General features: G+C 39.6%; 1 protein-coding gene, 1 long non-coding RNA gene and 1 other non-coding gene across 3 annotated transcripts; 2 read left to right on the forward strand and 1 right to left on the reverse strand.

Moving 5' to 3' along the window:
- Positions 1–30,831: 30,831 nt before the first annotated feature.
- Positions 30,832–37,657, forward strand: LOC131231186 (uncharacterized). Its single transcript, XR_009164240.1, has 3 exons — positions 30,832–30,989; positions 37,038–37,173; positions 37,297–37,657. It is a non-coding gene; the product is annotated as an uncharacterized LOC131231186 (long non-coding RNA).
- LOC131231185 (uncharacterized) lies at positions 34,501–38,190 on the reverse strand. The gene is made up of 2 exons (XM_058227300.1): positions 36,118–38,190; positions 34,501–35,082 (listed from the first exon to the last, which is right to left on the reverse strand). The coding sequence occupies exons 1-2, from the start codon at positions 38,188–38,190 to the stop codon at positions 34,648–34,650; spliced, it is 2,508 nt and encodes an 835-aa protein (XP_058083283.1). The 3' UTR covers positions 34,501–34,647.
- A 14,227-nt stretch (positions 38,191–52,417) lies between these two features.
- Positions 52,418–52,526, forward strand: LOC131232125 (small nucleolar RNA R71). Its single transcript, XR_009164730.1, has one exon. It is a non-coding gene; the product is annotated as a small nucleolar RNA R71 (small nucleolar RNA).
- The last annotated feature ends 19,563 nt before the right edge of the window (positions 52,527–72,089 follow it).

Below are 72,089 nucleotides of genomic sequence, written 5' to 3' on the forward strand. Positions count from 1 at the left end.
TCATCTGGTGCACTCGGTGGAGTAAATTCCTCCCAGCTTAATGCGCCCCACACTCCCCGGAATGTGCTTCTCGTAGCACTTAACCTGCTTCTTCTTCACTCAAGCATCACAACAGTATTTCATTATTTGATCTTCTGTATAACACCTTGTTACACATAATGAATCTTTTCGATCTCTACTTAATCTGCAGCTTTATCTCTGGATCTTCTGGCAGGATATCATACTTGAGATAATCGACAAAAGGCCAACGCCAATCGTCAGTTGTCACCTCTAAATACGATATAGGGAGCACTTCCATGGTTTCACTGATGATTTCTGCTGAAGGCAAAAATCTTCTTTCTTCGATTGTCACTTGTAGGGGGCTTCGATATGGGTAAGATAACACTGCTGCTAAACTAGCTAAAGCATCTACCTTCACATTCTCACACCGCGGTACATGCTTGATTTCAACATACAGGAATTGTTCTAACAAATGATGCGCTTTTCGACAGTATGGTAGAAGTTCTTTTTTCCTTATTTCAAACTTGGTCATCAAATGATTTATGACTAGCTTGGAATCCCCATAAATTCACAGTCTTTATTTTTAGCTCACTAGCTATTTTCATTCCAATGATAAGGGCATTATATTCAGCTTCGTTATTTGTGCATGCAATGCCAACGCGAAGGAGTAAGGCAACAAATCGCCTTGAGGGGTCATAAATATAACTCCAGCACCTACTCCTGCTACTCGTGCTGCACTGTCGAAGAACATTTGCCATGAATTCGGCGATTCAGTCATCATGACTTGTTCATCAGGAAACTCATAAAAAATGGCTTCACTACCTGTTACAAGATGGGCTGCCAAAAAATCTGTCACTGCCTGTCTTTTTACTACTTTTGCCGGCTCGTACGTGATCGCATATTCTGATAATAGTGACATCCACTTTGCTAGTCTTCCTGACAACATCGACCTTGTCATTAAAAACTTGATGGGGTATGCTCTAGATATCAAGGTTATATCATGAGATAGACAATAATGTCTTAGCTTCTGGACTACGAATACCAATGTCAAGCATACTTTTTCAATCGGCGTATAATTGCATTCTGCACCTATTAAAGTTCAACTTAGATAATAGAGTGCTACTTCCTTCCCGCTTTCGTTTACTTGTGCCAACAAGGCTCCCAATGAATTTTCGGTGGCCGATATGTACAAGATAAGAGGTCTTCCTTTCACCGAGGTTGTTAAAACTGGAGGCTGTTTCAACAATTCTTTTATCAAATCAAAGGCGTTCTGGCAGGGCTTGTCCCATATGAATTCTATTCCTTTCTTCATCAAATGAAAAACGGTTGACATCTTCTTGCTTGGTTTGAGATAAAGCGGCGAATATATGCTAGTATACCTTGCAAGCTTTTTAGTTCTTTCAACGTTTTCGGGGGTGGCATATCTTGAATAGCCTTAAATTTTTCTAAATCGATCTCGATGCCTCTGTGTCTTACAACGCAACTAAGGAATTTTCCTAATGATACTCCGAATGCACATTTGGCTGGATTCATCTTTAATTGTTTCTTTCTGACTTGGCGGAAGACTGAAGCCAAATGCTCGCGGTGTTCCTCATGATGGTTTGACCTGACCACCAAATCGTCCACATAACACTCAACATGCTTGTGCATCATGTCTTGAAATATATTTTGCATCGCCCTTTAGTACGTCGCACCCGCATTCTTAAGACCGAACGGCATAACTTTATAACAATATATTCCCAAGGGAGCTCTGAAAGTTGTTACTTCCTCGTCTTTAAGTGTTATCCTTATTTGATTATAACCAGCATAGCTGTCCATGAAGGACATGACAACATAATGCGTGGTACTATCCACTAGCAGTTCGGTGATCGGTAATGGAAAGTCATCTTTCAGGCATGCTTTGTTTAAATCTCTGAAGTCGACACAAACCCTGATCTGCCCATTTTTCTTCTTCACTAGGACTATATTCGATATCCATTTGGGGTATTTGACTTCTTTGACAAATCTGACCTTTATTAGTTTGTTTATTTCTTCTTCTATCCTAGGGACTAGATCTGGATGGAACCACCTTTGTGTTTGCTTGATTGGCTTTTTATCTTTAGAGATATTTAACCGATGCATTGCCACTTATGGTTCTAGGCCTAACATTTCTGCATATGTCCAAGCGAAGACATCTTTGTTCTTTTTTAAAAGACTGATATACTAATTAGCTTCTTCCTTTGGAAAACTGACACTTATAAATGTGTTCCACAGTTCTTCTTCTGTTCCCAAATTTATCTCTCTCAAACTGTCAATTATCGACTACCCCCCGTCTTTTATCTGCTTCAGAACTGTATCAGGCTTTCTGATCATTGCGGAGTCTGTTTCTTCCATCTGGCTGACCGTTACCATGTTTACTAAAGCTTCTGCTCCCAGTCCTCGGAACTTTTCTCGCTTTTTCTGATTAACTCCGTTCAGAATTTGAATTCCTTTTCCATAATTTAAGCTAACGGGTTCTTCATAATCAAAGCCCATTTTCTTCATGATTTTTCGACTTGCCGAACTATATCTTTCAAGCTCTTCGGGTGTTAATTTTCTATTTGTCATATCACTATCGACTGCTTCCTCTATCTTTTCTTTTGGGGGGCATAGAATTCAATTGGTTCTGGGTGTTTTGCGCTGGGCATAACATGAAATCTTTTCGGGATGAGAGGAAATGGTTTACTCCTTTCAGTATACGGTAGTGGCACCGTGTAATTAGAATGCAGAATTTTCATCTATTCTGGTGACAGTAATGTTAATAGTGGTTGTCCTGGCTGTCGCAGATGCTTTGGCACAAAATAGAACTTCTTTTTCGCCTTTTCTGTTACAGATGATTTTGTTTCTTTATCCTTCACTATTTCCATGCAAACATTTTTTAGGACCTTGTTCTCATCATTTTTCTTTTCTTCTTTATAAGAAAATGCATTATAATAACTGGCGTCTATGAAAAAGGCCTCAGCTTCTGTATACGGTCTTGCATCAGCTAACACTTTGTGTTACACCCCATTTTTGTAGTATTTAAAGCACTGGTGTAAGGTAGAAGGTATGATGTCATACTAATGCATCCATGGTCTTCCTAGAAGGAGATTATATGCACTCACTGCATTAATAATGTGGTAGACAACATTCGTGGTCAACTCTCCTATTTCCAACGTTATTGTGATCTTACCAAGTGCACACTGTCCATCTTGATTAAAGCCCTGTATCTTCATCCCACTAGGGCGTAGGTTCGAGCGTCAATAACCTAATTTATTCAACATCATCAATGGCAACAGGTTTATAGCAGACCCATTATCAAGCATTATTCACTTTACTTGTTTACCGCGAATGTGACCCACTATCATCAACGGCCTATTATGTTCCCCGTCACAAACCAGGTCGTCATCAGAGAAGGAAATAACTGGCATACAATCCCCTCACTTCATATTCTCCATCTCAATTAGCAACACTCAACTTATATCTTCATCAAATAAGGCTTTAATCGGGCTCTGCCGGGAGTGTTCTAACAATTTCAGAGCATTCTAGACACTCAACCGAGCTGGAATGTTTTTCAAATGGCTTATGATATCATAAGTCACTTTCTTTGTCTCCTTTCCCTTTTCTTTCTCGCCGTTGTCACTACTGCTGGCATGATTCTTGACTATTTCTGTCTTTGATTTTTCACTTTTCGAACTTGGTGGGCTGGCCATCTTCTTCCCTTATCGCAAGGTAGTTACTACAACTTTCTCCATTATTTTCTGATTATTTTCTCTTGTTCTTCCTTGATAGTCTTCTCACATGGTGAGTACATTTGATGTTGTTCTTCTGTCTCTTCCTTTTTCTTTTTCAATTATTATCTCCCCCCTGTTTATCATCCTTTGTATGATGCACTTCAATGTATAATAATTCTCTGTCGGATGCCCTACTATGCAGTGATAATGACAGAACTCTCTTTCTTTCGTTTTGGATGCTTCTTCGAGATGCTTTGACATGGGCAGCTCAATTATTCCTACTTTTAGCAACTGATTCATCATAAGAAGTATGTCTTCCTTTTTAAAAGAAAAACCCTCATGAGAGTTTAACGATCGAAATTTTTTGTCCTAAAACCTTCCCCTGGAGTGATTCGGCTCTTTTCTCCTTTCTATCCTTTTACCCCTTGCTTCTCTCGCATCCTGGATTCTGTATTCTCTCACATCCTGGCTTCTCTTTTCATGTTCAACCACATTCATGATCAACTTCTGGGGTCCTCTTCTAACCATTTCACAATTGAACGCTGGCATTTTTCGAGTCATCAGTTCTAAGGTGTGCGCTTTCGTAGCCAAATCGTGAAAGGTCCTGATGTCGGTGCTGGTGAGACCATATGCCACTCCTGTTTCCATAGAATTTAGGCACATCTTCACCTACTCTTTCTCTTCTGGTAATTTCCTATAAGAAGCCCCTAAGGTCTTCTGTCTGTCTATAAATTTTTCCACTAGCTCTCCCTCTCTCTGTCATACCGAATCTAGTTATATGATATTGACATCTCGTTCTGATAAGAAGAAGTTTAACATGAACGCGTCTTGCATTTGTTCCCACGTCCTTATCGACCCAAGTGTTAAGCTAGAATACCATCTAAACGCTTTATTCGTCAGAGAAGACCCGAATAACTGAAGGCAATACTGGGGGACTGTAGTGAAATTCCCCCTGCTGGTAATAAAATGCATCAGATGTTCTTCCGGTGATCCATCCCCGTTGAATTTTTAAAAATCAGTATGTTTGAAATTGTTCAGGAATGGGATATCTTCTACTTCTTTTGGATATGGCGTTCGATATCGGAACCTTCCTGTGTCCTCACATTCTTTTCCTGACTTGACTGCTTCTTCAACAACTTGTCGTACCTCTTCTTGTGTCATTGCTCTCATTGTGGGGGCAGATCTGTGTGACCCAGTCCTCGACGGATGTGACCCTTCGGGGTGTTGTTCTCATTTATTTGTACCATCGGTCATTAGGGGTGCCATCATCCAGGCTACATTATGCACAAGAGTCCCCAAGGCCTCCCGGAGGTTTCTACATTCCTTCATTAGTGCTTTTTGTGCCTCTATCATTTCAGCTATGCAATCCTCTATAGTTGAAGAAGACCCTCGGTTTGTCCTAGACATGTAAACAATAACCTCTCCATTCCCTGACGAGGCGGTAGTTAAGGCTGAATGAGAGTGTATTGACGTTATAGGGGTTACCGAAAGAGGAGACTCGTATGACCTTTACGTATTCTCGTGGTAGCCAGTTGATCGGGGGATGTGGAGATTGGTGACGTGGATCCTAGCGAGCTCATCAGTAGAGCTTTGCCCTTTTTCTCTCTTGTCCACCGAGAGTTCTTAGTAGGTAGGGCAAGGAAATCTTGTATCGCTGAAGGAATGACAGCTTACCTGAGATAGATTGCTGGTGGAGCGAGTTCGGGATGTTTCTTAGCTATATTTCACGTTATCGGTCCCCTGGCTCTTCTCAGCGGTGAACTCATTCCTACAGCAGTGGTGTTCCGGGTCCTCATCCTTCTACAAGTAACAACGATCCAGTCATCTCTTTCTTCCTGTGCTACTGGCGAAGTGGTTATGACTAAAACGCTACCTGTGATTCTGTACGCTTGACTGATGCTGCTCTTCTTTTGCGACATTCAGCATGTTCATCGGCATATTCGACGATGAACCCTGTCGCAGTGAAGTAGAAGACTGTATTCTTCTGAATGATTACCATTGGTTGGTTGTAATATCTTCTCTCTCTTGAATCTCTCTGTATTACAAAACGGCACAAGTTAGTATTTAAATGAAGTTATATTCTATTTTGGAGATGAAAGGGAGGATGTTCCCACTGAGAGTCGCCATTTTGGCACCTTAAAGATGTCAAACAGTAGTGATTGTCCTCTACACAGTTCTTAAGTTAATATCAAGTGAATACAATATCCCCAGCAGAGTCGCCATTTTGTTTCGAACAAGAAACAAAGGCATTCGATTTGGGGGACTTTATTCACTTAATAATTAGGGAAAGAATTTCATTCTGAATTCTTTTACATCATTTCTCTCCTTTAATTCTAAAATAGAATATTCATAGAACCATAATACAAAGTAATTATGACATATATCTTGATCACTCCTTTGATCAAATTTGAAGCTTTTTGTTGATCTCTAACTGCTAGAGAAATCACACATATGTCACTTTAATGGAGAAACATCATTGTATACTATCAGCACTTCACGTAGGAGCATTATGCACTTGAACACTGTGCTGGAGGGCACTGTGCACTGGCGGGCACTATGCGTTGTAGCTTGTTGTGCACTGACCGTGTTGTGTGCCGCACAACACTTGTTCCACACAATAGGGCGAACTCTACCTCTTTCTCTCTGATGTTTGCTCCTCTCTTTCCTCTCTTCTTGAACTTAGTGCTAATGACCCCTTTAGAGGGGTAACAAGGTATTTATAGCCCTCTCACACATGTGAATATGCCACGTATTCATCGTGTGATATTCATCGTGCGCCAATTCCCTTGGTGTGGACTCGAATGTGTAGTCTCCATTGTGCAGCCTGCACTGTGCTAACCTCATTGTGCGGACTCCACTTTGTGGCCTGCATTGTGCGGGCTTCATCGCGCGGACTCCACTGTGCGGCCTGCACTGTGCAGACTTCATTGTGAGAACTCCACTGTGCGGCCCGCACTATGTGGACTTCATTGCGCAAACTCCACTGTGCGGGCTAGCCTATTAATGCACAATGCCTTTGCGCGCAATAGAAGTTGCCTCTCTCTCTTTTTTCATGCCTCAACAGGAATTGAGGTAGATAAGGCTAAGATTGATCTTATCTCTAACTTACCTCTACCTAAGAACATATGAGACGTGCAATCCTTCTTAGGACATGCCGGATTTTATAGAAGATTCATAAAGGACTTTAGTCACCTCCTTCGTCCTTTATGCAATCTACTTCAAAAGGATGTATGATATGAGTGGACTGAGCAATGCTAGGAAGTTTTTTCTAAGCTTAAGAGCAAGTTAACCACCGCACCTACCATGCAACCACCCGGCTGGAACCTTCCTTTTGAAATTATGTGTGATGTGTCTGACTATGCTCTTAGGGCGGTCTTAGGCCCGATAAAAGAGAAGAAACCCTATGTTATACATTAACAAGTAGAACTCTAAATCTTGCCCAAGTGAATTACTCAACTACGAAAAAGGAACTTTTAGCCATAATATTCGCTTTGGACAAATTTAGGTCCTATTTGATCGGATCCAAGATCATCATCTACACATATCATGTGGGCACTTAAGTATTTTCTTTCTAAGAATGATGTTAAGCCCCACTTAATAAGATGGATCCTCCTACTCCAAGAATTTGATTTGGAAATAAAAAATAAAAAGGGAGTAGAGAACGTAGTGGCTGACCATCTTTCCTACCTTGACCCCTCTGATTCCTTTGAGATGACATATATAAATGACATCTTCCCTGATAAAAAATTGTTCAAAGTCTCCCATTCACCTTGGTTTGTGGATATTGCTAATTATCTTGTTACAGGTTTCACACCAACACATTGGACCACGCAAGATAAGAAAAAATTCTTTACCGAGGTACACAAATTCTTCTGGGATGATCCATATTTATTTAAATATTGCCTAGACCAAATCTTAAGGAGATGTGTGCCAGACAATGAACACCAAAGAGCCATCTCCTTCTGTCATTCTCAGGCCTGTGGTGGTCAATTTTCTACTAAAAAACTACGGCCAAAATTCTGCAGTGTGGCTTTTACTGCCCCACTATATTCAAGGACACTCATGAGTTTTGCAAAGCTTATGAGCATTGTCAGAAATTGGGAGCATTGTCTCATCGAAATATAATGCCCTTGAACCCCATTCTGATCATTGAAGCATTTGATTATTAGGGCATCGATTTTATGGGACCATTCCCCCAATCTTTTGGAAATTTATATATTTTACTAGTGGTCAACTATGCCACTAAATGGGTCGAAGCGATCCCGTGCCAGAATAATAATCATCAAATGGTTATTAAATTCTTAAAAAAGAACATCATTTCCTAGTTCAGAACGCCTTGAGCCATCATTAGTGATGGAGGTTTACATTTTTGTAATAAGCCATTCGTGAACTTAATGAAATATGGCATCTCCCACAAAGTGAGCACTTCATACCACCCACAAGCTGAGATTTCGAATAGGGAGATTAAACTTATTCTAGAGAAAATGGTTAATCCTAACCATAAAGATTAGTCAATCTGATTGACTGATGCCTTATGAGCTTACTGTACAACATTTAATACCCCTGTTGGAATGTCTCCATTTAGACTTATCTATGGGAAGGCTTGCCACTTGCCTGTGGAGTTAGAACATAGGGCCTATTGGGCTATTAAACATCTGAATTTCAATTTGGACAACGCTGGCTCACTACTCAAACTTCAGTTGAATGAACTTAAAGAAATCTGGAATGATACGTACGAGAACTCGAGAATTTATAAGGACAGGACGAAGGTTTTTCATGACCAACACATTCTTCAGAAATCATTCACTCCAGTTCAAAAGGTCCTCTTGTACAATTTTCGATTACATCTCTATCTGGTTAAACTCCGATCTCGTTGGACCAACCCTTTCACCATTACTAATGTCTATCCTCATGGGGCTGTTGTGATTCGGCATCCAAACAATGGAAATAAATCCAAAGTAAATGGACATCGGCTAAGGCCATTTGTTAAGAAATTTGATTCAGAGGACATGTCCATAACTCTGACTGATCCTGTGTACCATGATTGATCTCCTAGTCTGATGGAGGTATAGGTAGGTTTATCACTTTCATAGGATTAAGGTAGTTTGCTTCCGCTATTTAGGATAGTTTGTTTATACTCTATTGAGTTTTGTTTTATGCTAACCCATCTTCACACTGAAATCATTAGAAAAGCCTCAAAATTCCTTCTTTAGGTATTACCTTTCTAATGCTTCTCTTTTCTTTTCATTGTCTCTTTTGCATTACATGCTTATTTCTTTTACATTGAGAACAATATAGAGTTTTAGGTTGGGGATGGGGGATTAGGTAAACTAATAAGTGTTTTCTCAATTTTGAGCAAAATTTTTGAAAATTTTCAATGTTTCAGGTTGAAATCTGTTTGGGAAGCGATGAATTATGTACTTAAGAATGCTTTGAGTATGATAAGATAGAGATTAAATTTTGGATTGTTTGAGTTTAATCATCTAAGTAATTTATCACCTAAGTTCTTGCGCTCAATTGATTAAGAGGAAGTTTGAATATCATGATAATCTAAATCACAGCATTCAATTTGTCTCCTGTAAGGTGTACTAGAATTTCTAATTGTTAGTATGTGAATCATTGATAGATGGTGAGAATCGAGTCTGGAGAATTTTATCCACCTTAAAAGAAGAAAAGAACTAGTTAAAAAAACAGGAGATCGACAAAAAGGTTATGAATAAAAAGAATGAAAAATCTGGACAAGAATGCAAAAATAAAAAGAATGAATAAAAATTGATCGTCGATATAAAATAAAAAACTGAAAAAAGAAGGAAAAGGGGATAAGTTCGGAACCAATACTTAAGTTTCAAACTGTTCTTGAAGTGGTAAACATGGCTAGCGTGATGAACAAATAGTATTTGTATGAGAAGTAAGTTACTTTTCACTTAGCACATAGAGAGACTTGATATGCAAATTATGCTTCGATTTAATGGACAAAGAACTTATTTGATTGGTTGCTTATGTGATTGGGTTCCAGGTCTTCAAATTTTCACTTTCATATCTTAATTTTACCCATTCTTCCTTGAGTGCACAAAAAATTGTTTCTGAAAAAGATTTTTGACATTAAGCTTTGAGATTTATTTTACGCATACTTTGCTCAGAACTAGCAAAATGCTGGTTGGGGATTGTGTTGAGGGTCAAATATTGCATATTAAACCCCATTTATATATTAGTTTTATGAACATGATACTGCTTAATGTCTTATTTTACTCATGTTTGTGTTACGAGGTGAATTTAAGAGCTTGGATTGGAAAAGGTGTTAAAAGCATGGATTTGACGCTCAAAGATCACCAAGGTAAAAAATGGATCTTAGGAGACAAAGATTGAAGATTTTAAGGTCCTAAGATTCAAGAAAACCAAGTGGAGAAGGAACGAAGTCAAAAGAACAAGTGCAAAAGTCACATGGACTGGGTCATCGATCACCATTCGACGACATCGAAGACACATTTGATGACATCGAACACGGGTTGATGACATCAAATTTATGAGAAAAAATTGAGTTAATTGCTAGACAAATTGAAGACGTTTTTTGATGACTCAAGGACTTATTCGATGACTCGAAGCTTTGCTCGATGGCTTTGAAGATAGTTCGATAACATCGAATTTTCTGTGCATTTTCAGCAAAACTCGTTGGACATATTGGGCACCATGTTCGATTACTTGAAGGCTTCTAAGATGATATTGAAGACCTGCTCGATGACATCGAATTTATTGAAGAAATTGGAATAACTCATTGGACTATTTTGGACACATTATCGATTCCTTGAACAACGCGTGATGACATCGAAGGCCTCTTCGATGACATCGAAGGTATGTTCGATGACATAGAAAGCTACAGAGTTCGGATAAAGCTATAAAAGCACGGAAAAGCACGTAAAAAAGGCACCTTTGATGACATCAAAGCTGGTTCGATGTCATAGAACCACTTACGTGAAGTTACGTAGATTTAAGCGGAGTGCGTAAATTTGAGGCAGTTTTTGGATTATTTTTTTTAAGGAGGTGTGAAAGAAGGTGTTACACAACTATAAATAGGAGTGCCCAGGGCATCCTTGGGAATCATATAGGATTTGAGAAGTGGAGCAAAAGTGTGGAGAGCTGCTGCCAAGAGTCTTTCTTCTTCTTCCTTAGTTATTTTTAGTTATTTTTATGCTTTTCTTAAGAGATCTTAGTTTAATCATGTCTATGGTTAGCTAAACCTCTTAAATAGGGCTAAGAGGTGAAGCTTGTAGCGTGATGGGATATTTTTATTACTTTGATTCATGTTTATGTTGAACTCTCTTTGATTCTAGTTTGATTCTTAAGGAATACTTTCAGTTTTTAATAGTTTATTGTGACTCAAATTACAGTAAATCTCCAGTAGCTCTGAGTATCTCTTTTTATGTATTAAGATTGTGAAGTTAGTAAATCTCGATGTTCACTATCGTCCATTGGGCATGGTTGGATGATGGAATCCATTCTAATCTTCATGATCCTCTTATGTTTGGTTATGAGATTGGTATATCCTATTGTGAGTCATTGTCTCCTAGGCATGGTTTTGTGATGGAATCACTTCCAGTTCTCACAACTCTCATCTGTTGCGAATTAGGTCAAAGGAAGTTCAGATTTGGTTTTATTGTATATCTTCCAACTGACAATATAAGACTCTAATTTCAGTTGTGCCCTTGAATTAACTAATAGATATCCCTGATTACTGCGAGTGGATCCTTGGAAACCCTAGTTCCCACCTTTGAATTTCTTAAGTTTCTAATTAAAACTTTCACAATTACTTCCCTTATTTCTAATTTAGATTCACATCTTCATCTAGTTCTACTTCTACCTGCTTTCAAAATACACACAAGATCAGTCCCTGTGGATTTGACCTCGGTCTCACTGAGATTATTACTACATCGCGACCCTACACTTGGGGTTATAAACAAATATGATTTCAATTGATCGATTCTCTCATGAACCACCCAGAAATCAATTGCAGAGAATTTAAAGTATTTATTGTGCCCGGAGTCTATAATAGATAAATGAACTTTATAGATTGATTCATTCTCTAAACAAGCATTGTAATTACACTTCCAAGTATCCAATGTGCTTGGAGTCGACAATGGATCAAAGATGAAATAACACAAAAGCTTTAAAGTAAAATCTAAATAAATTTCAATCTACTTATCATCACTCAATCCATTGTTATTGAATTAAATAAATTAAATATTATAATTAAAATACAAGCTTCATCCCTTAGCCTTAGCTAAGAGATTGGCCTAGCATGGTTAACATCTTAGAAAAGAAAAACTAAAACAATAAATTAGAATTGAGGGGAAATAGAATAAGAATGGCTCCCTGAAAACTCCTCCACCCTTAGGTCTTTCTCCTAAAACCTAATTCGTACATAGGAAAGCCTAAAACATTCCTTTAAACAAGGAAGATCCGCACCGACTTAGATCTAACTTCAATTTTATGTACTTTTGTTACGCTTTGGTCGCATAGAATATCACATTAGTTGCACCGAATATCATTTCGATCGCACTAATTGCACCGAAACGGGTGATCCTCTCTAGGACACACCGGGTTTTGAAGTAGATTACATAGAGGATGGGAGAGGTGACTAAAGTCCTTTATGAATCTTTTGTAAAACTCGGCGTGTCTTAGAAAGGATCACACGTCTCGTATGTTCTTGGGTGGAGGTAGGTTAGAGATAAGATCAATTTTAGCCTTATCTACTCAATTCCCTTGGACGAGATGATGTGTCCAAGGACAATTCCCTTACAAACCATAAAGTGGCACTTCTCCCAATTCAGTACCAAGTTCTTTTCCTTACATCGCTTCAGCACATTTTTCAAATTCTCCAAGCATTCGCTGAAGGATGGACCAAAGACCAAGAAGTCATCCATGAAGACCTCTAAATATTACCCCAACATGTCAGAAAAAATACTCATCATGCATCGCTAGAAGGTGGCGAGGGCATTACACAGTCCGAATGGCATCCTTCGGTAAGTAAAGGTACCAAAAGGACATGTGAATGTGGTCTTTTCCTGATCTTCAAGGGCTATCTTGATCTGATTGTAGCCTGAATATCCGTCAAGAAAATAGTAATAGGAATGACCAGCTAGCTTTTCCAAAATTTAATCAATGAAGGGCAACAGAAAGTGGTCCTTCCTCATAACGGTATTCAACTTCATGTAGTCAATGCACATTCTCCAACCAGTAGTAACTCTAGTTGGCACGAGTTCATTGTTGGCATTGACTACGATGGTGATTCCGGACTTCTTAGGAACCACATGAGTTGGACTCACCCATTAACTATTGGATATAGGGTATATGATACCCACATCCAATAGTTTAAGAACTTCGGCCTTAACCACTTTCCTCATGTTTAGATTTAGTATACATTATGATTGCTGAGAGGTTTTCGCATTATTCTCAAGATAAATGCAGTGAGTACAAATCAAAGGGTCAATTCCCCTGAGATCCCCAATCGACCATCCAAGGGCTCCCTTATGCTCAATAAGAGTAGAGATGAGCATACTCTCCTGTTCTTGCTCAAGGTGGGCAGAAATCACCACCGGGTATATCTCATCTTGACCTAAATAGAAATATTTCAAATCAAAGGTAAAGGTTTTAGGTCATGAAAGTGCCCTGGTTTGTCAATTAGTGTGAGTGTTGAGTCCGCTAGACAAAGAAGCTCCATAGGAAGATCAATCAATCGTCTGCCTCAACCGGATGTGTGCCCGAACTCGCCACAAGTAAATCTAAGCCTCACATCCCATGTCCCAAAACACCAGGTAATTAAAACCCTTAAAACTGATTAGAATATCATAGGGTTTGTAGGTTAGAAAATTTTTTCAAATTTTTAGAAAATCTCTAAGTTTTCTACCTCTGTCGATTTATCGATAAACTGATCGATGTAATCGACAAGTGTTGTCGATGTCCTCGAAGCTCACTCGATAATATCGAATGAGGACATTAGTTGTCCAGCAACCGCATATACGTCTGGATGGAATTATCGATGTATCGACAGCTGTATCGATATCATCGAAAATTGAATCTTAAGTCTATCGAAGTTGACTCAATAAAATCGACAGCAGAGATATTGTGTCCCTATTTTTTCTATGAAAAATCATAAAATCTTCGATATATCGAAGTTCTCCTCGATATCCTTGGAATTTAAATACCGATGATATCAGAAGGAATTAAATGATATCGGTCTTGGACTCACAGTTAACCAGTAATATTTTCAGGTGATTTTTATCTTGGTTCGAGGGTCAATCGATAAAATCAATATTCAAATATTGATGCTATCGAGGCTGGGTTGATTACATCGAGAATGGACATAAACTATCCAGTAAGCTTAACTGTAAAATCCTCTAGATTTATCGATGCATCGACATGACTACTAATATCATCGACATTCAAATTCTGATGATATTAAGGGTGCCTCGATCATACCTTTTGACCTGAAATATTTTCAAAGGTAAGTCTCTCTCATTTTCAAATGTCGAGGAATCGATCCTTGTGTCGATGAAATCGGAGTTCGAAATCCGATGACATCGACGCATGTTTCGATTTCCTCGACCAACTGGCAAAATGTTTCAAAAGCATATGACATTTGAGTTTGTGTCATCGAGTGGCCAGTCGATGCAATCGAGAGTATACGCTCGATGATATCGACCCTGCTCGATGATATCGAACTCTATCATAAATGTGACCATTTTATATCCGTTGGAACCTTTTGCCTATTTATAGAGAGCTTGTCCTTAGTTGCTGGTAGAGAAAGAAGAGAGTGCTTTTGAGTGTTTAACCTTAGATCATATATTCAAAGCCCTTTCTCTCATAGAAGTTCATCCTCCAATCCACCCTCATCATTGACATTCAATAGAGTGGATTGGGGAATGAACTTCCGCATTCAAGGATCCTCCAGCTACCATTTTAATGGCAAATCATTAAGCTGGGATGCCTTGAATGCATAAATGATTGGAATCACTCTATTTCCCTTATAGGAAAACTTTCAATAGAGTAGGATTCCATTACAACCTTGACCCAACCCGTCGCCATGTATTGGTACATCTTCTGAGTTGCGGTTCAAGGAAGCAGAAGATTCTTCATCAACAAAGGAGGAGATCTTCGACAACGTGCTGAATGGGGCTCATCTACTTATCTGTAAGTCAATAGAGTCCAGAGGACCCTTGTGATCATTCCTATGTAGGATTGGGTATAAGGTGTTTCTCACCCCTTGCAAGTCCTCTAGGAGGCCTCCGGTGGGAGTGTATGTGGTGGGTGCTATGTGTTCACCCTTGCTCTGTGGAGAGCATAAACGTTAGGTTCCTTGAGTGGATCCTTGGCCGATGTGCCTAAAATCGGGTGCGTTGTGTTGACCCTTGCTCGTGGGAGCATAAACAAGTGAGGTTCCTTGTGTGAATCCTTGGCCAGTGTGCCTAAAATCGGGTACTATGTGTTGACCCTTACTCGTGGGAGCATAACTGTCAGCCTAGGTGTAAGTTGTACTGGTTAAAGGTGAACCTGATTTAAAATCTTGGGTTTGAGATGAACCGTGCGAAACCTCCTTGGTGAAATCTGGTACACTCAAGGGTTGAGTGCGGTTGCCAGGAGTGGAGTAGACAAGTAGTCGAATCACTATAAAAATGACTGTGTTTGAGATTGCTATTGTCTTCCATTACTTATGTGATTTTCTTAAGTATTTTATATTTGATTATTTGTGATCATACCTCACACACACACACAGTCATATCCTTCATAAACTAATCTGCACGTTGTTCATTTCTCAAATAGTTTGTGATTGGATCCTCTATCGGGCTTGGAAGCCAGTAGAGTTACTTTTGAATAATCTTAATATATGCTTGTTGTTAGGATTAGAGTGATAGGATTTTAAATTAATATAAAATTTTATAAAAGTCCTATTCACCCCCCCTCTAGGACATATTAGCATATTTCTACTTCAACTAAAGCGGTCATTACCACAATTTCAATTAGTATCAGAGCGGGTCTCTCTTATGGGCTTTACCGCCTAGAGAGTGATCTTGACTGAAGTTGGAATCATTATCAAAAGGGTCTCAGAGGATGATCAAAATAATTGCCTTGTAATCCATACTAAATCATGGGAGTGGGCCAAGCACATCTCTAGAGGGTCAGAGGATAAAGTCATCAAAGTTCTATCCTCCACGAAAGAATCAATCAAGTTAACATCGTGGGCATCATCATCATCCTCTACCTGTTTGCCCGTATTGAAAAAAATATTTAACTCCAATGTCATATTTTCGAAAGACAAACTCATAACTCCGTTCCTACAATTAATGATTGCATCTGATGTGGCAAGGAATGGGCGACCAAGAATGATAGGAATTTGAGTGCTCATGTCTACGATGAGTTGAGTATCCAGGACGATAAAATCTACCGAGTAGTAGAATTTATCAACCTGAACCAACACATCCTCAATTACCCTTCTCGGTACACGAACTGAGTGATCAACAAGTTGTAATGTGGTCCAGGTGGATTTTAATTCACCAAGACCCAGTTGTTCGTAGATCAAGTAAGGAATTAGATTTACGCTCGCTCCTAAGTCAAGAAGTGCGTGCTCAATCCGGTAGTTCCCAATTACGCAAGCGATGGTTGGGCTACCGGGATCTTTGTACTTTTGTGGCACATCTTGCTTTAGGATGGCACTCACTTTTTCTGTCAGAAAAATTTTCTTTTTAATATTTTGCCACCTCTTAGTCGTGCACAAGTCTTTCAAAAATTTGGCATATAAAGGTATTTGTTTTACAACATCAAGTAGAGGAATATTGACCTTCACTTGTTTCAACACCTCTAGAATGTCCTAAGAGTTAGAGAGAGGTATTGGTGCAACCAACCGTAGGGGAAATGAAGCTATCGGCTTCCCTTGAAGTTCCGGTTCTAATTCTTATGGGGCATGGCTAGATCTATCATTGTTGTCCTCTTTCGGGTCCTTAGGCTTTTTAGCCCTAACCGGAATGGTTTTGTCAATGGTCTTCCTACTCCTAAGAGTGGTGATAGATTTATCTTGCTCCATCTGATTTGAAGAGCTCGAGTCACTAACTTCATATTACGGTTTTGGATTGGGAAGAGGTTGAGCTGGAAGACTCCCCTTGTTCCCAATCGCACTTTTAGTCTCAAGTCCTTGTATGACCTTTGTGAGATCTTGAAAGACTTATAGCATACCCTGATTGAAAAGCTCTTGATTTTGAAGTTGCTTTAAAACCGAATCCTCCTGAGATTTCCCTTGATGTGGAATTTGATAAGGAATCCTTGAGGTGTAGCGGTTTGTCCATTTCTCCAACTGAAGTTTGGATGATTTCTCCAACTAGGATTAAATATTTTAGAGATGGGTCCACTAAAAGGTCTTTGGTAATTATTCACGACGTTGGATTGCTCATTCAGTACCTCTTGAAAGGTAGGTATTGTTGGACAATTTTCAGTTGTATGAATGTTGCAAGCACAAATACCGTAAGCAGTTTCCTTAGCCTTATCCTTCTTTAATTCCATGGCCTTGAGTTTTCTGGTAAGATTAGCCACTTTAGCGTTGATATCATCTTCCTCTTTCAGGAGAAACATTCCGCCCCTCTCCTTGGATTGAGTCGACCTAGACGTGGTGCTTGATTTTGGGGAGATGTCCCATGATTGTGTGTTTTTAGCAAGCTTCTCAAAGTAGTCCCACACATCATCGACATTTTTATTCATGAGTTTCCAATTACATATTGTCTCAACCAATTGGTGCATGGAAGATGTCAGTCCATCATAGAAGAAGTTAGTGATGCACCATGTTTCAAAACCGTGTGTGGGGATGAACTAACAAGATCTTTGAACCGCTCCTAACATTGGAAGAATGTTTCATCTTCCTTTTGGGCGAAGTTCATGATTGACTTTCTAAGAGTGTTCGTCTTATGGTATGAGAAATTTTTCTTTATGAATTCCCTTGTCATGTCATTCCATCTACCAATAAATTGAGAACGTAGTAAATGCAACCATGTCTTAGCTTTCTCTTTCAAAGAAAAAGGAAAAAGTTTCAGCCTGACCATGTCATCAGACATGTTTGGAAAGTATAAAGTGGCTATAATCTCGTCAAACTCTTTCAAATGTAAGTATAGATTTTCATATTCAAGCCCATGAAAATTTGGAAGGAGTTGGATCACCCCTGGCTTGATATCCATGAGTCCCATATTTTTTGAAAAAACCATGCATGAGGGTGTACTCACCCTCGCCGGTTGTAAATAGTCTCACAAAGTACGAGGCGGGGGTGCTTGATGCACCTCGTTCTCATCCTGGACTTCCTCAACCATAGATTGAGGTTGTCTTCCTGGTTGATTAACCGGTTGATTTGCAGTCATCACTTCAATTAAATCTTAGGATCTCGAGTGGTGTCTAACCCTGTGATGGATAGATAACCCTTCAACCAAACCTCCTTCACTTAAAAGACATCGAGTGTTATCACGGACCCACTTGGGCATGAAACACTCTCAGCCCTCAATTTCAGATTTTAACCTAAACCTAAAAGAGTGAAAGGAAAATAGAAATCTAGAAATAGAAAGAGAGAGGGAATTAGAAAGAAGTTACTAAATTAGAAGTTCTTAATTAAAATCCTGCAAAACAAAACAAAACAAGTTAATTTCTAAAAGCAGAAATTCTAAAATTAGAAAGTTTCTAAAAATAAATTAAGAAAGTAAACAAGTTTCTAAAAAGTAAAGTTTTTAAAAACAGAAAATAGAAAGTTTCTAAAAACTGATTAGGAAGTTCTAAACCTAAAATTAGAAAGTAAGTTAGTTTCTAAAAATAAAAGAAATCCTAGAATTAGAAAGTTTCTAAAAACAGAAAACAAACCTTAATCCTAAAAATAGAAAAATAGAAAAACCTTAATCTTAACATAATTCTAAAATTAGTTAATCTCAAAAAAATGCAACCGTTAATCCCCAGCAACGGTACCAAAAACTTGTTCACAACCCCAAGTGTAGGGTCACGATGTAGTAATAATCTCGGTGAGACCGAGGTCGAATCCACAGGGCTAATCTCGGGAGTATTCTGAAAGCAACTAGAACTAGAACTAGAAGAAGATGTATATCTAAATCTGGAATATTTGAAAGTAATTGTGAGAGATTTAATGAAAAACTTAAGAAATTCAAAGGTGGGAAACTAGGGTTTCCAAGAATCCACTTGTAGAGATCAGGGAGATCTATGCTTGATTCAAGTTTCACGATTGGAATCGGAGTCCTATCCTATCCAATTGGAAGATATCTCAGTAAAATCAAATCTGAACTTTCTTTGACCTAATTCTCAATGGAAGAGTGGTGTGAAAACTAAAAGTGATTCCATCACAAAACCATGCCTATGAGACAATGGCTCACAACAGGATTTACCAATCCCATAATCAATCCACGAGAATTGTGAAAGTTAGGGAGGATTCCATCATCCAACCATGCTTAAGGGATGATGGTGAACAATAGGATTTCTTAGATTCACAATCCTAAAACATGAAAAGAACATACTCAAAGCTATCGTAGATCCATTATAATTTGAGTCACAACAAACCATTAAAAACTGAAAGTATTTCTTATAATCAAACTAGAATCAAAGTAAGCTCACATAAACATGAATCAAAGTAATAGAAATATTCCATCACGCTACAAGCTTCACCTCTTGACCCTAGCTAAGAGGTTTAGTCAACCATAGACATGATTGAACTAAAATCTCTAGAAGAAAACTTGAAAAACTAATAAATAAAGGAAGAAAAACCCTTGGCGACAGCTCTCCACCCTTGTGCTTTGCTCCTCCAAACCCTAGATGATGCCTAGGAGTGCCCTAAAGACTTTTATTTATAGTTTTACAATACCTCCTTTTGCACTGACTTGGAAAAATCTAGAAACCTCTTCAAATTTACACAGCTTCGATGTTATCTATGGGTCTTCGATATGTCCTTCAAGATTATCGACAAGTCTTCGATAGTATCGAAGATCGATCTAGAATGTCCAGTGAGTTTAGCCAAAAATCCTGAATTTCTCGATATTATCTAAGGGTCTTTGATATGTCCCTTCGATATTATATAGGTCTTAGATAGTATCGAAGGCCATTCTGACAGTTTTCTAAAATTAGACTTTTCTGGCCCCGGAATCTGTTTTCAAGACGATTTTCAGGCTTCTTTTTCTTCACTTCAATTCTTCGATTCTCTTCCTTCATCACTTGGTTTTCTTAGATCTTTGGCATGTGAATTATTCAATCTTGGTCTCCTAAGATCCATCCCTTGACTTGGTGATTCTTGAGCATTAAATCCACGCTTTTGGCACTGTTTTCAATCTAAACTCTTAAATTCACCTTGCAACACAGACATAAGTAAAATAGAACATTAAGCATTATCATGTTCATAAAACCAAGATATAAATGGGGTCTAATATGCAATATTTGACCCTCAACACAATCCCCAACCAGCATTTTTCTAGTTCCAAGCAAACTATGTGAAAAATAAATCTCAATGCTTTTCTCTATCCTTTGCCGTTGGTTTTCTTGGATCTTTGGCATGTGAAATCTTCATTAATGTCTTCAAAATCTTTAAATCTTTATCATTTTCATGCTTCATTACTTTTTGAGCTTTAAATCTATCTTTTAAGCATATATTCATCTTAGGTTAAAAATCACCTCGTATAACGAAAACATATATATGTATATTAAATTAACACTTAATTGCAAGGAAAGCCAATGTAATTGAGAGGATAAATAGGCAATATTTAGGCATTATCAAGCAGCTAGCCAAAGTATGCCCAGTGCTACGTGGCGAGCGGCACCTTGGGCTTTGGAATGGGCTAGTCATTCTTTTTTATTTAACTTCGGAGAGTGGCTACCCCTCTACACGTGGCCTATTTTAGCCTTCCAAAGTTGCCTCACTATCTCCCATTCCCTCCGAATTGGGCTTTAGAATGGGCTTGGGCCAAAATGGTTGTTGACTTAGCTTGACAAGGTAAGTTGACTGGCTAGGTTATGTGTGAAATTTCGATAAAGACCGCTATAGTAGAAGTAGGAATAGGTCAAAGTGTCCTAGAGGGGGTGAATAGGACTTTATAAACTTTTATGACAATTTAAAATTCCATTAACATAATCTTGATCTAATGTGCAATCATTAAGATATACTCATTTTAACTCTATAGGCTTCCAAACCAAGTAGAGGATCCAATCATAAGACTACTCAGTATTTAAACAAGATATTGGACTTAGTCTATGATGAATGAACTATGTGAAAGTGTGTGGGATGTGAGTCTTATCAGTTACATATATTCATATTGTCATGCTTTCATGTGATCATTCAGAGTAAACACAATAAGAGAATATGTAAATATCAATCCCAAACACAGTCGTTTATAGTGGTTTGGCCACGTGCCTACTCCACTCCCGGCGGACGCACTCATCCCTTGAGTGTACCGGATTTCACTAACGAAGGTTTCAAATCAAGTTCAGCTCTAACCTTTACAACCTATACAAGGTCAACTCTAAGACCTAAACAAGGTACCTAAACATGCCTACACAAGGCAAACATTTATGCCCTACACAAGAGCAAAGGTCCTACACAAAGCACCTAGGGTTTATGCCCTACATAAGAGCAAAGGATCCACACAAGGAACCTAGGTTTTATGCCCTACACAAGAGCAAAGGATCCACACAAGGAACCTAGGTTTTATGCCCTACACAAGAGTAAAGGATCCACACAAGGAACTTAGGTTTTAGGCCACACGGGCAAAGGATCCACACAGGGAACCTATTTTTAGACCACACGAGTCAAGGATCCACACAAGAACCCTAGTTTAGGCCACACAGGCTAAGGATCCACACAAGGACCCTAGTTTAGGCCACATAGGCTAAGGACCTACACAAAGGACCTGAGTTTATGCCTTACACAAGAGCAAAGGTCTTATACTAAGAACTTAAATGTACTCTCCCGTAAGAGGCCTCCTATGAGGGCTTGTAAGGGGTGAGATGCACTTGTGACCTAATCCTACACAAGGAATGATCAACAGGGTCTCTGGACTCTAATGACTTACAGATAAGTAGATGAGCCCTATTCTGTATGTTGATGAAGACGATCTCCCTTGATGACGGAGATTCTTCAGCTCCCTTGATCCGCAACACTGATGATGCTTCCAATGTAAGGCGACAGGTTGGGTCAAGGTTATGTTGGAATCTACTCTAATAAATGTTACTCATAGGGATTTCAACCTCTTAAGCATTCAAGGGATCTCAGCTCAATGTTTTGTCATTAAGATGGTAGCCGGATGATCCATGAATGAGGAAGTTCATTCATCAATCCACTCTACTGAATATTAATGATGAGGGTGGATTGAAGGATGAACTCCCATGAGAAAAGAAGGTTTAGGGTAAGTGGTATGCAATTACTCTTTCAAAGCTCTCTCTCCCTCTCTCTCTCTCTCTCTATTTCTCAATACAGCAACCAAGAACAAGCTCTCCTTATAAAGGCAAAAAACTCAACGAAAATAAAACTGTCAGTTTCTGACTGAGTTCGATATCATCAAACCTGATTCGATGTCATCGAACGTATACTTTTGATGCCATCGAATATCGGTTCAATGATACGAACTCAAATAAAACACATTCCGAGACCTTTTTGATAGAAGATCGATGTCATTAAACCTAATTCGATGACATTAAGATTTGAACTTCGATGTCATTGGATCACAATTTGATTCCTCAACATTAAAAACATAAGAGCTTGCTAGAAAAATTAAAGGCTAACTACGATGTCATTGAGCCTAATTCGATGTCATCAAATTTCAAAGTTCGATGTCATCGAACCCTAGTTCGATTCATCGATCTTTTTAGAAGATATTCCTTGAAAGCTCGCTGGACACTTCTTTGTCCTTTTTCGATGTCATCGAGTGTTCACTCCCCAAGTATAGGGTTGTGATGTAGTAATAAACTTGGTGAGACCGAGGTCGAATCCATAGGGACTGAAACCTGTACGTAATCTAAAACTAACTAGAACTAAAACTAGACTAAGATAAAATCTAAATCAAGTGAATTTGAAGGAATAATGGTGAAGTATTACTCTAAAACTTATGAAAATAAAAGTGGGAACTAGGGTGCCAACGATCCACTTGTAACAATTGGGAAGCTACCTTGTATTGATTCAGGGATATAACTGGAATCAGAGTCCTATCATATCCAGTTGATAAGAAGAGATTTGTCAGATCTCTGAACTTCTCATGGATCTAATCATCAATAGATAAGAGTGGTGAAGATTTGGAAGTGATTGCGTCACCTAACCATGCCCAGGAGACTATGGCAAACAACAACAATTTACCAATCTCACAACCAATTATGAGAGTATTGTGAAAGTTAGGAAGAATTCTGTCACCCTACCATGCCCATGGGACGATGATGAACAACAGGTCTTACTAATTTCACAATCTCAATAATGGAAAAAACATACTTAAAGCTATCGCAAATCCATTATAATTTGAGTCACAATAAACCATTAAAAACTAAAAATATACCTTTATAAATAACTAGAATCCATAAGAGTTTAACAAAACATGAATCAAAGCCAAGCAACCGTCCCAATTATTCTCCAAGCTTCACCTCTTAGTCCTAGCTAAGAGGTTTAGCCCAACATGATTGGGACAGAACTCGAACAAAAACAAAACAGAAAATATGAAACAAATTCTAACTACTCTACTCTCTCTCTTGTATCCACGTTGAAGCCCCCAGTCGAGATGCCCTCTCTATCTCATCTCTTCTTTCTTTATAGCCTGCACTGACGGTGGAGAGGTCTCTTTTGAGTCAGAGAAAAAAAATCATTTTTGGAAACTTTCTGTGGAGACTTTACGGAGCCCATTACGTAGCCAAGAAGCGTTCTTGCATTGAACTTGGTCTTCGCACACAAGTGCATTTTTGTGAAGGGCAAGCGTCTCCACATACAGTTTTTGGTTGTCGTTCAGATGAACGGTTTGGATATTCAATACGAGCCGTCCGTGATGGCCCACCTGAACGTCAGTTCCGGTTGCGAAATAGGGCTCTTGCAACAGAGCTTGCGCTGATTGATTGGTTGGACCCGTTATTGAATTTAATGGAGAAATCCGCTCCGTTCATTGGATTCAGGTTCGGTAAGGAGTGTTTTTGGAGTAAAATAGGTGTGCCCCACACGATCTTTTATTCCGCCGTCCATCCTACGTTTAACGGTTATGATCTTGCAATCACTTGCATGATGTCAAAATGTCACCTAGGTGAGGATAATACCCCACCTATTTACACAATGGACGGTCCAGATTGATGATTTGGATGATGAGTGGGCCCCACTGCATGAAACTGGCTATCCATGTGCGTCCACTGGTTGTCCTTGCTGGAGAAGGAGAAGGAGACGGGTCTCCTTCCGTTGACTAGGGATCTTGGTCCAGTGAACGTCAAGGGCACTTGTGTACTGTGCACTGGCGCTGTCAATGGGGTCCACTCATGATGTATATATGAAATCCACTCCATCCATCCGTTTTGTTATATCATTTAAGCCATCGAGACCAATTTTAAAGCATATCCGTATAACAGGTGGGCCCAAAATCAATGGTTTATGGGCTGATCTATCTGTTGGGCCACTTCTACAGGGATCCAACGGCTGAAATTTGATATGTACGGTTAATTTATGGTCCTCAGGCCATGTATGAAGTTTTGAGCCAAATGGATGGTAAAAACCCTGTGATTTTACATTCTGGCTGACTTTTAGGCCACTTGAGCTTCAGTTTCTCGATTTTCTCGAATCTCTAGTGTGTAAATCCATCGATCTTAATCCCCTGGGGTGCATCCCATGCTTTGGTGAATTCTGAGCATTAAATCTCAGCTTTTAGCACTCTGTTTCGGTCCAAGCTCGTAAATGTACCCTGCATCACAAACACGATTAAATCGGGCCGTTAAACAGTACCATGTTCGTAAATCCAGGCAATAACAGGGGTCTAATATGCAATATTTGACCCTCAACATCGTGGCTCCCTCGATGTCATCAAAGTTTGAATTTTGATGACATCGAGAGTAGTCTCGATTCCTCAAACTTTTCAGATGATTTACCTATCAAGCTTACTGGACTAGTCGTGTCCAGATTTGATGTCATCGAACCGTGCTCGATGTCATCGAACCGATGACATCGAAGATCGTTTGATTACTCAAGCAATGTCAAAATATTTTCCAAGAAGATTTTCTGGTCAATGCACTAAGTCCTTCGATCTCATCGACTAACCTTCGATGTCATCGATTACTGATGTTCGATGTCATTGAAGGTTTGTTCGATTCATCGAATTTTCTGTCCAAATACTTTGTGGTTGTTGGACATAAAACGACCTCAATTCGATGTCATCGAGGCACGTTCGATGTCATTGATTGTAAGTGTTCGATGCCATCGACACAAACTCGATATCATCGAACTAGGCTGAAAAACTTAGAAAATTTTCCTGTTTTTAAAAAAAGTTTTCAGACTATTAACTCCTATGTTGTTCTAAGACTTTTAAGGATTTATTACCTGGGTGTTTTGGGACATGGAATGTTAGGCTTAGTTTGCCTTTGCTGAGCTCAGAGCACACATTTAGTTGAGACAATGGCTTGGACGATCTTCATATGGGGCTCACTTGACTCACTGACTTAACCCTCACGCTAATTGACAAACCAGGGCACTTTCAATGTGGACTGAATAGGTGAGTTGACTCAGTGGATTGACTCAAGGGTTAACTCTATTGGCTAGGTATTTCTTAGGGCCCGTTTGGCCGGTAAGATTGGAAGGTATTGGAGGGTATTGGAAGGGATTGGAAGTTAAATCCCGAGATTGGTCGGGCGTGCCAAACAGAGTCAGTGATCTGATCGCAATCCCATGGGTCTTGAGACAATCCACTGACAACACCATCATTACCTTTAAATCCCATCCAATCCACCTTAATCCATACAATTTTGCATGAGACGTGTTTGGTTCGAGGGATTCGAAGGGATGGGAAGGTTTAATCCCGGGATTGGCCGGGCGTGCAAAACAGACTAGATATAGCAATCCAGGGTAGTAGCAATCCCATGTATCTCAAGGCAATCCACTGACAATGCCATCATTACCTAGAAATCCATGTCATCCACCCTAATACCATTCAATCCCTTTCAATCCACCCGAGCAAACGGGCCCTTAGGGTTTTGGTTCGGGTTTGAGACCTGTTTTAAGATTTTGTCGAGTTACTAAGACTGGGTTAACTAGGTTTTAGGGTTTCTAAGTTTTAGATTAGGGTTTAAGGTATGAATTGGAGTTTAACTTAGGGTTAAGGGTATGGATCAAGGTTAAGGGAACACATCAGGGTTTGGATCAGGCTTAAGGGTATGGATCAAGGTTTGGATTAGGATTTTAAGGGTATGGATTAAGGTTTGGATAAAGAGTTAAGGGTATGGATCAGGGTTTTTGTTCAATAAAGCTTATCGGCACGAGGTGAGGTGTCTACAGATGTACCTCTTTGGCAGAGGTTGTGTGCAACTGAATACTAAAGTGAGTGGACACCCCACCATCCGTAATCAGATTAATATGCAGTCTAGACTTGTTACCTGCCTTTGTATTTGAGTCAGTTCATTGTTCGAAAGTAGATGACTCGCACATATCATGGGATTTAGGGAAAACATTGTGATTGTCCCTATGCTTTCCGTGACTTTATGGGTAACAATTGTAACCTTTTCGCTCTTGATCAATACTAACATCGGAAGAACCTAGTACAGTAGATCCCATATGCTTTCTGCAGCCTTACGAGAATACTGTTTAGAACTTGAATGTTTATTACTTCCTAGATCACTCCATGAGTGTGTGGGGATGAAGGAGAGCTTTCCTGAGCTCAACCTCTTTGGCTTCGACGAGAGCAAGTCAGGATCTGACAGTTCAGGTGAGGGAGTCACAGTTAACCCCGAGACATACACTAAGGCGACTCCCGATGCTGCTCCTAAGGCAGGTCCTTCGGCGGCTCCTGAATTAGCTCTTGATGAGGCAGCTGAGCCAAGAAGTTAGCTTTGCGGAGCAACACTCCTTTCTGCTCCCCGCATCTACTTCAGGCACTTCAAACACGCCGAGCGCCGAGCTCAAGAGCATCTGCAGAAGTGAGCATTATCCACCCTTGACATTATGTACTTCTGTTGTTATTTGTTTTTTTTTTTTTTGCCAATGTAATACTAATGTAAACGCTGGAACAATACTATTATAATCAATGAATACATTTTTTCTCGCAATCCATTGTCAAATTTACATTATTTTTTGTGAATCCTGGCATGTTTGTTGATAAAGGCTAAGCGATGATTGTACGTTGACCAACTTAGGGATAGTAGACTTTGAGATATTCAGCATTCCAAGGATGAGGCAATAGCTAGCTGGTCAGATTTTCCAATCGATATGTACTAAGTCGGACAGTGCTAGCAATCACGTAGGGTCCTTCCCAGTTGGGCCTCAGCGTGCCTGCAACGACCTCCTTAGTGTTTTGAAATGTCTTCCGGATGACTAAGTCTCCCACTCGAAATCGTCTAACCTTGACTTGGACATTGTAGAATCGAGATACCTGCTGCTGATGGACGATCGTCTGAAACCGAACTTGTTCTCTTCATTCTTCCAGAAGGTTAAGGTTAAGTGTCAGTAGTTCCTCGTTGTCTTGTTCATCGAACGAGCTTACTCGAGCAGTGTGCAACCCGATTTCCATGGAGGTAATTACCTACGGCCCATATGCTAGGGAGAACGGGGTCTCACCTGTCGCAGTTCGAGCAGTGGTTTGATAGGCCCACAAAACTTTAGGAAGTTCTTCGGCCCACGCTCCTTTGGCCCAGTCGAACTTGGTTCAGAGATGTTACTTGATTATCTTGTTGATAACTTCAACTTATCTATTTGCTTGGGGATGACGTGGAGACGAGTAAACATTTTTGATCCCGAGGTTTTGACACATCTCTCGATATTACCGGTTGTCGAACTATTTTCCATTATCAGAAATGATAGTCCGAGGTAACCCAAATCGGCGGATGATGTTTTTCCAAACAAAATCTATAATTTTCTACTCGATTATCTTAACTAAGGGTTCGACTTCTACCCACTTGGTGAAGTAGTCTACAGCGACGACAGCGAACTTGGTCTGTCCCTTCCTTGTGGGAAAGGTCTGATGATGTCGATTCCCCATTGAGCAAAGGGCCAAGGGCCAACCATTGGGGTGAGCTCCTCCGGTGACTGCTGAGGAATTGTTTTATCACAACTTTGGACAAGCTTCCAGGCATCTTGCTGGATGGTCGGCTAGTAGTAGCCTTGCCAAACAACATTGTGAGCCAAGGATCGTCCTCCAGAGTGATTGCCACAGATACCTTCATGAATTCTCGCATGACGTAGTCGGTCTCGCTAGGTTGTAAACATTGCAGGAGCGGTGCGAAGAATCCTTTCTTGTATAGGATCTCGTTGAGCATAGTGTAGTGCGCGACTTGGATATTCAGTCGTCGAGCCTCGGCTCGATCTTCAGGCAACTCACCGGTCTCGATATACCGAATGATAGGATCGACCTAAGTAGGTCCAGAATCAATGGGGAGTACGACTGCGGAGTTAGTCTCATTTACACTCGGCTCGACAACATACTCAATCGGGATGGACCTGGAGATTTTATCTTCATCGGCTGAAGCAAGTTTTGCCAAAAGGTCGGCTCTGGCATTCTCGGCTCACGGGATCCAGATGACGGTACAGTGTTGAAACCCGCCAATCAAGTCATTTGCTCTTTGTAGGTAGGCTTTTAGTTTCTCTTTTTTAGTCTGGTAGATATCGGCTATCTGGTTGACGACTAATTGAGAATTGCTGTACACGTCGAGATGAGTGACTCCCAAACTGGCTGCCAAACGAAGTCCTAGGTGCAGAGCTTCATATTCTGCTGTGTTGTTGGAGGCTTGAAATCCAAATCTTGTGATCAGGAGTTTCCAGGACAACCCCTGCCTCACTTGCCTTAGAGTTGGAAGAGCCATCAACGTAGAGTTTTCAAAGGGGATGAGTGGGAGGAGTCTATTCTTGAACTTATTGGTCAATCGGCCTCTCTAATTTGGCTGAGGTTGGCTCGGATTGCTGCATTACTTCAACGATGAAGTCGGCCACTGCCTGACCCTTGATCGTGACTCTAGGTTTATAAAGGATGTCAAACTCGCTCAGCTCGATTGCTCATTTTGTGAGTTGTCCTGAAGCTTCCGGTTTTTGGAGTATTCAACGCAGTGGTTGGTCGGTCAGAATGATTATCAAATGAGCCTGGAAGTAGGGCCACAGGCGTCGGGATAAAATAACCAATGCTAGAGCCACCTTTTCCAAGGTCGGATATTTCGTTTCTGCCGGAACGAGAGCTTTGCTAATGTAATAAACTGGAAACTGCTTCCCCTCGTGCTCGCGGATCAAGGCCGAGCTTACAGCAGCATCAGAAACAACTAAATACATCAACAGTGTTTCGCCTGGCTCGGGCTTGAAGAGTAAGGGAGGTGACCCTGAGTATTCTTTAAGTTACTGAAAGGTTGTTTCACATTCTTCTATTCAATTGACTATCTGCCGACCCTTTAGCTGTTTAAAGAAGGGAAGACATTTGTCTGTGGCTCGGGACACAAAGCAGTTGAGTGCTGCAATTCTTCTAGTCAGCTTCTGGATATCTTTGATCGTCTTAGGCGATTCCATGTCAAGCAAGGCTTTGATCTTCTCAGAATTTTCTTCGATCCCTCTCTGCCTGACCAGGAAGCTGAGGAACTTGCCCGAGCTTACACCAAAGACGCATTTGCTCAGATTCAATTTCATCTGGTATTGCCGAAGGATGAGAAACATTTCCTCAAGATTGGCTACATGAACTGTTGCTCGGATGCTTTTGACGAGCATATCATCTATATACATTTCCATCGTCTGCCTTATTTGACGGGCAAATATCTTGTTGACCAACATTTGGTTGGTCACTCCTGCATTCTTTAACCCAAACGACATCAATCGGTAACAATAAAGGCCTTTATCGGTGACAAAGGTGGTTTTTGATTTATCACTCGAATGCATTACAATTTGGTTATAGCCTGAATAGGCGTCCATAAAACTAAGTAACTCATGCCTCGCGGTGCTGTCGACCAACTGGTCTATCCTAGAAAGAGGAAAACTGTCTTTTGGGCAAGCTTTATTTAGGTCGGTGTAGTCCACGCAGACCCGCCACTTCCCATTGGCTTTTTTGACCAGGATGATGTTTACTATCCAATCGGGATAGTACACTTCCTCGACAAACTTGGCCTTTAGAAGTTTGCTCACTTATTCCTCTATTATAGCATATCTTTCAGGGCCGAGAGCATGCCTCTTCTGTCAGACCAGCTTGTAGGTCGGATTAATATTGAGGCGATGAGTGATTACTGATGAGTCGATGCCGGGCATGTCTTTATAAGACCATGCAAAAATGTCAGAGTATCGTCGCAACAGAGTAACAAGTTTGTTCTTAGTAGAGATATCAAAGACTGCACTGTCTTGGATGGGCCGGATTCATCCTGATGCATCTTTTAACCGTGTAATACCAACACCTTGGTATATTAACTTGGCAAAGTTCTATATGCCCTAAATGATGTATTTGTTATATCCATGCCGTTCATTCAGTTTGCAAGATCATTTTAGGGAATTTGACAAAAAAATTGAGACAGATCCAAACCTCAAGTGGCCCATGCCACAGAAAGCGGGACGATGATGTCCACCATTGGATCCTTCGCAGGGCCACCATGGTGTTTATTTTCCATCTCACCTGTTCATTAGGTCACAAAGACCGGGAAAAAAAAAATCAGCTTGATTCAAAACTTCTGTGCCCTCGTGAAGTTTTCAATGGCAATGGTTCAATCCCCACTGCTTTCTGTTGTGTCGCCCATCTGAGGTTCGTATCTGGCTCATTTTTGTTATCGTGCCCTAAAATGATCTCAAATGATCTCAAAAAATGCATGGACGGTATGGATATAATACATACATCATAGTGGGGCCTACAGAACTTTGCCACGTCATCACACACCGAGGTTGGTGACCGGCACACCACACAACCGCTTCCACGGTAATGCACTGCAACTCATACTGCTTTCTTCTCGTACAAGTGACCTCAGTTTTACATGAGAACTGCAGATGTAACTGGGAAGGTGGATCACCAGAAATTGTAAAGATGGTGATGCATGGTGATTACCGCGGGTTTTTTGGGCTCACATCCCCTGTTCCTCTCGAAGCAGGTATCATCTGACATCTTCGTAAACATTTCTTGAAAACTGGCATTTCATGAAATTACTGATATTTCATTGATTCTCATGAAATGCACCTCAACCTACATTGGTGCTTTCCTAGCAGTTTGCGTTGGAGATTGGAGGTGTTTTGAGAAATGGCAGAGGAGATATTGTCATGTCCTTTTTCTGTTGATTCTCTCAAAGTGGAGGCTCTTCCCCCTGTGCAAGAGGTTGAGAATTTTTGTGAATTCCTTGTAAGGAGCCTTTGATGATCAAAAGGAAGCACCCAAATTGTTATTAGATGGGTTTTTCCATGGAGTTTGGGTCATGGAAAACAGCTTTTGTCATTTCTGAAATTAGGGCTTTTTTTTTTTCACGATCTTAGGGGTCGTTTGGATGCCTGTAAAAATGGTTTAAGCTGTTTGGCTCGATTCTGTAAATGACACAAGTAAAGGCCTGTTTGGATGGCTGTAAGATGGATTAGTGGGAAGTGACTTTCAAGGAAGTTGCTTATAGGTGGTGCTTGGGTTTGGGGGGTGGGGAATTTTTGTGAGGGGGAAATGCATCTTTTAAGAGGGGGAAACACACCTAAATTAGAGGGGAAGAGGGGGAAATGCACCTCCATTATGGTGTGGCCCACTTGAGATTTGGATGTGCTTCGTTTTTGGGCCCAGGCTCTAAAATGAGTTGGCAAAACCGATGGATGGCATGGATATGGAACTTGTGCTTCTTTCTTGTAGCCATTGGTTTTCCAATCTATGGATGATATGTTTAGGTTTTCCAATCTATGGATGATATGTTTAGGAGCATGTAATCAAAGGGTTGTTTACAACCATAAGCAATCAACTATGGTCCCTCCAAATGGATGTTTGGAATTTTTTATTGCACTTATTATTTCCATAAACAATCTTTGTTGTCCATTTTTTGGCGATCGATTGGATGGTTACAATTATTTGACTGGTGTAATTTTTGCTTAGTGGTTCATTAATTGTGGGGCTGAACTTGATGGAAAGGTTCGGATCAATTGATCGGACTGTCGATATGTCCCTTTGCAACCTTTTTTTTTTTTTGACACAATTGATCTTGTCTCCTTTTACATAGCCCTATGACCCTCAATAGTTTGGATTAGGGAGCCATGAAATCTGTTTATAGCATCTGATTATGTAATCGAATGCTATTGTACAATGCTTCTCTTGTTCTTATGAGTTGCAGATAAGTTGTATTAGGCCATTGCCTTGTAATTTTTTGTTTTGGCACATTTAAGCATTACCAGCATTTCTATATTGGAGGCATTTTGAATTTGTAGGCCCATTTTTATAACCCACTTGATGATTGATTTAGCCTAATAATCGGCTTAAATATTCATATAGATGGACTTAACAAAATGTCTAGATAGCCTGTAATTTTTTATTTTTATTTTTATTTTTATTTTTTATTTTTAAGTCTTGTAAGTGTTCGTTTTGATTCATGTAAATGGTTTAAGTAGTAAATGATTTACGGGTATAAACCATTTACAGCCTGTCCTATTTGCCTTTAAGCTGTATATGATTTACAGGTAAATGATTCTCTATGTTTGGATAGCCTGTAAATCGTTGAAGTCCTATAATGGAGAGCCAATCTTTGAAAATATAGCCGTTAGGCTGAAATGAGATGGAGGTAAATGCTGTAAATCATTTACAACAAAAAAAGTTATCCGAAGGCAGAATGTAAATGATTTCCCTATAAATCATTTACAAGTTGCCCCATTTATAGGCATCCAAACGACCCTAAATAGAGAGCCAATCTTTCCATTTATAGCCGCTAGGTTGTAAATGGAGAGCCTGTAAATGTAATCATAGCTTTTCACCTGGAAGTCATTTGCAGGCAATTTTCACTGTAACCATTTACAATTAGCCCCATTTAGAGGCATCCAAATGTCCTCCTAGGGCCTGTTTGATATTTGAGAGCTTGTGTAATTACCCCTGTAAATGGGTAATTATTACCATTTCACCTGTTTGAAAATCAAACGAATTTCTACCTTGGAAACCGGTTCAAAAGAGTTAATTTAAATTTGTGGACCCCAAGGTGATGTATATTATATATCCATTCCGTCCATCCGTTTTACCACAATATTTTTAGGCATGAACCGAAAAATGAGGCAAATCCAACATAGTGGCCCACACCAAAAGAAATAGTGGCCCCAAGAGGTTTTTAACATTAAGTGTTCGATTTCCTTTTTCTCATGGCGTGGTCCACTTGAGCTTTGAATATGCCTCATTTTTCGGCTCATGCCATAAATTCAGCTGGCATAATGGATGAACGGTGTGGATAATCAACATACATCACGGTGGGACCCACAAATATTTTGTGGCCTTCTCGGTTTTTGTGTCTAAAGAGCAGCCGGTCAAATCAAGCACCGGGAATAGTGCTGTAAATACCAGGTGAAATAATTATTACCCATTTACCCTGTATTTACCACTGAATTGAAAATTCAAACAAGCCCTTAATGTATTTGCTTTTGTCTTGAGGTATGCGAGTGGGATTGCTGGTTCTCTTGCCAAAGAGGCAGTTACAAGAGGCTCACTTGTTACTGGCTCTTCCTCGCCCTTAAGCTGTTCTGCTTCTTTTTAGCAAAATTCAGTTATTACTCAAGAAAAAATAAAAATAAATAATAGAAAGTCCTGCCTTTGTAAATCTCATTTTCTTCTGATTATTTTTAGTTGCTCTGATAACTATCATGAGAGAAATTTTCTTGTTTATAACAATTTTGAGCTTATTGTACTTGAATGTGAAGTAAAATCATGAGCTATTTTGTTTTGAGTGTTTCATATATCTCTTGGTTATTTTATTTTATTTATTTATTTTGAAGGATGAATATTATTAGAAGCCCAAAGGGCAAAAGGAAAAATACAGACAACAGAGCAAAACCAACAGAAAAACAAAATAAACGTACAGCACTCCAATCCGCAGTTTAGGAATCCCACTCCCTAATAATATATCTCTTGTTCAATGTGTTTTTCTTCAAATTTCTGTATGGACATTTTATTAATGCATGATGTCTTTAAATTGTTACTTTTAACACCCCTGCCATATCCCTGCTTCTTGTTTGTAGACACCTGCTTTTATCCAAGGATAATTCATCAAAACTGCTTGGACTAGGTTCCGCTAGAGAACTATCTGAGATCCATACCCAAATTTTTGGACAACTAACTGTATGACTCGGTTTCTACCGAAAGTGAATGAGTTATAATGGTCTTGGCTCCAGGCAAGTCACTCTTCAAAATTGAGTTTTAGGACCTTGTTTTCATTGGTCTGAGATTACAATCCCCGACTCATCTGAAAGTATGTCTGTAGCAAGGAGAAGTATCATTGATGGGCCGTTCTTAGATCATGAGGTAGTGGATGAATATTAGACGAAAGGGTGGAAAGCATGCATTCTGAAAGTTGAAATGGAAAAAAGTGTAAGACTGTGTGAATTGAAGATTTTTCTGAATTAAGTTATGAACTGACAATATAAGTCAGTAAGTATGATAAGACCACCTTGTGGAATTAAAAATTCTACCAAAGAATCTCAAAAATATACATTGCTTGCAATTTATTGGTACACAAAAAAAATCAATGAACTCATGCATATTTGTATTAGTTTATTGCCTGATCTCCTTGGCGGATGATAAAATCAATATTGTGATTATTGATCCCGGCCATAAGTTAGCAATTGTAGTGCTGTGTCCACAAGTGAGTAGACGGTTGTTCTATGCCGACTTAGCCCAACACTCCCGGAAAAAACAACAAAGCATTCGAGTTCTGATGTAGTCCCGGCAACATTCTTGAGCTCCTTCTCCATCCCAAGAACCTTGAAAATCTGGATATTTTTTTCTTTGGCTTTCATCATACAAATTGCCAGCTCGATCACAAACCTCCTAATTCTTGGGACTTTGGTTGATGGGTACTGGTGTTTTTGAAGTATTAATACCAGTTCTGTTGCTAACTTAGTTTCATCTTTGCCACTTTGATCAAATGCGATGCCTAATTCATGAGCATCCATGAATCTGAATATCTGTGCAGCAAGCCCAACTGCTATCTCCTGTAATTTCTTTTCTTCAGACATTGTTGCCTTCAGGACCTGCAGGTATAAAACCAGTTATGAATTTTTCCCCCTCTTATGACTTCGTCATCCAAACATAATTTTAATCCAGTATGTGTTTGTATATTGTAACTTAAAATGATTATATTCCTCTCAAAAACAGGAAAAAAAAAAAAAACACTTAAAATAGTTCTACAAAACTACAAATTTTGGACTTAAACATGAAAAAAAAAAAAAAACCTTGTTTGGACAGTGAGAAAAGAAGATATAATGATTATCCAATGATGGAAAGCGTTTTCCATTGTTGGGACCTTTTGTGTTGTTTGGACAGGAGAGGAAACAATAGTCCACAGCAATTAGTACTGTTTTCCATGGTCAAATTCTCACACACAAGGTACGAGCTCACCATTGCGAGAGGAATATGAGATTGCTACTAGCTACCCAAACAAGATTGCAAAAATGGAATCCTTGGAAAGCTATATTTTAATAATGTTTGTTAAACCAGAATCCCACTGGTTAAACCAGAATCCCGAATCAGGTGCTCTGATACTATGTTAAATCAGAGAGACTACATTGCAGAAAATGGAACTTGTTTATTTCATTAACAATGAGGAGAATATATAGAAGAAATTGGAGATGTCTAAAGATCTATGGAAATCCTAACAGATGCGTATCAACAAAAGAGGTATTATCATAATCTAACTAATATACTCTAACAGTGCTCATGGAAGCCATGAGAATCCATCATAGGATAATCATTATATATATATATATATATATATATATATATATATATTTCTTTTCTTTTCCTACAATCCAAACAGGCAGGCCCTAACAGAAAATGCTTCGTGCAGACTAACCATTTCAAATATGAATGTGTATATGGATTAGTGAATACACCCTTCCTCTATGTTAGGTAACTCGATTGTACAGCTTTGTACAATTGTATATGGGCGTATCAATCAAGCTTCGTGTAGATAGTGGATCCCGTACACATGCATTCTTGTTATTCATATTAGAAAGTAAACCAAAATTTTCATAATTTTCCAACCGCTGAAGGTACAGAGAACTTACAGTTGGTGTAGCAGTAGCAACTCCCTTCAACTGGAAGTAGCAATCATCTCCGATATAAGCACACAAGTTCCGTAAAATTCTTGCCGAATTCACACGCAGCAACGGATTGTTCAGTGCCCTAACAAGCTTCTCCACTGCCTCTAATCTGAGAATCCGTTTGCAATTCCTCTCACTCTCCCATGCCAGCACTGCTAGAGCTTCTCCACCCGCGACTCTCACCACATCCTGATTTTCTGGTAATCCCTGGATGAAGAAAATGTATAACAGTTCCTTGAGAATTCCGCCGGTGCTTCCAATCCTCTCTTTTGCATCCGCATCCACTGCCAAACTGGTTAGAATCTCGATCCCCAGTTTCTGCAGCACTTTGTAATTCTCCCCATACTGTAAAATCTCTCTGATGTTGCTGATTGTGAAAACATTCTCCGAAATTCGATGCCGGAGGGTTTCTCCTGTGGTACCTGGCGTGCTTGCGAGCATCTTCACCAGTTGTAGGGATCGTTTGAGCAGTGTAATCTGGGATTCTGCTATGGAATTGTCTCTCAACAACCTTTCATCAGCGTGTGTAAAATTGATAATTTTTGACAGGAGACCTCTTGTATTCCCGATCTTTCCACAGTTATCATGATCGTGCGCTAATTTCTTAAGAATCAGAAGCCCCAAGAGATTGAAAACTGAAAGCTCATAATTTTCATGGTCTGCAACAATGCTTTTCTGGCGGATTTCGTCAGCTGCACTGCCAGAGCTCTGGCCGGTGTACAGCAATGATGATATCGATTCCATCGCACCTGGAATTCCAGCAACCCGAAGAGAATTCTGTTTCTTTCCTGCTAGCTTTGATAGGATTTCAGCAGCAGATTTTCTGATCTCTTCTTCTGTTGGGTTCTTCCAGGTTAACATCTCAACCAATCTTTCTATCACAGGTACTGACGTCCCAATCTTCCGAAGTGTGCTGTGAGAGTACCGCTTGCTGGTTGCAAACTTGCGAAGGATCCTAACTCCAGTGAGCTGCTCGTCATTGGAATTTGATTCCAACAGCTCCTCTGCAAAAGAAACCAGGTCTATTTTCAATCCATCAAAGATGCTCCCATTAACACATCTTGAGTAGGCATCATAGAAGAACCGCTTGATTGAAACTAAGCCTGAATTACCAAACTCACATTCATCGTTCACCTCATGCAGCAATTTACCATAGCTTACCCTCCATTTCCAGTAGGCTTTCTCCATCAAGAACAACAGAGCTTCAGCAAGGGCCAAAGCATAGAAAATATTCAAAGCCGACTTGTGATTCTTCTTGTCAGAATCGCCTTTGCTTATTACATCCCCATAGTCCTGCTGGATAAGCCTTGTAAGTGAGAGTGACACGCAGGCAGAGGCCGATAACAGCTGAAGCCAGTAGAGAAACTTACTTATGTTCTTCGTTAGGAAAACCCATCCTGCATATGGAAGTAAAGGGACTTCCTGTGTCACCCATGTTCGTGTTGCCGGATTCTGGTAATCTTGATTTCTTGATATATTGATGTTGGTGTTGTCTGTTACTTCTTGGCTATTGTTCGTTTCTGGCTGGGTGATTGAAAATGGCAGAAATAAAGTTTTCAGAGTCCGAATCAGGAAGTTGGAGCTGGATTTCAATGCTCGGAAGCTGAACTTCCCTGCATCTGCAGGTGACCATGTTGCCTGATGTTGCCATTCGAGTTCATGACTTCGGCTGAAAATTCGTGTTCCCTCGATGAGGAGAATAATGGTGATGAACCAGAAATCCTTTTTACCCAAGGTAATGGCGAAACCTCCCAGAAGAACGACTGTGGCCCAGATGAATCCCAGTGTTCCGAGGCCACTTGCTGCTTTTTCAAGAATTGCTAGCCGAAGAGCGAAAAGGGTGAGCTTCTTTTCTGGTGCCTGATCGGCTTGTCTTACAGAAGAACCACCAGAGTTCATGTTGCTGTCAGTCTTTTCCATTGTATCAGGGATTTCTTTCGTGGGTTCGCTGAACTTTGTGGGCAGATGCACCTGTTCGGTGATCTGCAGACAAACGCTCGTTTCACCTTCTTTCAATTTGGGACTCCTGTATTCCATGGTCCAGAAAGCTTTTGCCCTTTGATCTCTATGCAAATTCTATTAAAACCTACACAAAATTCCAGCAGAATAGTTGTCAGGTGATAGAAATACTCTTTTATCTTTTCCAAAAAAGAAAAAAAAATAGTGAAACAAATGTGCAAGAAATTCCTAAAATTTTCTTTTAAAGGATAGAAATTCCAAAATTGTATGAAGCATAGAGAAATTGTATGATCTTCAACTCAACGATGTGTACTGTCCTCAGGCCGCCAGTTTACAAAAGTGGGTCCCATGGTTTACTGATCCAGACTATTAATCTGCTGGTCCCCATCATCGATGGACCATGTTCGATCTTGTTCACGTCACATGGAGATGGCTGCTGGAATTTTCCTTAACTATTTGAAGGCCACCGACTGAAGAGTTAGGATCGTCCCGTTTTGGAGACTTTGGAGCTTTTTGATTGCTTTGATGGTGGAACCAAGGGCCTCAGATTTTTCAGACTGATAGCCAAAGGATGCCAGAGAGCAATACTGGTTACGTTCTAACAGGCACCAATGACTTGAATCTGATAACAACTCTTGTGATATGCCAAATTTGAAAGCTTACCTTATCAAAAGAACTCCTCTCAGATCAATCAATTGACTTTGTGTGATATCTATGTAATTTATGTTCAAATTGTAGTGGATTGAGCACAAAAAATGTAGGCTTTCTGAATGCAGTTGAATATGGAAAGAATATAGTTAAATTGGAAATGGAGAATGTAGTTAGATTAGAAATGGGTATTCGATGTTGATGTCGAGAATTGTCGGATGAGGTGTTATTTGAAAATGGGCAGTCGTGAATTTATAGAAAGAGAGAAAATGGAGATGTTCATGGAAGAGGAAGGTGAGCTTGGGGTGCACGTTTGTGGCTTGTTCGAAGGGCTGTTGCTTCTCTTCTGCTTCCTTTGAGTTTCTTCCCTCTTCTTATGTTATCTTTCTTTTGGGAGTTGGTTTTTTCGTTGAATGTTTCTCAGTTTCTTTTATGTTATGATATTTGACTCTCGCCCTTTTAACTTGCAGCATTTTGATGTAGTGTCTTGGGGGATACCCTTCTTTCTGTTTTCCTTTTCTAAATTTTTTGAATTTCTTTCATGAATCCAAGGAATAGTAGTTAGTTGACATACTCTGGCAGAGTATGATCTGACCGTTCGATTGGTTGGTAATAAATGAACGGATGAAATGAAAATGTATATGGTCTAAGATAAATGAATGAAGTACTGGGAGAGTAGGATGATCCATTCAGTCTGACTTTTGAGGCTGTGCCCCATCTTTGCTGGGCCATCTATTTGGACGGCTTGGACTGATGTACATGTATGGAGAAGGAACGGTTGTGGCTATGTGCACTTGCGTGGGTAGTCGTATCATGCGACTATCAATGATTCAATGGTCTTCTCTCAACCCACCGCAAGCGGACTGTGTCCTGCCCCCACCTGGAAGGAATCGGTCCAGGCAGGAGCTTTCTGGGGCCCACCGTGATGTATGGATTTTATCCATTTTTCTTGATCATTTTAGGGTATGAGCCCAAAAATGAGGCAGATCCAAGGCTCAAGTGGACCACATGGTGGGGATTGGACATCCGCCGTCAAAAACATCTTGGGACCACAGGAAGATTTGGATGAAGCTGCTATTTGTATTTTCCCTTCATCCAGGTATATATGACCTTATGAACAGGTTGGGTGGCCAATAAACATAACGGTGGTTCCTATGAAGGTTTCAACTGTGGGAGTCATGATCACCGCTGCTTCCTGTGGTGTGGCCCACTTGAGCCTCAGTTTTGGGTTTATGCCCTTAAATGATCTGAAAATTGGATGAACAGTGTGGATAAAACCAATATATCACAGCAGTCCCCATATAGCCTTCGCTTGATCTGATTTCCGTCTAGCGGGGGTAGGACGCAAGCCGGTTTTAATTTCATGCCATCGGTACAAGTTTAAAGGTAAAATTCATCATCGAAGGGCACACTAGAGAAAATAATTCGAAATTAACTCATAACATTAATGCAATTATGGGCTACAGACAACTCCTAAGTTGTTTTTTTTTTTTTTTTTTTTTTAAATGACTTAAGTTTTTTTTTAAATGACTCTACTTTGTGTTCATGAATGTCTGATTAAGGTGAATATATCAAATTAACTGAGGGGTGACTCCGATCATTGATTTAGTAAGGCTTACATCCCATTCCCAATAGGCTCTCTAGACTTCCACAAAAAGTCAATGGTTGGTAAGTTAACCGTTGGTAGAGGTACATTTTTAAATTGAAAAAATTAAAATAGTGCTTGGAGGGCAAAAAAAGATATAACATTAATTTATAGTGTCAATGCCTATATTAAGTAATAGTTTAAGGCTTAGACTCTTTAGGAGTTTCAACATCGGGTCAAGGGTTCAAGTATCCATAGGTGGTGAAATCCCACTATGGCGTGAGTGTAGGGGGTGTGTGCGCATGTTTTTTTTTTTTTTTAATATTTAAAAAAAAGTAATAATTTAGTCCTTAGACTCTTAGGAGTTTCAACACCCGGTCAAGGGTACGAGTATCCATAGGTGGTGAAATCCCACTATGACATGAGTGTGGGGTGTGTGTGTGCGCGCGTGCGGAAAAAAGAAAAAAAAGTAATAATTTAGGGCTATTTTATTTAATAATCCTCATGAAGTTGACCCAAGTTGGTGTAACCCTTATTGTGGGTCCCACTTTGATATATGTATTCTGTATCGACACAGTTCATATATTTTCCCTAATCATTTTAGGGCATGTTTGGATTCATGTTTTGGTTGTATTGTATTGTATTTCGGTACTGTTCATATATATGTTGAGTGATATTCAGAATACATCCAGTGGAAACGTGCTACTAACCAATGTTTGGATAGGACGTATTGTCCTTCCATATATACTATTTATAGTACAGATCAATGTTTGGAAATGACATATAAGGGGCACAAGTTGTGTGTGTGTGTGTGTGTATGGTAGTATGATATCCAGAGTGTGAAGATTCATATGCATCAACTCAAATGATTGACACGTGGATTTCTTGCAACTCAAGTTAAACCGTCCAAACCATGGGGCCCACTTTAGATGAATCATAACCCAGAAGATGAATCGAAACGATCTTTCAACTGGTCTACTATTGGATATCTAATGGACGGTTGTTAAGAACGAGTAAGCGGTGAGAATTCAACGGACAAATGTCCATTGATCATCAGCTATGATTGATACAGTATCTACATTGTTTACAACGATTTGGATGGTTTAGTTTGAGTGATGAACATGATGAGTGAACAATCGAGAAGTGCATGTGCATGGATGTAATACTCCGTCTACATGGGCGGACTGCGAGAGTTACACATGCACTCAGTCATGGTACACGCGGCATAGGCAGAGGAAGCACCGATTTCGACAAGGCCGTGACAGTGGGCTCACCTTGATATATGTATTGTATATCCATTCCGTCCATCCGTTTTTTCAGCTAATAATAGGGCATGTGCCGAAAAATTAAGTACATTCAAGTCTCAAGTGGACCACACCAGGGGAAACAGTGGTGATTGAACGCTCACCATTAAAACTTCCTACGGCCCACCATAATGTTTATTTTGCATCCAAGCTGTTGATGAAGTCAAAAATACCTGGATGAAAGGAAAAAAAAACAAATATCAGCTTTACCTAAAACTTTTGTGGCCCACAAGAATTTTTTTAATGGTAGGCATTTAATGACCACTGTTTCTTGTGGTGTGGTCCAACTGATATTTATATCTTCTTTATTTTTTGGCTTATGGGCTAAAATGATCTTAAAAAAATGATGGACGGCATGGATATACAACACATAAACCAAGGTAGGCCTCACAATCACGGCCTCACCAAATCCACTGTGCAGAACAAACTACAAAACTAGTCAGCCGAGTTTAGATGTGTCAGCAGGTAATGTACACTCGATTACAAAAACTGGTTCCATGCCGTATTCGTGCGCGTGGAATGTGTCGCCTGGGCGTTTCAAAACAAACATGGGATACGTCCCATCATAGTCCCTTATACAATGCTGTACTGTCCCAAACGTGAATCCAAACACGTATTATCCACAAAATAAAGCAAATCTAATTATCGGGTGGACCTTACCGTAGGAGACAGTGGTGATTGACCATTAATAGGCCACAAAAGTTTTGGATCAAGCTGATATTTGTTTTTTATTTTCCTTTCGTGCATGATGTGCCCTTGATAACATTAAGGTGCACCCTGGGAAGTTTTTAATGGTAGGCGTTTAATCACAACTGTTTCCTATGGTATGGTCCACCTGATAATTGAATCTAATTTATTTTCGGGATAATGCCCTAAAATGATCTGAAAAAAGTGGATGGACGGCATGGATGCTGAATACAACATCACGGTGGGCCCCACGGTAAGGGCCGCACCTTCTCGGGTGAGCATTTGTTCTTACCTAATCCGCTACCGTCATCAAGTCGCACTTGACATAAATATTTAATAATTGTATGAATCTTTTAATAGAATGGTACAATGAGAAGCCACTTAAGTAATCTTCTGTTACTGAATAAATGGTCCCAGTCAAGCCAAATTATCATTTTCAGAACGTTTATCTGATGGCTTTCATTCTAGATTGGTCCACTGCCAAAGAATCAAAGGAATTGGCTGATTCTAACTGTCTGATCAAGCGATTCCTGCTCATGTGGACCATAACATTTCTGAACCGTCCATTTTATAGGCCACAGGTAGGACGGCTACGTTGCTATCATCTGCAAAGATTTTCGTATATGGTTTGTCCACAGTGGGGGCCCAACAGATGGGCAATTGAGATTATGCTGGGATTGTTCATGAGTCCGATGGATATTTCCGCGTGGCTTATGATGATATCATTCCCGACCTCAGGAGACTTTGGAAATAATTCTATTTGTATTTGGAAGTTGATGATGGAGATCACCACCATTTTAAGTTGTGGCCTTACTCTTTCTCCGGTGGTAGACTCTCAGGAGTTTCAACACGTGTGTGGGTGTGTGTGTGCGTGTGTTTAAAAAAAATAAAAAGTTGTGGCCTCTAATCTGCTGTACAAGAGATAAATTCACATCAATCCAAACCGTCCAAATTGTATGGGTCATTGAAAATTACAATAATTGAGTTATCCTAACCATTCGATGGTTGGCTATCAATGGATGTCCGAAAATAAAATGGTATTGGCCTAAATTCAACCCGTTGGACTTTTTTCTAATTCACCCATTTATGGTGTTGAAGAGTCCTCAGAGATTAGGATGGCCCAAATTGCGTGACGGCAGGGTAAGCCCTGTAAACATCGCGGTATTATTATTATTATTATTTTAAATATATGAGCTGGAAATTTTTTTTCCAGCATTTGGGAAAGCCACTCCTTTGACAAGGACCTGTATGTGAAATCCAGTTGACCGTTAGATGTGTAATCCTATCTTAGGGCTATAGCCAAAAAATCTGGCTGGCCCTCTGATTTAGGTGGGCCGTACCAAATGAAATAGCTGGGAGAGCGATGTTAATAGTGCCTTTTGTATAAGGCCCACAATGATAACGGTGTGAAATCCACTCTAACCATTAGATGTTACACAATACTTTAGGCATGAGGCCTAAAAATCAGAACAATCCATGACTTAGGTGGATGATACGGTGGGAAATATTTTGCATGGTCATAGCCTTGTATATTGTTTCCAATTGTGGTCCACTTGAATTACGGATGGAGCTGGTTTTTGAGCCCTACACTAAAATTTGGGTCACACAGCTAATGGTGAAAGAAAGGAAACACAGCTTAGTGGGGCCTACACAGGGGTTTTGGTTATTTAGGGAGTCTTTCTCAAGGATAAATTAGACATTTTGCATTCCAACGGGCTAGGGGAATGTTTTAGTATATATCCGATTTGAATATCCAAAGTCAAATCTTATTGGAATGTCATATATGCTGATGAATTTCCGGATTAACACCCAACACACTTTTTTTTTTTTTTTCAATGCTGTTGAAGTATGAATGAGGCTTAGATTGTGATGTTTAGTTAATGGAGAATGACTTTCTTGCAAGGGTTTGTTGAGATGGGGAAACTTCTTGTCTTCCACAAAAGACTTTCCGGTCCTCTTGAGTGAAGCAATATCTTATGAGGTGTCATATAATAAATCAGGACTTACTGTCAGATGATACACTCAATCTGAAGCCGTTAGACCAAGGGTCATGTTTCCATGATCATAGTGTTTATATGATGGCCTCATCGTGGATGAAGGATATCCTGGAAAAAATCCGTTGATTATTTAAATTTTGAATATGAGGTTTTAACTCTTTTCCTTGGAATATGAACTGCTCCGTAGCCACTGTTTTGTTTGCCATTTATTGAAACTTTAGGATCTTTAAATTTGAAGATTTCAGACACAGCCATCATCAGCTTTGCATATAACCATGTGAACGGTTTGGATCGACGAGAATGGCCGCAGATCCAATGGCTAAAATCTTAATAAATTCTAGAACAGTTAAGGACACATTGTAAGTTTATATCAAACCTTTGCCTTTCTCAGACATCAGCCTTATCTCTCTTGTCCAAAGAAATTCACGTGAGAAATGAGTTGCTTTGTGTATGGACTCGGTTAACGTAGCGCAGAATACGGCACCGCATGCTGTGTTGACGTGGCAAAGGTTTCTGGGCCTCACCATGATGTATGTGTTATATCCACACCTTCTTTTTTTTTTACACACGCACACACACCCCCACACACTCACGCCGTAGTGGGATTTCACCACCTATGGGTACTTGAACGCCTGATCAGGTGTTGAAACTCTTGAGAGTCTACCACCGGAGCAAGAGTAAACACCCAAGTTTTCCATATCATTTTAGAATATTTGACATCCAACCTTTTGATATGGTCTTATAGACCCCGGTGAATTGAGAAAACAAATATCATCTTGATCCTAAACTTCTGTGGTCCATTTGATATGGTCTTATAGATAATGAAGTTCAGATTTTGTAAATTTTGAATTTTTTAACGGGAGTAATTTAAAATACCATATGGTCCATTTGAGCTTATTTTTGTATTCATAATTTAAAATGATATTAAAAAAATGAATAGATAGTGTGTGGATAAAATTCATATATCACTGTGGTCCCAATTGAAATATTTACGAGGCCACATAAGTTTTAAATTAGGCTAATCTTTGTGTTATGTTCATCATAGTATGAATGACGTTATGAACGGTATGGATGGCATGTAGACATCACTGTCGACTAGAAGGTTTCAACGGTAGGAATTTTCCTACCCACCTTTTCCTTTAGTGCGGCCCACTTAAGTGTTGGATCTTTCTAACTTTTGGTCAGTTCTAAAGTGAGCTCACAAAACGCATGGATAGGGTGGATTTCGCACAAACATCACGTTGGCCCCACCTAGGCTTGGAGCGCAAGAACTTCCTGCGAAAGCCTTTTGGCGGAAATCCGCGTCCCCCTTAAACCGTTCGTACAACTTCGAGCTGGAGGTTCGTCAGTGCTGAGCTGTTTTCCCACGACACATGTGGTGCGTGGTAGGTACACCATCTAATCCGCTACTAGAGCTGGGCAATCCTGACCCGATCTGGTGGATCCTACCCGATCCAAACCGATCCGACGGCCTGGATCGGTGCGGATCAAGTAGGGCAGTCTAGATTCGAAAGATTTTTGGGTCGAGTTCGGATCTATACCTACTCGAATCGATCTGATTCGGAATTCGATCCCATTGGATCCAATTCGATCTGACCCGACCCGATCCGGCCCCATCATCATGTATGTGTTTCATCCATTCCGTTCATCCATTTTACATATCATTTTAGGGCTTCATGTAAAAACATGATAGTGATATAAATCTCAGGTGGACCATACCATAGGAAAACAATAATGATTGGATATCCACCATTATAATCCTCCTAAGGTCCACTATACTGTTTATTTGACATCTAATCTGTTGATTAGGTCATAAGGACCCAAATGAAAGGAAACAATAAATATCAGCTTGATCAAAAACTTTTATGGCCTCCAAAATGTTTTTAATGGTCAACGTTCATTCAACACTATTTGCTACAATGTGGTCCACTTGAGATTTCTATATACCTGATTTTTTTTTCTCATAACATAAAATGATCTATAAAAATAGATGGAGGGCATGGATGAAACACATACATCATGGTGGGGCCCACAGAGCACCGACCACCGGCCATTTGTTGGTGGCAGGGGGAGTAGGCGAGGAGCCCATTCGTTTCCAGTACACGTCTGCGCTCCTCGAGCTCCCGGTGTTCCTCGAGCTTCGAGTTGTACGAACAGTTCAAAGGAGATCAAAGTTATATGGACCCCACAATGATCTATTTATTATATCTACATTGTTCATATATTTTTAGAGATCATTATAGGACATTATCCAAAAAATGAATAATATCCAAAGATCATCTCGACCACACCACAAATAGTAGCAGAGAATAATTTTTGCCATTAAACAATTCGTGTGGTCCACTTGATGTTAGATCTGTCTTATTTTTCGTCTCAAGCCTTAATATGAGCTCACCAAATGGATGGACGGTTTGGATATAACACATACCCCATGATTAGACCCACACAACTCGCTAATGTCGATACAAAATCACAACTGTGCAAGCTGTGCTTACATGAAAAGCAAGTCATGCAATTTGTTGCCGTACACGTCAAGTCAACGTCTAGTAGAAACATAAATACGTAGATGGAAAGCTTTTTCAGAGCCATGTGGGGCCCACCTTGAAGTATATGTTTTATCTAAGCCGTTCATCCATTTCGACATATCATTTTAGGCCTTGAGCAAAAAAATGACATATATTAAAGGTTGAAGTGGACCACATCACATGAAACAGTTTAATGAAGTTCATACGATCTGAATCGTACCCAACTCGATCCGACTCGGTTCCTCTGACCGAGTCGGACTCGATTCGGGTTAGGCGAATCATGTATCGGATTGGTTGGAGTCAGGTGACCTGGATTTAGTTCCGGATCGGATCGAGTTAAACCCAATTCGATCCGATCCGGACCGATGCCCAGCTCTATCCGCTACCCTTTCCAATTTCCATGACTTTCCATTATACGTAACGAACACGGATTGCGTGCTGTCCCACACAGGAGCGGATTAAGTGTTACCCGGATACACCTTATAAGGGTGTTCCGCTGGCCATGATGTTGTTGTTGCTTTGGTTTTCGGCTATATGTGTGGGGCTCACCTTGATGATGATGTTGATGTGGTTTTCGGCTGTGCATGTGCAGGTGCGCCATAATTGAAATTGCGGCTCCATTCAAACCAATAACTATGACTCCAAGCATGAATAGGTATACATGTAGTGTATGACCTAAATATGATGAGACTGCTTATTCACCCACTAACTCAATCTGTAAATAGGATCAGGTAATACTTAGAGGGTGGGGTTCATCCTCTGATGATGGGTTGCATCCTTTATCTTCTGTACGAAAAGACCTTTCAATATAGATAAATGAAAATGAGGAAAAGATTTTTATGTTCGATCATGGAAAATAGTTGCGAAACACCTTTCCGGGTGAAGAACTGAATCCATCGTGCGAGCGTATGTTCACGACCCCAAGTGCAGGGCTGCGTTGTAGTAATAACTCGGTGAGAGAGAGGTCAAATCCACAACAAATCGGGAACACGAATAGAATTAATCTAAGTCCAATGGTTTGTCTGGATTTTTAATCCAGCGATTTAGAAAATGGTTTTAAATAATAAAGATAAAAGCCTAAGGATCTAGGAATCCACTCGTAGCAATCACAATATATATTTTATTAATTCAACGATTACAACTAAATTGGAATCGAAGTCCTAATCATCCAATTGGAAAATATAGCAGTTAAACCATTCATAAACAATATTAGAATATGAATTCAATTGAACAATTCTCTCATGAATCACTCGGACATCAATCGCAGAGAATCAAAAGTCTCTAAAACACTTTTAGGCATCATTTGATCAATTAATTATACATATTGATTCCTTCTCTAGGTCAAGGCTAAAAAATTGTTAAATCACGCATTCATCACACTCAGCGTGCACAACAAATCAAGAAATAAATAACTCATAGACTTTTAAAGTAAAATCAAATCTATGCAATCTAATATCATAATTCCAACCATTGTTTGATGAATCAAAAAACTAAATAATATAATAAATTACGAGCTTCATCCATTAGCCTTAGTTAAGAGATTAGCCTAACAAGACTAACATCTTGTAAAAAAACAAAAAGATTAACTAGAACCCATGAAGAAATCGAAGTGGAAGAGCATTGTTGACGCTCTACATAGGTCTTATCTCCCTTTTCAAGCCTTAGAAGATACTTTGGAATGTCATATGTACTATTTATAATTATGGAACACCAACTTTCGCACTGACTTTAAGATTTCATAAACCGACATTGGATTTACACACTTTTGTTACGCTTCGGCCGCACCAAAGTTGCATATGAAAAAGCTATGCAGAATCTGTCAAATTTAGGTGGTATTGAAGTTTTCTTCGGTGGGATCGAATTAAAGCTGAAAATTTCATTTTCTTGCTAGACTATTTTGTGCAATTTCAGTTGGACTGAACTAGACTTCGGTGGGATAGAAATTTGTTTTTGAAATTATTTTAGGACTCTTTTCAAACTTGGAATTTTAGAATGAGATTTTTCTGGCCAATTTTTAGGATTCATTTCTTTTACTTCAAATCTTTGATTGTCCTCATTCCTCTCCTGGTTTCCTTGGATATTTGGCATGTGAATTCTTTATTAATGACTTCTAAATCTCTAAATTTTTATTTGGTAATCTTTTAAGTATAGATCTTCTCTTTAAGTGTTCTTTTCTCTTTGGCTCTCAGAATCATTTCGCAAGAGTAAACATGTGAAAAATCGATCAATTAAACGTATTTATGTTCTCAAAACCAATGAATAACAAGAGGGAAATATGCAATATTTCACACTCAACACACACACACACAGACAAAACCCCCCCCCCCAAAATAATTTTGCTAGTTTCAAGTAAAACATGCGAAGAAAGAATGTTTCAAGCCTTCAGTTTTCAAATCTTTTTTCAGAAAATAATATCTTGTGCAATCCTATACATGTGAGTGGAATTCAAAAATATAATGATGAAATTTCATCAATCTAAAGCTCAATGTCAATAGCAATATTTTAAAGCAAGTTCTTTTTCAATTACCTAATATAATGCACCAAACATCAAGTTTCTAGTGTGTTCAGTGACTCCCAACTTATATTCCATACAAGGTAACATTCTTCCATAACGTTAGTCATGCTTATCACTTCCAAGTGGATAGATCAATCAAGTTACTGATTCCGAACTTATATCCTTCTCACTTATTTTTGCAGCTTCCAATTTTATATTGATGTCTTTTACACTATTCATCTTTTTAAATAAAAATAAAAAAATTCTCATCAAAACATATCTAATAGGTAGCCATTTTCGATCTTACAGTTTTTTAGCTGGTCTTTTTCTTCTTATTTTCATCCTTAAGGTAGATAAGGATCTCCAGACTTGGTTCCTAATCACTTTTTAGTAATTATCAAGCTAAAACTAAGATTTCAAGTTATCTTTTCAGGATATGATTTAGGTGTGAATTTGTGAATTAAACTCAATTGATGTTTAACTTTTCTATTAATCAATTCATTGAAAGAACTTATTTAAAAATCTACTAATTAAACTAAACTCTAGATTTTCAAAAGATACTCTATATCTTCTCCTAATACTCACAATTTATTCAGATTTACAACATAACTACATTAAAAAAGAGTTTTGAAACTGAAAATTTGATTTTTTTTGAAAATGTTTACTTAAAACTATGAAAATACTTATTAGATTTATCTAATCTCACCCCAATATGAAATCTACATTATCCTCAATGTAAGAACTATACAATGATAGCAGTAATGAGACTGTCAAACAAAAGAATGAGTTAGAAAGATAGTACCTGAGGAAGAAGAATGAATCGATTAAAGTCTTTAATGTGTAAATGGATTGGTACAAAACTAAAACAAATTAATCCTAACAATCCCACTCTTAAGAAAGTAGTAAATTCCTAATCCTAACTACCACTTATCCTGAGGCATTGGTTCTTCCTCTGACAAGTATCTTAACAGATTTCTCAGCAAAGTTTTCAACAAGGTTATGTAGAGACCTACTTTGGAATAAGTTTGGATGTCCTGGACCGTCATCATCCATAGAAATCTGTACACCTCACCAAAAAATTTATTCTTTATGTCCTGAGGTATCTAAAGAGTGTATGTTTCACTTGCAGCAGAAAAAATTTCAATGTGAGAATGCCGAGGTGAATAAGAGACTACAAACAATTGAATATTAGAAAAATTGTACAATGTAGTCTCTCTAAAATATGAAGCATCAAACTTCTGTCCAGAATTCAGCTCCTCCATTTATAATGGTAAGAATTCAGCATTGGTGGAGGGTTGGTTTTCAATACAATTATCTTCCTGGTAAATTTCAGGTATCGGGAAATAATCCCGCAAGGCATTCACTATGTCTCTAATCATAGGATCGTTTGAATATTCAAAGTGTGCCAAACAGACTTCTAGAGGTTCAGGAGTTTTAGTTGAAAGAGGCTCATGATCTTCAAATGTATCAATCAAGTTTACCTCGTGAATCACGTTCTCATTCTTTTATTGTTTGTGCACATTAAACACATTCAGTTTACAGTCATATTCCCAAAGAAATCTTCATAATCCCATTCCGACAATTGATTATGGCATTAGTAGTGGCTAGGAATGGTTGGCCTAATATGATGGGGATTTGAGTGTTCTCTTTTGTGACTGGGTGTGTATCCAAGACGATGAAATTTACCAAGTAGAAGAATCTATCTACTTAGACTAACACATCTTCTACCACACCCCTTGGTATCCTAGTCGAGCGGTCAGCCAATTGTAACGTTGTCTTGGTGGATTTCAACTAACCAAGACCCAATTGCTTATGTACCAATTATGGTATCATATTGACACTTGCCCCAAGGTCTAAAAGTGCTTTATTGACCCGAAAATTTCCTATTACACATGAGATCGTAGGACTTTCTTGATCATTGTATTTTGGGGGAGTTTTGATTTATGATGGCACTCACCTGTTCAGTTAAAAATACTTTCTTGTGTACGTTCAACTTCTGCTTTATCACGCACAGATCTTTCAGGAATTTGGCGTAAGATAGAAACTGATTAATTGTATCCAACAAGAGGATGTTGATCTTGACTTGATGGAAAACCTTTAAAATATCCTGATTCTCACTCGGCCCTTTTGATGTTATGAGACATTGGGGAAATGGGGCCATATGTTTGTATCCCTGCGATGACTCTTTGTCATACGGAGCATTGCTAGATTCATCACCATCCTTTGAATTTTTGGACTCCTTATGTTCTTCAACCTTCCTCGGAATCACTTTGTCTATTTCTTTTCCACTTCTTAGGGTGGTGATGGCTTTAACATATTCCACATGTTGAGTTGAAGAGTTGAGATCACTTATCTCAAATTTTCTTTTTGGGTTAGGTTGAGGCTGGGCCGGGAAGGTCTTAGTCTCCTTATCATTTAGTCGTGTCTCAAGTCTTGCTACCGAAGTTCTGAGTTCATTCATAGCCTGCAGTTGCCCTTACATGAATGCATCCAATGTATCCTCAAGGGTTCTCTTGGGTGGGGGTCCACTAGATGACCCTTGGGGGTAATTGTTTACATTCGCAGTTGGTCCATTTCTCTAATTAAAGTTCCACCAATCAGGAGCGTACGTGTTAGAATTTGGTACACTAAAGGGTCGTTGATAGACGTTTGTAGTGTTTTCTTGAACATTCAACACCTCTTGAAATGCAGGGATTGTAGGATAATCTTTGGTTATGTGTACATTGCTCTCACAAATTCCACATACAATTTCAACAACTATTTTGGATTGATTTGATTCCTTCCTAAATTCCAAGTCCTCAATTTTTCGTGTGAGGTTCGCCAATCGTACATTAATATAATCTTCTTTAAGTACATGTACTCCCCTCTCTCTTAGCACAGCCTTGGGATTGCTAGCTTGGTTGGATGTGTCCCATGATTGGGCATTTTCAGCTAGCATGTCCAGGTAATCCCAGACATCTTCTGATTCCTTACTCATAAATTTGCCATTGCACATCATCTCTACAAATTGGCGCATATTTGGATTTAATCCATCATAAAAGAAGTTAAATGTTCGTCAAATCTTGTAGCTATGATGTGGGCAAGTAGGAAGTAATTCCTTAAACCGTTCTCAACAATCAAAGAAAGTTTCATCTCCTTTTTGGGAGAAGTTTATTATGTCCTGTTTCAAAGTGTTGGTCTCATGAGCTGGGAAGAACTTTTTAAGGAACTCTCAGTTCATCTTAGTCCATGTGCCAATGGATCTAGGCCTTAACAAGTGAAACCATGTTTTGGCCTTCTCCTTTAGAGAGAATGGAAATAACTTAAGTCTAATTGTGTCAGGGGGAACATTATTAAAGTGTATGGTTGTAACAATCTCTTCAAATTCTTTAATATGCAAGTATGGACTTTCTGAATTAAGTCCATGAGATTTAGGTAGTAATTGGATCATATCGGATTTGAAGTCCACGTTTCCTACATTAATAGGGAAAATCATGCAGGAAGGTGTGCTTGTTCTCATCGGATGTAAATAATCACGTAGGGTTCGAGTCGGTGGAACCCGATGCACCTCATTCTCATACACACCATCCTAACCGGTGGTGTGTGATGCACAGGATTCTCATCAACATATTGTTCAGTTCTGACTATGATTTTAGATGATGTTTTAAGAGTATTTAGATGTTGTTTAACTCATTGATGGACCACGAGCCCTTCAACCAAACCTCGTTCACTTAGAAGCCTCAATGTATGATCCCTAACCCACTTGAGCATGAACTACACAAAACTCTACTTCTAATCCTAAGTTCTAAGTCCTACAACAATTATGAAAGCAAATAGAGAGAGAGAAGAAGGATATTACTCGTACAGAACAACTAGAAGTAGAATCCTACAAAACCAAATAGTGAATAATGTTAGTGTTGTTAGAAAATAAAAGTGAAAAAAAGCCCTAAAACCAAAATTCTAAAAATTAGAAAATTCTAAAAGCCTAGGTTAGAAAAATTCAAAAAACAAGAAAAATCTAACCTAAAACAAAAGTTAAACCTAAAAAACCTAATCCTAATCGTGTTCAATGCCACTCCCTGGCAATGACGTAAAAAACTTGTTCACAAGCCCAGGTGTAGGGCTACGCTATAGTAATAAGTCAGTGAGACTAAGGTCGAATCCATAGGGAATGAGGAACACGACATAGAACTAATCTGAGTCCAATAGTTAATCTGGGTTTTTAATCCGGTGATTTAAAAAAGGGTTTTGAATAATAAAGATAAAATGCTAAGGATCTAGGAATTCACTTGTAGCAATCATAATATCTAATTTATTGATATAACAATTATAACTCAATTGGAATCAAAGTTGAAAAGGAAAGCTAGTGATGTCCTTGGGGGAGGTGAATAGGAAAATGCCAAATAATCAAAATAAAAGTGGAATATATAAAATATACAAAATCTTAATCGCCTGAGTATTGAAGCTTTGATTCTATATAATTCGTAGGACAACCTTCACCTAAAATATTAGGCAAGATAACCTTATTGCACGAATGTTTTTAAAATTCATTTTTTAAACTAGCTAGATAATATAAAATAATTACAATATTCACCACAAGAATGAAATAAATAACATCCACCATAAAAAAATAAAAAAATAAAAAAATAAAGCATTTACCATAAGGCACAATGAGTTATAATGTTCGGTGCTTAAAACAACCACACCTACTCTACTCCCAAAATTACTACCCTCATAATTTTGATTTTCACTATAACAAGGTTTTCATAGGTTTACCTTAACAACCTAATACAGTTCCTTGTAATTTTTATGGGCTTACCACAATAAAACTCATTTTGTAATTTTAACGGGCTATCACAAACAAAAACCCACTTTGTGATTTCACGGGCTATCACAAATCAACCCACTGAGATTTTCACAGGCTATCTGAGAAAAACCTAAAATGAAATAAAGTAAATATTGTACTTATCTTCAAATGTAGATTCGAAGACATGGTAGAAGCTTGTAGCAGAGAAAGTTCTTTCTTGAATGTAGAGGAGACAGTATTCGCTTAAAAGATTATAGGGTTCTAAATATTTTTAGAAATGAAAAATCCAAATGCTGCTTGATTTAATTATCATCGATCTTAAAGGACTATAGAATATGTTGAGTGTCAAATATTGCATATTTTTCAATATTTATCTTGATTTTATAAACATGATAATGCTTAATGGGTATATTTTATACATGTTTGTATCGCAAGGTGAGTTTAAGGCTTAGATTGAAAAAAATGTTAATAACATGGATTTGATGCTCAAGAATTACCAAGGCAAGGGATAGATCTTAAGAGACCAAGATTAAAAATTTTAAGACCCTAAGATTTAAAGAAACCAAGTGGAGAAGGAAGGAAGTCGAAAGTGTAAAGTGCAGAAATTTACAGAAGCTAAACTTCATCGATCATTGGTTGATGACATTGAAACCAATGTTCGATGACATCGAACACGGGTTGATGAGATCGAAGAATTACATGAAAATTACACTGGTTGTTGGACAAATTGGACGCAGTTCTCAATGACATCGAAGATTTGTTTGATTGCTCGAAGACCTGCTTGATAACATCGAAGGCAGTTCGATGACATCAAGATTTTTATGGATTTTTGGAGCAACTCGCCGAAACACTTTGGACACATTCTCGATTGCTCGAACACCCTTCGATGACATCGAAGGACTGTTCGATGACATCGAAGGTATGTTTGATGATATGAAGAGTTATGCAGTGCAAAAGGCATTACGCAGTGCAAAAAGGCGCGATTCAAGTTACGTTTAATGACATCGAACGCGTTACGTAGAGTGTGTAAATTTGATGCGGTTTTCAAAGACAGTCAGACAAAGGCTATAAATATGGGTTCTTTGAGGAGTTTTAAACATGAATTAGGTTTTAAGAAGCAGAGCCAAAGGGTGGAGCAACTTCCTAAGACTTTTTCTTCGTTTCTTATTTATTTTTAATGCTTTCTTTTAGGGTTTTAGATCTATTCATGTCTATGGTTGGTTAAACCTCTTAGCTAGGGCTAAGAGGTGAAGCTTGCAACATGGTGGGATGATTTTCTTGCCTTGATTCTTATTTTTCTTGTACCTCATTGATTTCTAGTTTGAATTTAAGGAATATTTTTAGTTTTCTATGATTTATTGTGACTCAAATTACAATAAATGCTGTGATAGCTTTGAATATCTTCTTTTCTTGTTTTGAGATTGTGAGATTGATAAATCTTGTTGTTCACCATCGTCTCCTGGGCATGGTAGGATGATGGAATGTAACACCCCATACTTTTCAATACTTAGGTGTTACTATGAGAACCTAATTTAGTGTAACCGCAAACCTGTTTTATGTGAACATTCACACATCGTGGCCTAAATTTGACCGTTAGAAGTGGTTGCAACCATAAATTAGTGCATTCATCCATCAGTTTTCAAGATGGACCATCACACCACTAAATGGACCTACTTTTGGGGTTTTAATCTCCTTAATAAATAAATCAAACCACTCATTGTCAACGTTAAAGCTTTGGATCATAAGATCCATTGTTTATTTCGTTCTTAACACCTTAGTTATCAAACTATACAAACTAACTAATCAATGTCTGACCAACTATTAAATTCTCTCTAAAAGTTGATTAGGAATCCATAGGAAACCTTAATTTTAGATCTAGACGACCTGAACATCCAATCGATAGAAATCCATAATAAAACCCAAAAAGGCAAACATTGTGTGGCTTATCCATGTAAGATAACATAAACTTAAATTAGATAGTGGCCCTAGTTGGCTCATTAGTTAAATGAGCGGTCCTGATCGCGGGAGTGGACCACTGATCACTGCGAATCGATGGTGGTTGGCACTTAATGGCCATAATTCAGATGATATGGCCCACCTAAGTCATGAATCTGCTTCATTCTTTGGACTGGGCCATAATACGAGTTGACAAGGCGAATGGACAGAGTAGATTTGTCATTTTTATCATAGTGGACCCCGCATTTGTGTGCATGTGCACCAGGGGAGGTGCACCGGCAGTGCAATGGATGGAAAATCCAGTCAATCGGGCTCTGACCCGATGGAAATCGAAAAGAGAGATTTTCTCTTTCCACTTTCGTATTCCTGCCAGTAACAAACCTCGTCTGTTCATTTGAAATTGGGCCCACCATCAAGTCACAGACTGATGATCTGAACCGTCCATCTGATGGAGCACCCTCGCCCAACCAAACCCTGAATGATTTCACATCTCGGTACACGTGTGCATGCACAGGACCTCGGGTGCAAGTTGGCTGTGTGCGTGCGGTGTTCGTTAAGCTGCCAGCCTGGCGATTTAAGACAGCTCAACTCTGCTCATCTTAGCCTTCCATTACAAACAATCCCAACCGTCCTTTTCAACCTCCTTTTAAGGTTTCCATAGCACAAAAGGCGAAAAGAATCTTTCCGTATTTGTGCTGGCTCAATCTCAAACATTCCTTAGCTTTCAGAAGCCTCATTGGCATATCTGGTACGTCCATCCTAGGGTAAGATCAAGACTATCCCACTGCCATCACGAGTTCTCGTGTGAGATATCGGTAACTTGCGAAAAAGAGCCGCAAGCAAAGATCCTATGCACCACCAAGTTTTGTGACTGTCCATCCAAAAGGTGGGTCCCACAATGGTCAAGAGGCCCATATGATCCATCCAGAAGAAGTGGATCATCAGATGGGACCCTAGATAAAAACCACCATGATCAGGCCGGTCATCTTCCTTAATCAACCAAAGAACCCAACATCACAAAGTGGGCCTCATTGACCGATCGAAGGCAGTCATGCAGTGGATCATGTTTCCAGAAGTCTATCCTAAACATTAGATTTCCTCCATGCAAGCTAGATCTTGAGATTTATATGTAAGCTCTCTCGATTAGAGCAAACACTCGTAACTAATCCTATGATTAGTTGGCGCGTCTGGAACTTCCAGAAAGGAATTAAAAGAGCCTTTAAAAGGCTACCTTTTAGGGAAACCTTTTCGAAAAAGGGAAAGGAAACAAGAGAGAGGGAGAATGCACCATCTGCTATACCGCAATGGGTTGAGTTGACTCAGTCCGAGTCTGGGCTCAGTTCAGACGTGTTTTGGGTTGAGGGAGAGAGAGAGAGAGGAAGAAGAAAAGAAAGAGAAACAGGAAGAGAAGGATGAGAGAGAGAGAGAGAGAGCAAAGTCGAGTCGGGTTGGACTGCTAACGAGTCTGATTTCCTCGACTTGGTTCGAGTCTAGACCGATTCCAGATCTTGCAAACATTCAGAAAGAGAGGGAGAAGGAAGGAAGGAGATTAAGAAGAGAGTTGCACGTGGTTGTTGCAAATGTGGGGAGGCTAAGTGCTTGACTCGCTGCCGAGTTTAAATGGATAGACTCACTGAGTCAGCCTGTCTTGTAAAATGGCTCATGTCCAACTGTTGCTGAACATCTCAAGGAAAAGATGAAAGAAAGAAGGAACGGGAGGGAAATAAGAGAGGAAGTTGGGGCTTGCAGTTGATCCAAAACCGAGTTCACTGGGGTGCTACCGAGTTAACTCAGACAGTCACCGAGTTCGGCTCCTAAATCAGCCCATCACTGGTGCGTTTTTACTACTAAAATCTGATAACAAATTATGTTGAGTTCGGATCTTTGGTTATTGTAGAAAATGAGTTTTTGTTACTGATTTGTTGTAAATAGAGTAGAACCAGTTTCCCGTGTTGACTCAGTGAATACTGCTGAGTCAAGCCTTTCATAGAAACCGAGTTGGGCTGCTTTAGTGCATCAACTCTGGCGCAGGAATTCCGACTCAATTCTTATTCCAGTAGGGTAGTTTTCTACTCTTTGTGGAGATTGGTTTTGCCTAAGTTGGAATTCTTTTAAAAAATACATGGATTCCAATGATGGCGAGATGATCAAGTCCAAGTTGTGGCCGAATTGAGTCTATCGCAAGTTGTGTTAATCAAATCGAGTTATTTTAGGGTGAGTTGAACTCTATTGTTTAGTAAATCTTAATTTTATCATAATTTTTCATTAATTAGGTTTAATTTCGTGTAGGATATCAAAGCCCGAAGCTAAGATCTTAACCATGGTTGGTGTGTGGAACTTAGATCTAATTTGTTCGAGTTGGATTTATGCATTGGTACGTTTATGTTACGATCATCAATTTTTAAAGGTGAGGATCACACTTCAAGCTTGTCTACATCTTGATTGTTAACGTAGTTCATTTATTTCATCTGTTGCCTAACATAATACTCAGTGAAATTGATGATAAATGATAGTTTTTATCTGAGTAATTTTTCATGATGATTGATCATTGAATTTACATTCAAATATGATTATGCGATGGTCTCAAATATCTCACATTATATGTGTATATGCTTTTGATTTTATGTGTGGCTTGTTTTACCAATTGTGGTTACTTAACGGTCTTTTTGGAAGCCCTTAAACTAGTGGTCATTCTGTCTAACAGATTAAATGGAATTTATTTGTGGTGGACTTATCATCTAAGGGATCGTTGCGCCTTTATGGCTTTCGGGGTCAATCCTGTTCACTGTATCCTGAAATGGACTATTTGCCATATGTAGCTTCGACTGACTAGGTGCCCTATGTGGCTTTAATTGTATGTTCGCCCAATTGTATGTTCGCCCTTTGTGGCTTGATGTAATATTTGCCCTGTGTGGCTTTAATGAACCATCTTTATATAACCTTGCGATGGTAAGTTTCACTTGTAAAACTATAATTGGCCACTAGTTGAGTTGGTTACCTTAGAACATCATATTTGTTAGTCTCATGAGCCAGGGATGGTGGAATGAGACACTATGCATGAGCTGTCGGCTTATGCTGGGTGACAAACCCCCCATAGTGACATTTGAGTTTCCTTAAAATGATTGTTTAAAATTGGAACAATAATGGTTGGGCTAATCATGCATTTTCATGGCATGCGGACTTTACCGGGTGGTCGATGTAAACACAGGGATTTTCTTGGATCACTATAGGTTGTACTATAGAGTATTTTACCGGGTGGTCCTAAATTATTATTTCGTGCATTCGAACCACCATGGGTGTCCTTGTTGTATGGACTTTTCTGGGTGCCTAGTCCTCCTTAGGGCGTACCTTTGAGTACTTTTCTGGGTGACTAGTCCACCTTGGGTGTCCTCGTTGTGTGGTCTTTTTTCGGGTGGCTAGTTCTCTTTGGGCATACCTTTGAGTACTTTTTTGGGTAGTTGGTTCTCCTTGAGTGACCTTTTTGCCAGCTGTATGTGCATCCCTAGGTCTATGAGCATATACATGCATTCATGTATTTAAACAAAATTATCTTTGTGGAATTTATCTGATGAATGCGTATCTGATGAACTTTATCTGATTTCTATGATAATCATTGTAAAATATTTGTTATACACTGTTCCTGATAGCTATGCTTAATTATCATGATGATACGATAAATCTTGGGGGTTATACCTCACTAGGATAACCATTGACGCTATCAACCTGTATTCAGGTTGCAGGAGATGTAGATGGTGTGCATACTGGTGTTTATGTGGAATAAGAGGAACCAGATGATCTTGCGACTCTCTATTCCTGATTTTAGTTCTATTTAATTTATATTGTCACGTTTTGTAAAAGTTAAGACATTGATTTGTATAAGCTTACGGGCAACCACAAGAATATTTGGCTATGTATATTTGGACTCCCTCTTATACTTGATTTGCTCATATTCCACTAGTTTATTAACTTTGAGAAGGAAGAAAAAAATGTACGTGATATTTGAGCCACTGTTAAAGGTTAACGCTCGGGTTTTTGGAAAACAAGTAGTGTACTTGGGTTCTGGGAACCGGGTTGTTGCATGGAATCCCTTCCAATCATCACAATACTCCTTCATGTGTTGCTAAGAATGTGGCGCTGTTTCCGGAGGGTGCCCTGAATCCAAAGGGAAATGGTAGTGGATATGACGAAGAATGGGTTGTGGTTATATTCCACAATCCATCTTGGATAAATCTAAGGTGATTTTCCCTGTGATTTGATACAAATGACTATTATATTTAAATGAAATTTAGGATACATGGGTCATGTTTTTCATAAGGTCATAGTTGTTATATTATATGGATCGTGGTTGTTACGTTATATGAGTCGGGGATGTCAAAACATATAAAACAACACATATAAAGTAACAACCATGATCCATATAACATAGTTCGTTGTTCTCGTGTTATATTGGTAGTTGTTATAATGTTATATGGGTCATGGTTACTATTCCTTTTTTCAGTGATCCACGGCCCAGTGTTAGATGACAACCACGCTGCAATGTGGATTAAAACCATGATTTTGTGTAAATTGAACCATGATCAGTACGGTTTCTGGTTCGGATTGGCTCGAAACCCAATTACAACATCTATGTCTTTGACATTCAATGGTCAAACTCTGATTCCGATGGGTTGCGCATGATTCTGAATGGTCACTGGTTCCCAATGGATTGGGTGGAGGAAGAGACATTAATGCGATTTCTTGAAAAGACTGACGGTTGTGGCTGTTGCGTTACAGGGGTCATTGTTGTTATGTTATACGGATCATGATTGTTATGTTATATGTGTTGGGAGTGTCATAACATAAAACCACGACACATATAAAGTAACAACCACGACCCATATAACATGACAACCACGACCATTATTACAATACAATATGAATAATGGGTCGATTCAACGGGAACCCAATGAGCTGACAAACATTGCTGAGAAGGTCCATATAATATGGTTCATGGTTCTCGTGTTATATTGGTCGCTGTTAGAATGTTATATGGGTCGTGTTTGCCATATCTTTTTCCAACAGTCCACGATCCAACGTTAGATGACAACCACGATCAAGTGTGCATGTGAACTATGATCCAACGTGTAGATAACGATGACAAATTCTTGGTCATATCCACGACCCGTCCCTTTAGATTAAGTGTGATCCTCTGGAAACATCGCTACATTTTACCTTATCAGGAGAGGACATTAAAACTCGCTATTACCCCATAATTCATTAGGCATCGAGCGCGATCCTTTGGAATCCACACAACATTTAGATTCAGCGCGACCCTTCGGCTCGACTCCTTGATCATTGAATGACCACCCTATATGAGCGGTACTTCTTCCACGACCCATGTAACGTAATAACCTGATAGACATGACATAACAAACATCAAATTTAGGTTATGGTTGTGCAGTTATATGGGTCCTGGTTGTAATGGACAACGACCCATGAAAGTTAGGTTATGGTATATGTAGATTTTGAAAATTCCGTGTATATATGTGTCGTAGTTATTAACAGGTGGAGACAGGGTGGATAAAAGTGAATATTCCCAAGCAAGGACTTTTTGGGGCCACAACAAGATAGCCGATCAGTGGATGAATCGGTACAAATGGTTTGGTAGAAAAGGAAGATAACACGTTAAAACCCACAACCACGATAAAAAAAACATGACAACCATGATCCATATAACATGGTAACTACAAACCATATAGTATTACAATCACGACCCATATAACATGAAAACCGTGACCCTTACAAAATTGTAACCACGACCTATTTAACACAGTAACTGCCAGAAGAGAAGCTAAGTGATGTGCAAGATTCTGCAAGTTTCTTCCACTTAATTTTGCAAATGGGGATATTATCATACTCTATTCCTTCCACTTCGGATTCAGTGCGACCTTTTGGAATCGGCGCCACATATAGCATGCACGCTACGACCTACTCGATGTTTAGGGCACCATGATAAAATTTATCATGCGACGTCATGCGGCGCGCTGATTTTAAAGGGTAGCGCTGCTGGGATAGAGAAGCTAAGTAGAAGAAAAGGTAAGTAGTCTTATGTCATTGCAGAGAACTATTCTTCAAAAATGTTTTTCTGCTGGCTGAGTGCCTGTTGAAATTGTCAGTTGCCGAAGTTCAAAAATTGTCTTCGGAACTTTTTGTGAAGTCTGTCAAGCTTCTGGAAGATCGTCAACATCCCTAAGGAAAGAGAAGGGATCACTAATAAAGGAATAACGCAAGAGGGATTCGATGACTTCTTCGAATATCTCCTCTATTATTTTGAATGAAAGAGCAAAGAAATCCATGGATGCGTAAGGTGATGCAATAAATAAGGATTCTGGTTCGGATTGTCTTGTGGAAGGAAGCCCAAGTATTTATAGGTTGGTCATTCAATGGTCAAGGCGCTGATTCCAAAGGGTCCCGCTGATTTTGAACGATCGCGCAGATTCCGAAGGGTCGTGCTGTGTTCCCAACGGATTGAGTGGAGGAAACGACATTAATACGATTTCCTGAAATGACTGGGGCTGCTGTAGCTAGTTATATGGATCATGGTTGTTACATTATATGGGTTGGTCATGTCATAACATAAAACCACGACACATATAAAGTAACAACCACGACCCATATAACATGGTTCATGGTTCTTGTGTTATATTGGTCGTGGTTAGAATGTTATATGGGTCGTCGTTGCCATTCCTTTTTTCAACAATCCATGACCCAACGTTGGATGACAACCACGATCCAACGTGGATAAAAAACACGATCCAGTGTGCATGTGAAACATGATCCAATGTGGAAGATTACTACGACCAATTATTGGTCATTTGACAACAACGCGGCCCTTTGGAATCGGTGCCTTGACTATTGAATGACTCGCTACTTCCCCATAATCCCCTGGGCACCGAGCGCAATCCTTCAAAATCCGCACAACAATTCAGAATCAGCGCGACCGTTCGAAATCAGTGCCTTGACCATTGAATGACTAGCTACTTCCCCACGATCCGTTGGACACCGAGCGCGATCCTTCAGAATCCGCGTGACCGTTCAGAATTATCACGACCCTTTGAAATCGGCACCTTGACCATTGAATGACCACCCTATAAAAGCGTTACTTCTTCCACAAACTAATCCGAACCTTGTTGCAACACCTTTCGCATTAATGTATTCTCTTTGTTCTTTCATTCAAAATAATGGAGGAGAGACTCGAAGAAACCATCAATTCTCCATCGCCTCCTTCCTTTAATGGTGATTTCGTCTCTTTCCTCAGGGATTTGACGATTTTCCTATAGCTCAACTGCCTCCACACAGGAAGTTCTGAATATGATCTTCGCAGCTCTTTCGACCCTTAGTAATTAACGCACCACATGATAATAACTACTTCCCATACAACATGACAACCACGACTGCTATAACATGATAATCAGGACCATAATCACAACATAATATGAAGTACAGTCTCTTCAACGGGATCTAATGAGTTGAAAAACACTGGCGAGAATTCTTGTTTAAGCCTGACCTTCTCAACAGAGTTTTAGATCAGGCTAAAACAAGACATTCTGGACAAAGTTTTTCCGTTAGTTGGGTACCCGTTGAAGAGATCTGCTCTTCGTATTGTTAATGTGAATATGGTCGTGGTTGTCATGTTAAATCTGTCGTGGTTGTTATCTTGGAAAGGAAGTAGTCTGATGATTCATTTACCATGGTTGTCATGTTAAATGGGTCGTGGCTTGCATGTTTCGTGTGGCGTTTATTCCGAAGGGTTGTGGTGAATCCGAAGGGAAGGGTCGTGTTGAATCCAAAAGGGAATGTCGTAGTTATTAATAGTGATGACAAGAGTGAGGAGGATGATAATATCCCCATTTGTAAGCTTAAGTGGAAGAGTCTTGTGCATCACTGAGCTCCTCTTCTGGTAGTAACTATTTTATATGGATTGTAGTTGTCATGGATTGTTATTTTAATACTATACTGGTCATGATTTTCATGTTATATTGGTCATTTTTTGTAATTTTACATGGCAGTATACACCAATAATGTTATGAAATTATATGGATCATGATTGTCAGCCAATACCGGTTGTGGTTTGAATGGCAGAAGGGTCGTGAAGATGACATGGGTCATGGTTGTCTGCTTATTTCATGTGGTGTGACCAGCCTATATGGGTCATGGTTGATGTGTTATATTGGTCGTGCTTGTCATGTTATGTGGATCGAGTTTGTTACTCTACATGGGTCGTCGCTATCTGCTGATTTCATGAAGTGTGTTACACCTTATATGCTAGTCACACCATAGGAAATCTACTGACAACCAAGGAAATATAACGTAATAACCACGACCCACATAACATGACAACAACAACCATATAACACTAGAAAATGACCCATATAACGTAACAAATACGACCCATATAAATGGGTCATAGTTCTCGTCTTATATGCGTCGTGGTTGCCATTCCTCTTTCCTCTGATCCACGATCCAGCGACCCATGCCAACCACGATCTAACTATCCATTATGCATTACATCACCACCCAATGTTCGTCACATCCATGAACATTTGAGTTTGTCATATTGGCATGGGTCGTGGTTCTAATGCTACATGGGTCGTGGCTGTCATGATATATGGATTGTGCTGGCATCCACGTTCAACCACCCATATACAACAATGATCTATTGTGGATGTCAACCAACGTGGCTGACAAGCACGATCCAATGTGCATCTGAGGCACGATCATAGAACGGGGTCGTTGTTGTCATACACTTGGTGATGGTTTCCAACCACGATCCATTATGGATGTTAATCACGATACATTGGTCGTCATATCCACGACCCATCTCATTGAATAAACCATTATGGAAAATATTTACAAGAAACATCAAATACACCAATCCATTCAGCATTTAATTATTAATCAATATTTAACTCTCTTCGGTGGTCTACACATCATCTCTTCTTGTTTTTTTGGGTAAGCAACCCCATCTTCTGACCTCGCGAACTGCAGACAGTTGTATGCAATTGTCTTTTGAAATTTAGGAATATCCTTTAAAAGGAAAAGAACAAACTAATATTAAATCAAAGGACTGAGCAATCAAGATTTACTGTAGACGAATATATATAAATATATATATATATACACCGACCTTCGTGAAGTCAATTATGCGCACGCTACTCAAGAAGTCTATATATTTAAGCATAAATACGCCACAATCATCCGAGTTATCTTGCCCAGGTCTGTCACTAATTGTCTTCAAACTCCATGGCTTTTTCCAGTTCTTAGATCCATTATCAAGAATATGGAATAGCCATCTCAGTCCGTCCATTATCTACGCGACAATCAACTCATTTTGAGAAATCAACTTAGTACTCAGGTTGTCGTACAAAGTGACATCTCTCTTCTTCACATTAACAACAGCCAAGAACCAGTGCTAGCCCCTCGCGTTGAGTGGGATGTATAACTGTCAAGCACAAGAAATATGACAATAGTTAAAAGACTTGCCTTTTCAAAATGAATAATATCATTTAAGTTCATGTAAATGTGCAAGTAAATAAGCTCTTACCACTTCATACTTCTATAGAGGCTTCGATCTACTTCGACCGTCGACCATTTCTATAAGAATTTCATTCAAGCTGTCATTCTTGATGATGGTCTATCGATCCTTATGGTTGCTAACTCCATAAGTTTGCAATTTGTTAAGTTAAGGGAAAGGGTCAGAAACATAAATAATTATTGATGTTTTAGAGATAACTATGGTCCTCAAATTCACATTATCGTAAATAGCGACGTGATAAATGCGTAGTCCTGTCTACCTCGTGGTCGATTTTCCTGACGTAGTGATAGGTAGCGTAGGTATATATCGATGGCCTACACAATGAGGAAGTTGTGTGATATAATTTTCATAAATTGATATTAAATAAGGAAAGACAATATTTAGAAACTTACCTCAGAGTCGACCAATGATTTTAGGTCATAGATGCTCTTCAGCCAAACAGGTGAATCTAATGATACTCTGACAACTCTCAACTCGTTGTCTTCGGCTTCAGTTAGAGCTCAGTGCAAATCCACATACCCCTGATGACTCTCCTTTACAGGTAGAGCTCGGTGGGGTTCCGCTGCAACGCGGTGTGGTCTCCCTTCCTCACTCACTTGCGAAGTACTGATGTTGATTGGTAATAAAATGACATATTATCTATACAATTCACACATAATGTCCATTAAAAACCATGATCCAAATGCAATTTCACGTACAATTTTCTTATTAGCTTCATCCTTTAGTAGAGTCATATCCTGGCTCAACGTAGCATGAAGCTCCTTTAGCTGCGAAATTTTTGTCACGCCCCAAACTCGAAAACCTGGCTCATAAAATTTTTGATCACTGAATCCGGCGCCGACAGCCTCCGTAATATCCCATTCTTGGCTCCTGGCACCCATTTGTTAGGTTCCAATCTTGAGATCCTATAAGGAGGATTTTCAACGTCAGTTTGATTCATAATAAGCATAACCAAAGGCATAACCCACAAACAATAACCAAAAACTCCATCACTTTTTCACTATGATAAAAAAACTTATAGGCACAATGCGTATAAAGGAAAATACAATAATAATAGACAAAAGCTCTAAGATAATCTGTTATGCGCTCCTACCTCAGCGCTACTGCGATCCAACGTCACTTTCACACAACGGTCGTGCATAAGCTTACAGAAAGCTTAAAGGATGGTGAAAGTGTGTGCGCAATGTAGTAATACAATTATGCAATATCAGAGTAATACGGAATATGCTGGTGAACACATGAATACTATTGGCCGTACTGTAACACCCCGTACCTTTGGTACACGGGTGTTACCCCTAATGGACCCCAGTTGTAGGAATTAAGGACGATTAAACAAGACAACTTGAACTTTACACGTGTAGGTCGAGACTCTTGTTCAACGATAAAGCCAACCACCACGACCCAGAGGAGTCAAGTCGAACCCAACACTAGCTTGGAAGGTAAAACTCAGCAAATCCTTAGATTAAAGCAAGTTATGAACAAATTAACTAAGTTACATTGACACCATGCATCCACTAACAACCTTAGAAGAATAAATTATGGCCAACCAGGCACTTGGAACCCCTCGACTCCCTATTCCACCATTAAAACAAAACCTCATGCCCATCTGACCATTGGATCACGACATATGGGCAAAATAAGGCCCTGAATGGCATGTATGGCCCACCTGGGCCTCAACCCCGCCCCAAACTGGGCCGGGACCCTTATGTCTGGTCCCCAAGACAGTTGAATCGGGTAGATCAAGCACCAGAGTCATGGTGGGCCCCCAAAGCTAGGTGCACGTACACCCCAAATGCTAGTGCACGATGTGCACTAGACGACCACTTTTGGTTAAACAATGTTTGACTGAACCAAAATACAAAATTCCTCAAAGCCGTTCCCACCAACACACTGTTTAAAAATGTTAGCCTTTGAGCTTCAAAGTGGGCCACCATAGCCATTTTTCGGATGATTCCAAGCTGTCCATTTTGTCGGTGGGGTCCACCCCAATAAAACCGTATAAGGATGGGGGCCCCCGAAACAAACGAAGGAAATCGCTATTAGTCGTCCGTTGTTATCATGGACAACTGGATCCGTAGAGGGCGATTGAACTGCTGGCATAAAAGGGAGAGCTGCATCGTTTTACCTAGAGGGTTATCGCCGTACACATGCCAGCCAGGGAGGGTTCTCTCTCTCAAACCAAAAACAACCAAACAATGAGGAATTACAAGCCATACTTTTGGTTTCGGGAAAACAGAGACTGGCACCGATGGCCGTTGCTTGGGGATTTGCATAACCAATCTCAGCCACTAGACCTCTAACTCCCTTGCCTATAAAAGGAGCATTGCTGCCCTTCACCTCCCTCACAGATAGAAAGGAAAGGTGGAAAGAAGAGAGGGGAGAAACAAAGGAAAAGAAAATAGAGAGAAACAGAGAGAAGGAGGAGTGAAACAGAGGGCGTTTGGTGAGCTCGGTGCACACTGCCCCAACTCAATCCGTGAAAACCAAACCATGTCGAGTCAGTGTGGGACCATAACATCACCACCTGAGGGAGAGAAAGATAAGGGAAGAAAAGAAAGAGAGTGAAAGGAAGGTGGGTGTGTGCGTGCCAGTCCAAGCTTGGGTCGGACCTGACTGAAGTAGGTAGAACCCTTCCCTCCACCCTTTTTGGAACTCTAAAATGAGCTCAAAACAAAGCCCCATCACGCCTTGCCCATGCCACGAATAACCCTTTAAAATGGGCTCTGTTTGTGGCTAAAAACATAAACTGATAACAACTGTTTTCCATCATGAAACCAGGTTGAAAACACGACCTGTGAGCAGCTTTGTATTCAGTTAAAAATGGTTGGGAATCAGTCGGTTAGCTTAAAAATGGACGAGATTTGTAAACGTAAGATCAGTTGAAAGTCAGCTTGATACTAGCTGCAAATTGCAGCATGGGGACGGCTGAGATTTCATCTTAATGACAGCAGAAAAAGGTCCCCTGGCTGGACCGTTAATAGGTCTGGAAACAGGAGAAATCCTGGCCATCCCTGGGGCTGAAAGTGGGACAGGAAATGTCCCTGTAAGAGCTTTAATTTGGGACTAGAATCAGCCTTACCAACGATCTATACAAAAGGCTGTCTCTAGCTTGAGAAATGGCTGAAAAACGGCCTTAAAAAGCCCTAAGCAAAGGGTCATGGGCTGTGCTGGGCCTCACTACAAAGATGAGGAAACCAGGCAGGCTGCACATTGGTGGGCTGTCCAAAATGGGCAGCGGGCCTTGGACGTGCACCCTACAAATAAAATAATATTTTATTTATATAATGTAATACATATATACATGTACTACTAGTGGGCCGCGCCATCGAGCCACGGTGGGCTGCACCAAGTTCAGACCGTCCATCATGGACGTTGCTTCCAGGCCATCTACCAATGGACGTCCAATGCTGGACAGTTTGCTCTACATGTAACAAAAAAAGTAAATATATAATAATATAATAGTGAGATGGTATATATACATAAAATACTATATATGCTGTGGTGGGCCCCACGTGGGACCCGCCTGTTGTGATTTACTGGAGTGCCCCTCCAGTACATATAAAGTATAAATAAAATAATATATGAGGGTCCCACGTATTGTGCTATATCCAGCAAGTGGGACCACCATGGTGTGTGTTTTCTTCACACCGTCCAACTAAGAATGGTGTGGCCCGCTACGGCACGTGTATGTCCATGCCATCCATCCAAACTAAGTCAGGTTCAAATCTTTGGTGGGCCACCTCTGTGGACCCCACCTCAATGTATGTGATTTATCCAAACCATCCATCCAGTGGGCGAGCTCGTCCTAGGGGCCTGAAAGAGAATAAGGCAGATCTAGTGATCAAGTGGACCATAACAGGGATTGAACATCCAGCTCTAAAAACTTTTGGGTCACAGAAGTTTTGAGTCAATATGTTATTTATTTTTCTCTCGGTTCAGGTCTACGTGACACTATGGACAGGTTATATGGAAATAAATGTGGTGTTAGGCCTGGCCATGATACACGTACGTCGTACACGCTGTCCAGCAGTTGAACAAATGCTGACGGCACTGGAAAATGTTTGGATGGTGCTAATCATCATTAGTGAGCCACGTACCCCATAAAATGATGGTGTACAAGTGACACACATGTTACACTTACAACTATCAAAATGATTTTTGACGTAACCCAAGCCCTCACTTGGACCCATCCATGGAGCCACCTTGATTGGATAAAAATATGGTGGGCCCGTTCCCTCTAACGAAGGCCAAAAAAGGGCCTTGTTATTATCCCTTCGGACCCTCACATTAGTTGGACAAAACCATGGAAATACTTGGCAAATATAAATTGTGATTTTATGAGACTCTTTGGGTGACCTTGGGCCCCAAGAAGACTTGGACCGAGTTCGCGAACATAACCCTATAGGTGATGACTTTCCCCTTGGGCATTCCATTTCTAAGATAGCTAAACATAGTTGTACTAGATTGCTACCATGAGTTTAAGGTCGTTATATTCATTGCAGATATCAAATCTGTGATACCATGTTCACACTGTATCGTAGGCTCACTTACCAGCTAACCATTGAAATATGACTATCATTCACATGTCTTGATTAACACCTCGTCAATAGTTATTATGTAAATTCCATGATGTCTCCTAGCAGGTTGTATTGTCACTATTTAAAATCATATGTTGTCACATGTTAATATGATTGCCTTTCCATATAACTTATAGCGCTACACGTGGAGGATTCCATTATTGTACGCAAGTCACACTTGGGATGTAACTAGACAGAACTGTGGAAGAATAGGACCCTCAAACTAGCATCACTTCTTTGATCAAGGGATCTTATTGAAACATCCTAAGGTGGAAAACCTCATAAGCTGAGGATGGTAGTCATGGGACACTATGCTAGAGCTGTTGGCCTACGCTGGGTGACGAACCCCCCGTAGTGATCATTGAGTTACCCAAACTGGCTGGTTGTAACTAGAATAATAATGGGTTGGTTAATCATGCATCCATAGCATATTAATAATGACGGGTGGCTAATTCTGGATGCTGTAGCACGTACCCTTAGGATCATTGGGGTATCATTTTGCTAGCTCCCATACCATCGACTATCGACCTACTGTTCCGACTGGACAATCATTCCTAGGTCGATGATTGCATGGGTGGCGAGCCCTAGTTCGACTGGATGAACATCCCCAGGTCGATGTGCATTCATACATCCATGCATCTAATAAGACTGCATCTTATCTTTTTTGGATTATTACCTTGTTTTTCTTTAAACTATATTTGCTAAGGCGGCGATGTGAAATCTTGAGGAGAATTCACACTGACCTAGCCACTCATTCATCAACTATCCAACTGTATAGAGTATGCAGGGACAGATGTAGAGAATGATGGTGCTGGCGTTGATGGCACGACCGTGGAGCTCGAGGAAGGATACTATGATGACGAGCCGCAACAAGAAGCAGCGGTGTATTTCGGGTTTAATCAATAGATCAATATTTTAATTTCAGTGGTTTAGTACTTTGGAACTTATGAAATTTTATAACTAAGACCCCCACCTGGGTGGGTCAAATATTTGGGCTCACATGATTATCTATACTTCATTTTGCTATCGCACTCTAAATTTGTATTTCTGCTAGTTCTCTGATTTATAAACTCCCAAGTTTCTGAAGTGAGTCTCGTACTCGAGTTTTAGAAACCGGGGCATTACAAGTTATATCAAAGCAGAGTCTGAGATAGCCTGGCTGTGGGATCTAAGTATACAAAATCCTTAAGTAAATACTTAGGAGAAACGTAGAAATTCTGCTTGGAAAGTAGATAGGATGATTAAACATAGAAAACAAAACACTTAGGACCCCTTGAGAAACATCAAGACATTCATTTGAACTTAGAAACAGGAATCTTAGCGTCCCTAAAAATTTCAACTAGGAACATCCCTTAGGTTAGGGACAACTTGTACACACGTAGTAGCCAAAGTAACGGGATATCTGACCTTGACATTACTTCGTGGTTGCTCAAGAATATTTTTCCAAACACCTGAACCACAAATTTTGATTTCTCAGGAACCCATGCTGCCCGTGCTACGGTCATAGCGTACTGATACGGTCGATATCCACCCCATCCCCTCAACCGAGTGCCAAAGAGAGCGTAGTCCGGATTACACTCTAGGCCTTTCACCAGGAATAATGAATATAGACAACGCATCAGAAACGATGGGGGATTCTCCTTCCCCACAGGTCTTCACCACCAGACTGCCATCACAATACTTTGCATAAGGAACGCCGACCGTTGAGGCATCCATAAGAGATCAAACTGGGGCTACAGCCTTTGTAGCCGTTGAGCAAATGGCTACAGCCATGTAGTAATAACAAGACGTATTCATGCGCCAACAGCAAGACATGCATACACTCATGATGAAATCCTTGCGGA

Source organism: Magnolia sinica, chromosome 17, assembly GCF_029962835.1.
Source record: "Magnolia sinica isolate HGM2019 chromosome 17, MsV1, whole genome shotgun sequence".
Classification (NCBI taxonomy): domain Eukaryota; kingdom Viridiplantae; phylum Streptophyta; class Magnoliopsida; order Magnoliales; family Magnoliaceae; genus Magnolia; species Magnolia sinica.

Bases quoted from the DNA above. Each gene is read 5' to 3' on its own strand.
- LOC131231185 (XM_058227300.1), bottom strand. From the start codon at position 38,190: ATGGAATACAGGAGTCCCAAATTGAAAGAAGGTGAAACGAGCGTTTGT. The intron at 35,083-36,117 runs GTAAGTTCTCTG...TTATACCTGCAG, and splicing joins TTGCTACTGCTACACCAACT to GTCCTGAAGGCAACAATGTC.